At 46.4% G+C, this 60,948-nt stretch overlaps 1 long non-coding RNA gene across 1 annotated transcript; it reads right to left on the bottom strand.

Moving 5' to 3' along the window:
• Positions 1-2,115: 2,115 nt before the first annotated feature.
• On the bottom strand, positions 2,116-32,212 carry LOC135400836 (uncharacterized). The gene is made up of 4 exons (XR_010424657.1): positions 31,990-32,212; positions 29,455-29,638; positions 3,296-3,508; positions 2,116-2,256 (listed from the first exon to the last, which is right to left on the bottom strand). It is a non-coding gene; the product is annotated as an uncharacterized LOC135400836 (long non-coding RNA).
• Positions 32,213-60,948: the final 28,736 nt, after the last annotated feature.

The raw sequence follows: 60,948 nt of genomic DNA, 5'->3' as shown, positions 1-60,948 counted from the left end.
GTGTGTGAGGAACAGTTGTCTGTAGTGTGGAGCCGCTTTGCATCGCATTGTGCGATAGCCATTGAGTATTGAGCTGATTGCATCTTCCCTCGCCTTGTGCGAGGAGCCTTAACGAATATTTCAAGCTGTACTCTTGCACTGCATAGGAAACTTTCACCTCAATCAAGCAACACCCTAAGTGCATACTGCGTACCCACTTGCTGGCACAGGGGCAATAATATGCCTCCCCCTCTTGCCCTGTAGAGGTGGCTGACTTAATCCCTCGTTCATGGAGACTGGAGGGATCCAGAGACCAAAGGGCACGCCAGCCCTTAAGCAGCCCTGCCCCTCCAGACCCCTGGTCTGCTTATATTGCTTAACAAATTGTTAAAAGTACCAGTATTATGAGAAGGGCTTTGCAAAACAACATTGTAGTAAGAAGAAAGAAAAATCCTCCCTGAAGAAAATGCCCATTCCTAAATCATAAATCATATAAAAGTCCAGTAAGGTCATGACCATTCATGAAGCTCATACTGTATAAGTGCTTAAATTCGCGGGCTCAATAATTCGCGAATTTGTGAGAAGCAGGGATCAGGCAATTATTCGCGGAACCTTAAATTCGCGGTACCGCGCTGCGTCCACCCTGCATCTTAGGGGCCATCCACGTTGAACTTCCTGGAAGAAGCTAATAAAAGGTATTACAACTGGGTAACTCATTCAATTTGTCTTCCTTTTGAGCACTTCTGACTGCAAGGGATGTGATTAGGGGGTCCTACTCGGCTCGTATCTGTGCCATTGCCCAATTGCCCTGTCTCCCGTCATTCCTGTCATCGCACCGAGCAGATGCGATTGGCACTTGGTAGTGATGCGACAACTTTTCCAAAGGTCTATACGCGTGGCAGAGTGCATACGCGCTTGCTGGATGATCCAGGCTTACAAGGAACCGGAATCACGGGAGGCTTACATCCGCGCGGGATTCGTACGTCAAGGCGGGACTACAGTCTCCAGTTGCAGCGGCGAAGTGAACACTTCACGAGGCAATGCAGTGTAACAGCGTAAGAAACTCCGCATACATAAGTTGCCTCAGCGTCCTGGGTCAAATTTCTTACATATTTCTTTCACGTATTTTTCTGTCATTGGTTCGAATATTTCGCGGGACTTTAAATTCGCGAAAAAAGGGCGTTCGCGAATTACGCGAAAAATAGGTCCTCGCGAAAATTACTACTTATACAGTATTTAGGCAGCCTTGTACACATTCAACAACAACAAGGAACAAGATGTTGTTTGCCCTTTCTCTCCACTGCTCTGAACATGCTAGATAGCGGAGGCGACGTCAACATCATTGTGACATTGACAGTATTCCACACAACACCGACAGGTGCTCACGAATGCACAAGAGCCGCAATATGTTATCGGAGCATCTAGCATAGTGAGAAAAGACAACAGAGTCCCAACGGGGACTCCTACAAATTGTGCATGTGTGGGAGTCCCAACGGGGATTCCCACAAATGAATCATCAGGTTCATGGTGCAACCTGCAGTCCAACCTATTGCAGGCAGGCCGGATTATGAAAAGAGAGCGACGGCAAGACGGCTGTCTTGGAATTTGCATTCTGCAGTGGGTTTTGTTCTCCCAAACAATGTGGATTGTTTAGTCTCAAAGTAATCGATTACTTTGTAACTGATTACTGAAAATTGTAACTGAATTACTCAAAAAATTACTTGGCCAAAAAGAGTAAATTACATTGCAAATTACTCAAAAAGAAATTGATTACTAGTAATACAGTTAGTATCTGTTACGTACAAGTCTGTATTTAGGCAGATAAAAGATATTTGGTATGTTCAATCCAAACTATGACGCATCTTGTTTCTTTTTACATTTTAGAAGCGATAAAACCCCAGTGCAGGGGACACGAAAGGCTTTCTTTTTACAGATTTTCAGAATTTGCCGCAAGCTCTGGCCACAGAGTCTATAGTCTCCACTTCGAAGAAGGCAAAAAGACATACATGAACCACACATCAACAACTTTTCCCTTGAAGCCCCTAAACGCTCCCACTACCAGACCTACAAGGTTGCAAAAGGTGCAGCCAGACAAATCGGTGTGCTTACATTTCAGGCTATGCACAGGAAGAACAGCTCACTGCAGAGACAGAGGAGCAAGAAATGAACACCAAGGAAGTTGCTCCACAGTTGACACAGTCACCACTGGCAGTTGTTGACTTGGACTCTGGGTTGAGTGACAGTGCTGTCAGGTACATCGATCCCACCTATGGGCTTCTAGAAGAAGCAAGAGACAACCCTATTAAAGTGCACAAGCAACAAAAATGCACAAGCGAGTGCCTCACAGAAAGAGAGTAGGATCTGGAGGACTGTGCTAAAGCCCAGGAGGAAGAAGTTGCAAAGCTGCAGCTTGAATGTTAGAGGAAGGAGGGCGAAGTCTCCCAAGAACTTGAAACTGGCACATGAACGTCAACACAATCAGTAGCTGCAAGCACAGCTCCGGGCTGCATATGACACTGTGCAACAAGTGGAGGAGAATCGCAGAATACACTCCTTATTATACAATGCCCCTTGTGGCAAACCGCAAAGAACTTCAATATCACAGTGGGTTTGTATCTGCAGCCACGCTGGAAAACTTCTCTATCCTGGAACCCGACATCTGCCATCTTCAGTTCTGGCAAATGAAGACGACGGGACTTGGAGAAGATGAAAGAAGACTCTTCTACCTCTAGAGGACCAGTTCATTATAACATTGGTGGGACCTTGTCATGGATTAGCGTTTCAACTAGGTTTCAACTTGGTTTCATCGTGTTTCAACTAGGGCACAGCGTATCCGGTGTACACTCCTTTATTCTAAAGGCGAACTCTCCTGTAAAAGTCATCGAATTTTAGCACCGATTTTCTAAGACTCATCCCCTACACTCGCTGAAAGTGAATAAGAATGGAACGATAACAGCAGGTCTGCATATCAATCGCCAGAGCTTTGCGCCACAGATTGCCATCGTCACCAACTGCCTTCTGGACACTGACACCCACTGGACAATCTCTGGACCCAAGAATGGTATGATTTGTGACTTTTTGTTCTTGATCACCATTTGCGCCTTGGTGAGCACCAAGCTAATGGCGCTGTTCACATCGTCATGTGCTAGCACAGTTATAGACTTATGCGGTTACAATCAATTGTGAAACTTTGAGCACGGTATGTGTTAGTGGGAAAATTTTCAGGCTTTAATTTCTCCAATGCCATCGAAATGTGCAACTTTTACACACTCAGTTTTTATATTCCCTTCTGCAGGAGAAGGAGAACTACAGCTACCTGTTATCAGCTAAGGCTGAATTCTCCTGAGAGGCAGAAGCATTCTTCAAGGGTCACTGGCAGCAAGATGGACAGGACTGAAGATGCAAAAAGAATCGGGAGGAATTCCCTTGCGTCCTCTGGCAGTTCGCACAGCCGGTGGTCCTGTACAGCGACGTCTTTACGCATGCCAGGGGATGGATGACTGCAGATGCCCAACCAGTGGACTGGGCTCTGTGGAATATAGAGGGCTCATTGATAACAGCTGTGAACCCTTTGACTGCCATGGTAAAGGCCACGGCAATGGGAGAGGTGCCCAATACCAAAGTAGAGAGGCACGTCGGGTTGACCACATTGGTCAAGCCGTGGTCAAGCTGGCCTCAGAAAGGAGGCACTGGGTGCTCAGTGTCGTGGCACCTGGGTTCGAGCTCATCGAGCAGCAGTTCCATGCCAACTGGGGAGGAACCTCTTCAGAGGTCACTTCCTTGAGGTGGCTGGGCTGGCAGCTGCCCACGCTCATAATTTGGAAGACACATCCAGGAAGAGGAGGCATAGCTGAAGCCGTCCCCGCCAGCCCCACCACCCACGTGGCCGAAATGGCCGGGGAGCCTACCGGGGCCGGCCAAGGTTTGGGACGATATGAATGAAATAATGAATAAATAATTGTGAGCTGTAATGAACACAGCTGTCCGAAATCACGAAAAAGAAAACTGACAACTGGAGAAATCATTTTTCTAGTGATCTAACTGAGCCCACATTACGTGATTTGCAAGCTGAAACTCAAAAGTAAGCTATTCACATAATGACGAGTAAGCGCACACATAAAGTATAGGGCTCAACTGAAAAGAGCGCGCATGACATGTTCGTAAAAAGGCTGGCCAAATAGGAAAGGTTCAAAATGAGTGTTCACAGCAATAAATCTCATGACGTTTAGGCCACTGTTATTTCAGCTTGTGCGAACGATGCAATACGAAAAAGTTATTTGAACATCAGTGTGATCTTGCTTCCGCATCAACAGTTTTGGTTTCACAAAACACGGTCCAGCGATAGGCTGCACAGAATGGAACGGTTCTGGCAACATGCGTTCCACCATGAAGGGACTGCACGACGGTTTAGCAATAAAAGTAGTCTTTCGCCGCCTTCCTATCCATTGTTTTCATCTTTATTCCCATCACATCGGGAACACGACAACGAGAAACAAAAAAAGTGTCTGTGCGACCAAGTTATGGGGGTTTGCTGTCGCAAGTTATCGCATTGCAAAATTTACTGAGACACCCCGGAGCCACACTCCGGGAAACCAAGTCACTGTGCGCACAGGTACACAGGCTCGTAGTATATAATTGTTTGTTTCATGAATAAACATGTAACCATATTCATTAGCAAGTCTCGCCCACTTTTTCACCCACTTTATGTATACATCGCCATGGATACAGGAACAAAATTTAGAGTACAGTATACTTAAGGTTCTTCAATTTCAGCTTAAACCCGATTTTTCATGATAGTAGTTCCCTCCCAAACAAGTTTTCAAGAATTCGGGTAAAACCCGATATGTACGCAAAATCCTTGCGGTCCTTCAACTTGTCATTTTCGGTAAACCATCGGAAAAGTGAATCATAATATCAGCAAAGAATGTTATTTGTGACAACCTATTTGTCCTCCTGTTAGAGTCACACTCCTTTAGAACGAACTCCTTTTTAATGAAAAAACCGCTACAACAATTTTTTTTTTTTTCAGTCTTGTCATGCTTCAATAGGTACTAATGTATTTGTTGGACATTTACAATGAAATTCTTTAGAACAAACGTACCAAATTAACAAAGCAATTTCACGGTCTGTTCCACTAAGTTTTAACCCATATAACAAAGATTTTCCTCACTTTTGTGGATAATAATGGCCCGCGCCGCTAATCCAAGATAAGCGAACACAGGGAGCGGCCTTCCCGCGGGCACTGACCCCCACGACGAGTAAATTAGGCATTCTTGACCTTGGCATCCGTAACATGACGTCATAAGACCCTGTGCATAGGTCCGTGCATGCCATCATGTGGCCTCTATAAGACCCCGTGCAACACTGAAGCCACATTTCTGGACCACACGCTGTGACAAGTTGGACCCTTCTGCGAGACCTGGAGGCATTATGGTTGCTGTGACTCCAAAGACGACTGCGAAGCGGCGACAGTTTACCCTGGAGGAAAAGATTTCCATCCTCAAGGAAGTGGACAGCGGACGGAAAAAAGGTGACATAGCAAAGGACATTGCCATAAGTGTATCTACGCTGTCAATATTCATCAAGGACCGTGACATGATACAGTGAGACGAAAAGGACAACGGTGCGCGTGCACGGAAAAGAATAAGAGCTGCAAACTTCAAAGACGTTGATAAGGCCATGTTCAAGTGGCTGTTAGAGATAAGAGCTCAGGACATCCCCGTATCTGGCCCCATGCTCTGCGCAAAGGCCCGCGACTTCGCTGTCATCTACGGCGTGGACGACAAGTTTAAGGCAACCCAAGGCTGGCTGCGCACCTTCCATTCACGGCATGATGTCATATTCAAAAGAGTTAGCGGTGAAGAAAAATCAGCTCCGCAAGACGCTGCCCAGGGCTGGAGAGAAAAGGAAATGGTCAAGGTACTGTCAGAATATGACGCTTACGACATCTTCAACACTGACGAGAGTGCACTTTTCTTCTAGTTCCTACCCGAACGGACATTGACGGTCAAGGGGGATAAGTGTAAAGGCGTCAAGAAGTGTAGGAATAGGATAACAGTTCTATTTTGCTGCAATATGACTGGGACAGTTAAGTTGAGGCCTCCTGTGATCAGAAGAGCCGGCAAATCGCACTGCTTCAGGAACATGCACAGTCGGCACGCTGACTATTTCTTCAACAAGGACACGTGGATGACGGCATCGACCTTCACGGAATGGCAGATTCAACTGGACCAGACGATGAAAGCTAAGGGCAAACACATCGTGCTCATCGTGGACAATTGCTCTGCCCATTGCAAGCTTCCGAAAATGAGCCATATGAAAGTGCTGCTTTTTCCTCCAAAGTGCACTTCTATTCTCCAACCGCTCGACCAGGGCATAATCCGCTCAGCGAAGTCACACTACAGACGACGGATGATCGACAGGATCTTGCTCAACATCAAGTGCAAGGTTTCGAAGCCTACCAAGATCGACGTTAAACAAGCAATGGAAATGATAACTGGCACTTGGTGGAGCGTAAAGGGGGAGGTTATCCAAAACTGTTGGCGGAAGGCTGGATTTGTACTGCCATCGCCCATGGACGAGTCGCCAAGGGAAGAAGCCTTGTGCCCTGACAACAATGAATCCTTCCTCAAGGCATAGGGAACCTACGCAAGTGCTTTCGACATTCCAGATACAACCGCTTCGTAGCTGCGGACGACCATGTGATTGTGTGCCCACAACTATCAGATGCCGACATTTGTGCGGAGGTAGAAAATGACAAGCACGCACCAGCAGAAAAAAGTCGTGATGAAGGAAGTGATGATGAAGAGGAATCGGAACCGGTAATGGTATCAGCAGTGGAAGCTACACGACTAATTGAAAAACTGCAGTGTTTTCTTTCCTCCTGCCTTGGCGTTCCCAAAGCGCAAAATGTCTGTTAGGTTATTTTCAAGATTACTTTCTAGGAAGACACTGTATATGGGAGAAGAGCTTTCCACTCTCCCTGTGGAACCAATACGAGACAGTGCGCAGCCTGGAGCCAGAAACAACGAATTCAGTGAAAGCATTGCAAAGGGGTTTTCAAGCCCACATGCAGTGTGCCAAACCCAGCCCCTGGAAGTACCTCCAAAGACAGGGCAGTTTCATCCTACAAAAGTCAGAAAAGCTTACTCCAGGAGAGTGTCAACGGCCCTCAAGGAGATACCAGGACTCCGCACGACCCTGGCGACAGAATATGCATGGAAGAATATGCTCCATTTTTCAGGGGTGTTGCCCATAACATCCAGTTTTGATGTGTAACTTGTGTCACGAGTTGGTGCCAAGTGCAGGTATGGGAGTCAGCAGCATCAGTATGTGCATCAAGGCAGGAGAGAATGAGACAGATCCTCGTGAAGACATTCTGTTGCAGACGGATCTTGGACCGGACAGACAGCCACCACAGGACATCTTTAACATCACCCTCAACAGACCTTTCCGATCACTTCAATATTTTTTCCAGGCATCATTTCAACTGCTGAACTCCTCAGCCCCCGTATTCCCCAGACTTGAGTCCTTGTGGCTTTTTTCTCTTCCCAAGGTTGAAAAATCGCCTCAAAGGACGTCATTTTGGGGCGTTAGAAAACAGGACCCACAGGACCCAGCGTATCGTATTTGCTATGCCAATTTCAAAACCTTCCAGTTCCCAATTATACACAAGAAACACCGTGGAAACCCCACTGTATCAAATTTAGTACTCCTGAGAGAGTTCTCGCGTGTAAACGGTTCATGTTGCTGATGACAGGGGTCTTTATGTTCTCTTCGGAAAATGGCAGCTCCCAGCGACACGCAAGGCGGCATATCACAGAGATAGTTTTACTCGAAAAAAGGTAAATAACTTTTTTCTGACTGCAAACAACGTGCGAATGCTGTTTCTATGTCACTGTCGTATCGTTTGATGTACTTTTTAGCCAAACGTATTGCTTGTGGGCCTTAGCGAGAGCGTCTACACTTTTGTGTATTGTTTTTGATGCTATGCACAAAGTTGTATTTTCCATACCAGTTTTGCTACATTGCAGTCGTTACTCACACACTCTGCCGTATGATTTGCTACCTACGGCTGGCAGAACCAAACATCTTTAAGGTATAACAGCGAGGGACATTCTAGAAAGGATCGCACATGGTGACGATGCCAGCGACTTCAGTGATCTGTCGGAAAGTGACGATGAGGGATGGAACCCTCCAGACAACTGTGCTCCCGATGATGACAAAAGCGATCAGGAGGTTCAGGCGGACGGTGACTGTGGTCCAACTATTAGTTCATCTTCACTCCCAAGAAATGGGTGGGAAAAGGAGCTGCTCAAGGCATCTCGTCCTGAATTTTCAAGAACATTCAGTTACGTAGATGAACAGGAGATGCCAATAGCTTTGTTTCGAAACTTCCTAACCAAGGAAATGCTCGAAATGCTTGTGAAACATACACCTGTAGAGCACTCAAAAATGCAGAAGCTCGGTCAACACCGATCTCCACGAACTGGAGCAGTACATTGGTATGTACTTACAGATGGTACTTGTGAAGATGCCAAACGTTAGATGCTATTGGGAAAATGGCACAAGACACTCCCCAATTGCAGACGTGATGTCACGAAGCCGCTTCACGTCGTTGACAACTTGGAAGTTACTGACGAACAGAAGGAGGACAGCTGTGGAAGCTGCGTCCTTGGCTATCAAAGCTGCAGCAAAACTTCTCGGCCATCGAACAGGAGGAATGGAATGCAGTCGACGAGATCATGGTGTCATTTACCGGAAGGAGCCATCTAAAACAATATATTCCTAACAAGCCGACACCATGGGGATTCAAGCTGTGGGGACGAGCAGGCACAACAGGTATCCTTTACCAGTTTGACGTCTACCACCAAGGCCACTCCAAGCAAAAGTACACATTTGGACTTGGAGGTGATACTGTCCTCAGAATGTGTTCTGAGGTACTGCCCAACGAAGGATTCAAAGTTGCTGCTGACAACTTTTTTAGCACGCTGGACCTAGTTGACGAGCTGACAAAAAGAGGCATTCAGTATGTGGGACACTGCATCAAAACAGAATGAGAGACTGCAAAATGATGGATGAAAAGTCACTGAAAAAACGTGGACAGGGATCGTATGACCACCGCGTCAATGAGAAAGGCATTGCTGTTGTCCGCTGGTTTGACAGAAAGGCAGTAACACTGGTGTTAAACTTCATGGCTGTTGAACCTGTCAAAACTGTAAAAAGATACGATAGAAAAGCCAAAGAGCGTGCTGACGTGCCACGACCCGCAATAGTTGCTCTCTACAACAGCTTCATGGGGGGCATTGATCAGCACAATTACCAGATGTCCCTCTACAAGTTCAACATCAGGTCGAGGCGCTGGTATCTGTACATCTTTTACCACACAATACTTATGTGTGTGGTAAATGCCTAGAACATCCATAGACGATAATGCACACAACTGAAAGAAAAGCCCATGAGGCTGAGAACTTTTATTGCTTCGGTGGCTGAAAGTTTGTCGCTTTCGGGAAAGCCAAGGAGAGGAAGGCCATCGTGTTTGCCATCGCCTTCGGCAAAGAAACGGAAAGTCTCGACAAGAGGACTACCAGATGACGTCAGGAGGGATGGAGTTGGACACTGGCCTCTAGTCATGAATAAAAGGCTGAGGTGCAAGCACTGTGTCCCAGAGGAATACCATTTCAGCTCAATCAAATGCTCAAAGTGTGACATGACCTTGTGCATGAACAAGGACAGGAACTGTTTCTATGAGTACCACAAGCCCTAAACCTCTGGCAGCAAATGTCCATAAAACGGGTCTGAGAAAGCCCACTGTATTATATGTGACACATAAAATATCTCCTCATCCAGTGCTGGTTTTGACAGAATTTTTTCATGAATCAATCCTATGACTAATATAGAACACTGCAAAAAGACTTCTGTATTTTTTTTTCACGCTATTTTAGGCGCGGGCCTTGTGGGGTTAAAATGGCCGTAACCGACCAGCTGAAGGCAATTTCACTGTCTGACTTCCAGCACTGCAATGAAGAGTGGAAAAATCATCTCCATTACTTTGTGGCTTCCCAAGGCAATTATTTTGAAGGAGAGAATGTGGAATTGTAATTTTAATTGAATAAAAATAATAAAAATCAGTCCCTTTGCTTTATGTACATACCTCATAGTTGTACTCTGTAGATGTAATGTATGCAAATAAAGGTGCAAGACAGTATTCTGAGGTGTCTTGTTGGTTCAGGTTGGTCAGAAGAAAGGACTGAAACCACAATAAACTCTGCTAAATACACGGTTCACATGAGAAATACATTCTGCCCCAGCCCCAGTATTTCCCCCTTAATGTGTTAGGGTTATCAATAACCAAAGACTATCCTTGCATTTGCTGACCAAGAGCAGGGCAGGTTCCACCTCCTGGATGCAAGCCAACTGGAGGACGTGGAGGGCAGGCATTTCCCAAGCCTCTGCTCTCACTTAAGTGATGACGCAGCGTTACTGCTGTTTCGCGTGTCGAGAGGCTTCTGCCATGGCGCACCAATATAACCAACTGTGTCGCCATCCGTTAACTAGCAGCCCCTGTTTCGCCTGACGCAAGGCTTCTGCCATGGCGCACCAATCTAACCAACGGCAACGTACGCCGGTTAACAGATGGAGAATCTGTTAACCGGCGTACGTGTGACTCACACTTGGCCTCGCTCCCATGATAAGCGACGGCGAAGCCATTGGTTAGATTGATGCGCCACAAGAGAAGCCTTGCGGCAGGCGAAATGACAGTGGCTACACTAGAGCCCTGCATAGGCCGATTTTTCCGATTTGATTGATTATTATAAAAGCGTGAGCAGACACTGAATAAAGTTCGTTATGTTGCTGACTTCTGGGCTTGATATAGTATAGTCACCTCAGCCATACAACAAGATTTGCGACAACAAGACTAATGGACCTTTTTCACAATGGCCTATGCGTATGCGTATGACCTTGAGGCGCCGGAGAGGATTATCTCAGTCTTCACTAGATGGCGCACTATGGGGAGGGAAGAAGTGGGGACCAGTGGGGAGACCGCACGAATGGCGTGACCTTGTTGGCCCCACTCCAGACTGGTTTTGGTCCTTTGTGCTACCCACGTGGATTTGTTTTGACGTGCGCCGAGCATTGTTCGTTGGAGATCCGCTAGGATACGATGCGTATGTGAAAAAGGTCCATTATAGCAGAACGTACAAAAATTCATCTATGCCAGCAGAAGGACGGAGAGTCTACAGCCGAATACATTGTTGCAATAGGGGGCACGGCATGGCTTACGAAACGTTGCATTTACCGTTTCTTGCTATTCAGGTTCTGTTTGCTGCTTCTACTTTATCGCAACCCTGCATTTCCTCGGCGTTCTGCTCACCGGTTGAACATATCCCAAAAGGCCAAAAGGCGAGCCAAACAGTGAGACCCCTGAATGGATGAAAGGTAGGCATCACTTTGCATTTTCATTGGTTGCATGCCCAGTGTTGCCTGAATTATCCCAAAGTATGGGCTCTATGGGGAGCTGTCGGAGCCTGACAGAAGGCGTGCATCTGCAATTCTGCATCATGGGAAAGTTGCATTGGTCATTTGCTGCAGCTTTCAAGAGGCGCGTAATACTGTACACTAAAGAAAATAACTGTGCGGCAGAGTGAGAGTTCGGCGTCTCTGAACATGTCGTGGGGGAGTGGCGTAAACAATGTGGTGGCGTAAACAATGTGGTTCCATATTCAAGTGCAGCGGGATGCGCCAAGGTTTTAAAGGCCTGAGAGCTGGACGCCACCCGTCACTGGAGAAGAAACTCGAGGAGTACGTGTAACTCCGCTGAAGCAGACGACACACCAGACAATGGCTGCTACGTGCATCAAACAACGGCTATTCGTGAGTTGATTCTGAACTGCATTCACAGTGAATACACAAGTTGATATGTGCACTGATGTTGAATCGAAAGGAGGAGGAAACCGGCAAGGACGTTGGCGTAGAGACCCCAACGACCCTCCAACAAAATATGCAACAGTATCGCAGCAAGACAGGGAATGTCTTTTCGACTGCCACAGGCAAGACAACGACTTAACATCGACTGCTAACACGTTGGGAATAAACATCAAAACTGCTCGCTCCATTGTGCGCTGTGGTGCAATCACCCGAACAATTAAGAAAAGCCACGGCCGTTATCAGTGTGCACCACAGAGATACGCCCCAGCCCAAGGGCATTTAAGGCAATGTGCGCGAGTGGAAGAGGCTTTTCGTTTCTTCGCCCACCCCTTTCCATAACAGAGTGAAACTTGCCGCCTTATGAGTGCAGGCAGACCTCACTCTGTTTTCCTCATTCTACGACTTACCCCCCTCGGGAGAGGCTTCTTCTCTGTGTGGATTTGGTAGGCGCTGCTTGGGTGGAATACACGGCGTATTCAATTTAAGAGAATAAACCTTGTTTCTCGTTAGTCGCTGTGTTCGTGTTCCTCGGGGTTGCGGAGGGTCAGATCCGGAACCACCCCGGGTTTGTAGGCCGAGTTTCCCACAGCGCACGGATAGAGACACACCAAAGCGAAGAGGAGGATCTGAGAAGAAGTTTGGCACTGAAGTGGTAAACATATTGACAGACCTTGTTGACACACATGCTGCATACACACTGCCGCAGTTAAAGCGAGAGCTTATAGAGCTATGCCCAACCTGGAGATCAGTTCGGCAACAATAGACCGTCTGCTAGGCGGTCACTGTTAGAGCTTGAAGCAGCCAACACTTCAACAGGCGGACCGAAACAGGGACGATGTCAAATGCGCACGTCGGAATTACGCGATGTGGCTGCAATCGAAGAGGCCGCAAATGCTACGATACTACGTAGACAAAACAGACTTCAATATCTGGTGCAGCTGTGGCTACGCCAGATCGAAAAGGGCACACCGGCAGTTAAGAAGACCACAAGTTGCAAAGGCACCAATGTTAACATAGTCTGTCCTGCAATGGCATGCAGCTGTGGAGAGTGATGGAGAGGGTAACGCACGTTACTTATAAGGAATTTTTGGAGGAACTTTCACACTCTATATCGGAGTCCGAACCAGGTCAGCAAGCCACTATCATCATGGACAACGCCCCAGCTCACAAGAGTGTGCAAATGGTTGAACTATGTGAAGGACATACAGTAAAGTACCTTCCTCCATGCGGTTCTTTCTTCGATTGGAGACCTCGAAAGACTTCTGATTGAAGGACCGAGGGAGCAATCGTTGCATTCTCATTGGTCGTGTGCCCAGTGTTGCGTGAATTTTCCTATACTAGGGGCTCTATGGGGAGTTGCAGAGAGCTGGTGCTACTTTCCGCTGCATTTGCCCCGTTCGCCTTCGCATCACCGCTTGTTTATGTCGTTGTTTTGTGGTTTTAAGAAATGCCAATGGGTCGTCCACCAGACGACACAGAGAACTAACCAAAAAAGAAGCAACAGAAAGCAAAGACATGCCTACACTTTGCCTACAATTGCAAGTCAGGGTGTCGTTTGTGCAATACAAAGTACTCGCTGTTCAGCATGCCCAAGGACCCAGAGCCCTTCATCAGGTAGGAAAAGCTGCTTATTGTGCAGATCGTAGACCTCAACCAAACTCTGTTCTGTGCAAGAAGCATTTTTTGCCACACTTTTTTTAAAGATGAGTATACAAGTCCTGCTGTCATCAACAGAGAGGTAATTGCCATGAAGAGAGAGAAGCACAGGTTGAGACCTGACGCGATCCTAACACTTTTTCTGGGCTCACCTAGTTATTGCATGCGTCCGAAGCTGATCTACCTTTGGTGAAACAGCGTAAGCAGAATCGATCGTCAGGTGCAGACCAGACTGTTGAGTCGGAAGATTCAACTGCTTCCTTTTAAAAGGAAGCCCCTTTCCATATCCTTCCTTTTATACTTTGCATTAGCACCCTGTGAAGTAACTAGTTTCTACCCTCGTACAGGTAATGCAGCCTCTATGCACAGCGCCCGACATCCTTCATGGCAACAAAGACACATTCGTCGGCTACCTATTTCCAACCGTATCCGTCGTAACTCAGCGACTGGAGTACGAAGCACTGAAAGGCCAACAGTTCTGCGGGCCACTCGTCACTGCCCTTCTTGATGGCATTCAGAGGAGGTAAATGGCTGCCTGATGGATCATAAGCTGTTTTAGAAAATTATCAAAGTCAGATTTAATGGTTAGACTCGGGTGTCAGTGTTATATATTTCTGTGAAGGTTCTTCATGTGCATTATACATGGGACGCATGTTTTTGGAGTGTTTTTTATACTGCTCCCTTTTCACAGGTTTGGACACCTCATGGAAGACAAGCAGCTCCTCCTTGCTGCGGCTGTCATTCCACGTTTCAAGGTTTCCTAGCTGACCGACACTACCCGCCGAGAGATTGTAACTGAGATGCTGAAAAAGAGCTGTGCGACGTCAGCATGCCAGCAACGGGGACACCAATAACCACACCGAGCTCCAGCACAACTTCTTTGCATTCACACGTCAGAGTCTGCTCTGATTGAATGATGAAACTGCTGAACACTCAGAGCTCACGAGGTTCTTGTGCATCGAGGAGGACTACCCCCTGTCGAGGATGAAAGAAAACCTTCCCCCCCCCCGGGTCCATGAGCTGTTCCTCAGGGCGAATACAGGGGTCCGAGTGTGGCAGTGGAGCGGCTCTTCAGCTTGGCGGCTGACATATTTACAAGGAAGAGAACTAGTGTATCAGATGCCAGTTTCGAGTACCAGTTGCTGGTGAAATGCAATTCATGGATGACGTGAGGAAAATAAAGCAGGTCATGCCTTCGTATTTCCGCTGTTTTTCTGTATTTCTGCTGCAAATGTAACGTATAAAGGTAACTTGTTACTTCCGAGTGACGAAAATGCATTCCTTTTATTATGAGTAACGAGTAACGTATTCAGTTACTTTTTTTAGGTAACGTGTACGGCTCTGCTCCGCTGTAACATAGGTTAGGCATTGGGAACGTAATGATGGTAGTGGTGGAGTTCCACAGCAGTAATGATTTGAATTACGGCAATATAAATGCGTCTTAAACTGATACCAGTACCGCGAACCTACAACACGACTCCTCGAACCTCCCTCGAACCTGCGTCGCAATGCCTCTGCCTCGAGTTCAAATTAACGAATGTCCACTGTAATGCTGTAAGCTTATGCCACATTGTGTGACGAAATAAGATGCTCTTCATACATACTCATGCATATGTTATTTTTTCCACATTTTTATTTTACTTTTACTTTTAGTATGAAGAGTCTAATGCTTTATGAGCATGTCCGGAAACAACAGATCCTTTTTCTACCTGAGAGAACTACAGTACTGGAATACCTGCGTAATTACTGGAGTGGGTTTGGTTTCAATCTGAACATGTTCAAAGCGCTCAAGGAGAAGACTAGGACAATGTCAGACTGAGCTGCATAGAGTCATTTTGGTTGATGAAATGAACCTCACAGAACTTGAATGTTTCCTCTCACACAGTTGAGGGCTTTGTAGACTTGAGAGAGCGATACACTACCTCCAATGATAAACATATACCTACTGAACATGGCCTCGTCCTACTATTCAAGCCATTTTGAGGTGACTGGAGCTGAATTGTAGGTGAGTTGAGTGACTGATCTTGTGTGTACAACGACTTGCAGCTGGGATTTATGGGAAGGCTGTTACAGGTGTCTTTGAGTCATGGAACAATGTAAAAGTAGCACCCCTTTCACAAGTAAGTATAGGTGCTGTCATCATTTGTGAGCAGTCTGGACTTCGAGTATACTGCATCTGCTCTGATGCAGCAGCATGGAACCACACAATGCGGAGGTGTTTTGGGATTAAGGTTGGCACCTGTCAAGCTACAAGCACTTTGTTGAAACGAAATTTTGCAGTCTGGCTTAGTGACAGCCCCTTCTCCGCAATTCAGGGAGATTCCACACCCACAATCTCTAGCAGGAAACATCCAGCTGATCCCAAGAGAGACCTCTTCTTTGCATCAGATTTTCCTCACCTCGTCAAGAATCTGCAGAATAGGATTCTTGAGAAGGGCTTTGTCACTCCAGATGGTGGGGTAGGTACAGCAGTGTGGTGGCCCGTGGACGACAATGAAGACGTGCCAGTGCTGACGCGCACCACTGCACCTGCCAGCCAGTTCTACTGGCCCGTCCTAGCGTGAGGCCACGTTCATCTGCCCGCTGAGACATTCCATCATCGCCGGTCGGGACTCATGTAGAGGAACAACACCTCTACAGCAGCATGTTGAAATGTGCTCGGAGCCCTATTCCGTTCCTAACAGTAGCTTAGTTTTCGTTACAGGTTTTCAAGGAGCATATTACAGCTGCATGGAGGAGCGACAGTGACTATCTGACACTGAAAGTTATGCCCAAGATAACCCATACCACCCTGTTCCCAAATCCTTTTGAGAAAATGTGGGTTAACCTCGCATTTCACTTGTTTTCGGATGAAGTGCTAAGGGGAATGGTGCTGTATAGGGATGCAGTGGAGAGCCAGTATGGAGATGCCCAAGCTACAGAAAAGCTTGTGAAAACGTTGATTGAAGTTATGACCTCACGCTGTAGAGAGGATGCACTAAGCTGCGGACATTCGCGGCTTGAATAAAACCTCAGTTGTTTGTAATAGTCATACTTTTGATTTTCTTTTAGGAAAGGTAGCCAGCAGGAAAAGTTTATAGACGACTTCCTCCAGTACCTGGACAAATGGGAGTCAGAAGCCAAGCATGGAGGTTTCTTGAGTGCGAGCACAGCTGAGGGCTTACGTGCGATATTTGCAACAACAAAAGGCCTCCTTTCATACTTGTCTACACGTGGCTATGGATACCTCATGACATCGAGGATCAGCCAAGATCCACTAGAAAGGCTGTTTGGAATCATTCGACAGTTCTCAGGCACAAATGACCACCCAACTCCTTCCCAATTCCTGAAACTGTCAATTGTTTGACTTTTCACAACCTCGCCAGGTCACCTCGTGGCACCAACGTAAGTGAGGGTGTACTGTCATCTTTGCTCTCATGCGAAGACCGTTGAGAGACATGTATGGCTTTGGTTGACAAGTACATCAAGAACAGTCAGCTTGACAACACAGAGACAGCCCTGCATGACGACCACAACGAACACACAAAGCGCAGTGACTTTCGCCTTATTTACTACATTGCTGGCTATGCAGTTCGGAGGTGTGCTCTTCCACACAACTCCATGGACAGCACTGCTGCTTGTCACGGGATGCAGCACCACCCTGGGACAGCAGTCACCCATACTCGTACACTTTAAAAGTGAGCAGAGGAGAGCTTCTTCACTGCTCGGAACTCTTATTAACTTTCATCTCTACCTTAGAGAATGTGTTCACTGGTACTTTTTTTCTGGTCATTGTCTAAAGTAAGATAGCATTGTGGAAGTCATGGCACGTGCAAGACTACCTCTTCCAAAGCTTAGGTGCAGTGTACATGGTGAAGATTTGAAAGTTAAAATATTGAAAATTTATGCTATTACAAGGATGCATTTTTATTAGGGGTGTGTGAGTATTTGAAAATGTCAGTTCGAGTTGAGTCGATCTCATACTCAACTCGACTAATGATGACTCGTCAACTTTCAAGTACTCGATATCGTTTCGAGCTCGCGGTATATCCACATTGAAATCCGACACGTACAAGATATAACCTGTCACAACGATCCCACCATTTGGCACACGTAATTATGTTTCAGTCTACTCCAGCACTTACTATAATGTATCACAATGCATTTCCCTTCAGATTCCGCTAGAAATAGCTGCCTTCAAAGATTAGGAGAGACAACCCTGTGCACTTCCCTTCTCTCCAGTCACCCAATTTCCCTCTTTTGCCATCTTTCCTCTTGGCTCTGAGCGAGATAGTTGCCATATTTTTTGCTCCCCGCTGTTTTTCTTTGTTTTCATTAAATTTTCGCGTTCTCGTTCTTCACCAATTAGAGTAATCAGACTTGGTTAGTCTTCCTTTTCGTTCTGTACACCTGATCCCAGTACCAAACGGTCCTCGAATCGGCATTTAAACTTCTCCTGACAACTTTCAGTTGTTGTTCGTGGATCAGAAAACTACTCATCCTGAAACTTACCTTACCCCATGCAGGCGCACCAGGACAAGCTGTGTTTAAGGCTAACCTGCTTACGGCGCAAGAAACTTTCACTAGGACAGGCAGTCCTCAAAACTAGCCCGCATAGGGCGCAAATAATTTCCTTGGCACGCTGTGCACCCTACAAGCCTGTTTAGGGCATGATTCATCACATTTAGAGCACACTGGTCTTTGTGCTAGCCCGCTTAGGGCATGATTTCTTCTCTGTGTTAGCCCGCCTAGGCTCGTGAGACCCGGTGTGCATTAAAATGCACATTCAGTTTCTGCGCATAGGAAACACAGAAAAGCTCCTGCGACTGAGTCCTCGATGTACATCAAGCTGCATAAACGGTGCTGCCATCTCGTGCCACTGGTTGGAAGCATATGCCAGAACTTCCCGTGCGCGAGCGTTTCAAAATGACGACATTCTCGGCGACGACGTTTTACTTGAAGCTTCCGAGTAAGTATGTGCTTTTCACTCAATTTTTGCCCAATAGCTCTACAAATTTCATACAGTGATCTTGTCTAATGTCTATAAAATGTGTTTTGCGCCAAAATATAGAAATGCTTTCTGTTGCTTTGAGGAAATGATGTGTTGCATGACCGTGTGCATTGAGATGCACGCTGGGTTTCAGTCGTAGTGCACTTGCGTGGATTTGTTTGCGGTGTATGTGTGTGGTCTGTGGTCGACACACTTATTACACGGCCATTATTTTGAAGAAATACACAACAAAATGGCAGAAAAAATACTTCTGTCAATAGCAAACGGAAGAGACTCTGACATAGACCTCTCGGATGACGACGGGGATGTGGTGGAGAGCCGGAAAATGTCTCCTGCAGGCCAGCTTTCACTGTCGTCGGACCTGTCCTGTTAAAAAAAAGTGATTTACTTTGATTTTTGTTCAGATCTAATTTTTGAGGGGTCCTAAGACGACGAAGATAGCAGCCTGCCTGTGAGGGAGGCAAAACAACAGAGACAAGCTCCATGGAAGACCAATGTGCTTTTCCCCTCTTTCCTACCCAACGTGCCTGAACAAGTAAGCAACAATCCCGAGCTCAGGGAAGGCTGGACCCCGAAAGATTATTTCTCACAGTATGTGGCAGGAGAAGACCTCACCCGAATGCACGAAATGTCATATTTCGTACTTCCAGAGGAGCGGGAAAGTTCTCAGTACATCTACAGCTGAAATGAAAAACGTTGTCGGAGCCACTTTCCTTATGAGCTGCCTGCGCTACCCTAAGATAAACCTGTACTGGAAACGGGGTACAAGGGTAGCTAGTATTGCCGACACGATGACACGAGGCAGATACTTCTGCTTGAGAAGCAACCTCGAAGTTGTTAATGACCTGGACGTGAGTACTGAGAAGAAGAAAGAATACCGCCTTTGGAGGGTGAGTCCCCTCTTGAACAGAATCAAGGCAGTCTGTCGTCGCCTGCCCAGAACACCCGCCGCAAGCATCGACGAACAAATGATTCCGTTCACTGGGGCAATATCATTGCGACAGTACATTCCTGGGAAACCCCACCCGATGGGACTTGCAAGTCCCTCTGGAACAGTGTTGGATTTTGAGCTCTACCAGGGAAAATCAACATTCCAGAATGCAGATGACACTAAATTGGGACTAGGACAAAGTGTCGTTCTGCGTCTGAGTGAGACATTGCCTCGCGGTACAGCACTGTTGTTTGATAGATACTTCACGACTGTACCGTTGCTGGAATCTTTGGCCGCCCGCAACATTAGGGCCACAGGGACACTAATGAAAAATCGACTGCCAAAGTCATCAAAGTCAATTGATGATAAGGAACTTTTAGAGTGGAAAGGGTTCCCTCTGTCAATGTGTGAATGAGGACAGTGGTGTGTGTCTGGTGAAGTGGGCCGATACGAAAACCATCACACTTGCCTCCACACACGTAGGCCAAGATCCTGTTGGCGAATGCAAAAGGTGGTGCCGGAAGGACAAAACCTACAAGAACGTAACAAGGCCAAAGATAGTTGACGACTACAATGCGAACGTGGGTGGTGTGGATGTGTGTGACTGCATGCTAAGCTTTTATCCTTCCTATGCAAGGACAAGGAAGTGGACTGTGAGGACGATCCTATTCTTCCTTGACCTTGCTACACTGAACTCCTGGATGCAGTACAGGGAGGACTGCAGCATCCTTTGTAAACAGGCAAAGGACACAATGAAGTTTTGGACTTCAAAATCAACCTTGCCCAGTCGCTGCAGGCCGCAGTGAGGGAACATGACTAAAAGCAGTGGTGATGATCAGCCACGCAGACACTCTGCGCAAAAAATTCAACCACTTCCAAGTGTAGATGCGCGAAAAACGTCTGCAAAGCACCTGCCACAACTTGTCGACCAGAAGTCATCATCACGCTGCAGGAACACTGGCTGCAGCCAGCACACAAAGTTTTGGTGCAAAGCCTGCAATGTGTTTTTGTGCATAACTGTTTCTGGAAATTGTTTTGAAAGTTTTCATTCTTAGTGGTATCACAAATAATGACGTTTTTACCATTTCTTTTTGTGCAAAAATAAAGCGTGTGTTGCAGCTGTGGCCCCAGAGGTTCAATCTTTACACCATGCGATAGAGTCGTCTTTACACTTGTCCAACTTGCCTGCCTAAAGTATGGGGAGGAAGAAAGGATATCACAGCACAGAGCATCCGGGCTGCATTCCAAAACGAACTCCAGAGTAGAGTCACGTGACAGAGTTGTACCACGTGACCATGGGAGTAGGGTAACCCTTGGGTAGGTTGCGGAACGGGAGCGAGTACGATTCTCAACACGGCAACAGCAGACGACAGTGACATTTGGGCCCCGGGACATCAGAACCGCTAGCCGCTGCTTCGCTTTAGTGTGACGTTGTTGACATCGGTATGGGTCATCTGCATGGGTTCGTAAAGCATTCATGCCATGAATTAGAGGTATTTACCGCACGTGCCGAGAAAGGGTAGCGCTGTTCTCGTCCGCAGCTAGCTCTAAAATGCATAGAAACAGGTTTCAACCATCACATGCAACGATCTGATGTGTGTTGTATGTATGGTTCCGTGCATGTTGCCCTGAAGAAAACATCAGGTCGCAAAATCCGCACTGGAACATTCCTGCGTCCTCTATGACGCAGCCAAGACGAGCAGCAGCAAAAGCAGATAACCGTAGATTGGTCACTACTCTTAGCTACTCCTGTCTGATAGGGAGAAGAGCGAGTCGATCTCGCTCGATGATCCCGAGTAGCTACTCTCAAGTAGCCTTTGACAACAGGGGTCGTGACGTCATTGAGTAGGTTCTGGAATGCGGAGAGTAGCTATTCCCTACTCTCCGGAACGTAGCCCCGATGTCAGTGGTTACCAATAACTGATGGCTGCGAACAGATAAGCTTTCAAAAGCAAAATAGGTGGCTGCACCCCGCCCCTCCTCCTCCTCCCCTCTTTTATTTCTCTCTCATGCTGTTTACATGCACAGTTAGAGTGTGTCCAGGCCATGCCGATAGTGCCGGAACTGCGAAATCCGGAAGCGCGCTTGGAGATATACAGTTGAACCTCCCTATCGTGAAATCTCCATATAGCGAATTTCCACATATTACGAAATTTTTCTAGCTCTTGGCATCAGTCCCATTAAAAGCCATGTATTTGGAGTTTCCGTACTGCAAAATATGCTTACAGACACTTTCCCTACTACAAAGTGCGTGCGCTCCGCGATGCCCCCAATTTCCACCAAGATCGGCGCGTGTGCCAAGGTCACTCCTCACACAACAGTGACTTAACTGCCCTCCTGAATTCAGTGACCAGATGTCCTTGGGGAAATTCTTCCCTCCTCTCCTGCCGATCACGTGCGCGCATGTCAGACTGTCAGTCTCACTTGTGCTTCAAGTCACTGAGCAAGCGGGATGGTCTCTAACCATGCGCAAAAGCACAGGTGCCTTTCGAAAGTGCAAATCATTGACGCCGTTGAGAAAGGATGTCACGTTGAGAAGGACGTCACTGAAAAGGTTCGGCATCCCCGCAAGTTCTTTATCAATGATCCTTAAGCGCAAGGACACCATCTTGGAAGATTGCGGGACCAAGCGCCACGCGAAAAAGGAAGAGGACAGCCATGTACGACGACGTCCACAAGGCTGTCTTCGCTTGGTTTATGGAAATGTTACCGCAACGGGTCCGCTCACAGGCGCAGTGTTGCATCGTCAGGCAATGAATTTTGCAAACATCCTAGGCTGTGACAGCTTCAAAGCAAGCAGCAGCTGGCTGGATAAATTCAAGAAGAGGCATGCCACTGTTTCGAAAGTTTTGTGCTGAGGGAGCGCATCTGCCGACATCGTAGCTGCTGCAACACGGGGCATTTTGGAAAGGTACGCCGCTGAGGACATCTACAACGCGGATGAAAGTGCGTTGTTTTTTTAAATGCTACCGCGGCGTACTTCGGCTCTCAAGGGCCAGCGTTGCGAAGGCGGTAAACAGAGCAAGCAGCGTCTTTCCATCTTGTTTTGCGTGAAAATGGACGAAAGCGACAAGTGCGTTCCCCTCGTCATAGGCAAAAGCAAGAACCCTCGCTGCTTCAAAGGAAAGAGGATCCCAGTGACATACACATCCAACGGGAAAGCATGGATGTCTCGCGCTATTTTTAAGGACTGGCTAGTCAACTTCGACCGGGAGATGTCGCGAAAGGACTGGCACATGTGTGCTGCTGCTGCTCTGCACATCACATCGAAGATGCCAACCTGATAAATGTGGAAGTGCATTTCCTGCCGCCAAACTGAACTTGGATGGTACTGAAGATGAATTTCTTTGGGAGGACAATGACAAAGAGAACAGCGATATAGAATGCGATGAAGACAAATAAATGGTACTATTGGGATGGACCTTGCCAAACACGTTGCAGTTATTTATTTATTTATTTATTTTTTTCAATTTCCGATATTTGGAACTGAGGGGGTAGTCTTATATTCGAGAAAATATGATATGTGTTTCAGATTTCCAGATCACAACGAGCTTATGTGGAAAGGCATCGGTACGCACCTGAACCTTTTGCTACTCTGTGTTCTTTACACAGTCGCTATTCATATTCTCTGTCGCAGGGACCAAGGGAAACGATGTAGCCTCAGTTGAGTTCCAGACTGCAATATGCTTATTAGGAACGGCATTCGTATGTACCTGGATCTTTTTTTACTCCTTCCTCGCTACATGGTCACCATTCTTATTCTTTCTCATAGGGATCAAGGGAAACGATTTGACCTCCGTTGGATGTTTAGGGTTAGCCTTAGGCAGGCAGCTTTCTTGTTACGTACACACAAAAAAAAACATTGCAGGTTGGATCATGTCATGATCATGTGCCATCTCACCCCAATAATAGGGCAACAGACGATGGTCTGGTTCTCCTGAAGTGGTTGGAGAAAAGTGTGTGTGGGAACTCTGTTTATAGAGGTCAACGTATAAGTAGGGCCAGAAGTTTTCGGGTTTAACCTTATTTCTCCCCGTTTGTACCCCCCGAATGCAATTATCAGACTTCGGGTTAAACCCGATATTTGCGCCCCGACGATGTCAGTAAAACCCGAGAAACCGGCCAAACGTAGAACATAGAGGAGGGCACAAGCTATCCGGCCAGTCTCAATCCGTGTCGAGCCGAGCAACGAGTCAATCCAATCCAACATCTGATTTGCGCACCAAGCGGCGGGCTTTCTGCGTTCTCCCCGGTTGTGGATGCGTCATGCGTCCGTGTCGGACGCCTTCGGTCACACTTATCACACGAACTTGGTTCAGTTTCGCAACGTGCACCTTTGTGTGACGCTTATTCTTGGGATCAAAGCCTGCTGTCCTGATGGGCAGACCAAAGAAGACAGCCCACGACTGGGCGAGGGAGTACTCAGATCTTGATGTTAAGAAGAAGGCGCGCCTGGACACTTTTCAGGGCTCCGGTGAAACACTTGCGGAATTCACGTTGGTCTGCAAGTACTGCTGCCTGGAGATTTCGCCAGATCCAGCAAAAAAGTCAATCCAAATTGGTAAGAAAAGCTAGAGAGTGGCCAAGTCCTAGTCCCTGAGTACTACCATCTTGTGCATGTGGAACTAGCTGCAGCTATGGACACTGTAAACGAAGGGCTGTTCATGTCACAAGGCAAACAAAAAGCAGTTCTTTCAATGCTACCTAGACATCATGCAGCTGAGGTGAAAAAGAATGTGGGGGAATTTTGCAGAGCTCTGACTGACAAATGGAATGCCACATGCATGAGGAACCTAACAGAACTTGAAAGGGGCCAAGTGACACAGAACGAAACATGGAAGCAATCCTTGATCCTCGACCCCGATCAGAAGCATGCTGCTAGCCAAGAGTTCGAATCGTACCAGAGCTTCTTTTCACTTGTAACTGACCCTGCATCTGTGCAAGAAGAATTTTGTCAGTACTTAAAGGAAGACATCCCAACAAATGATGGCCTGGGAATCATGGAATACTGGGTGAAGAACACAAAGTACCCTAATCTGAGGTCAGCAGCTCTGAGCTTACTGTGTATATGTGTATCAAAATTTCCGGGATACTGGTAGAATTGTCAGGACATACCCTGGACAAGACGGCTGCGTGAGGTCGTGCCTTGTGAAGCACCAAGGCGGGAAAATGACGAAGTAGGCTGTATTATCTCGAGATATAGACTCGTTATTCGCCACGGGAGGATGTTGGAAAACGTCCCTGTTAAGAGAGAAAGAAGAGGGCTCTTCGCGCATTAGTCGCATGACTCATGCTTGCTGATTGATTCCTACGCAAAACCTTGCTCGATCAACAGGGCATTAAACATCTTGTACATCTTAGCCATCAGGGTTTCCATTATTCTACAACATATCTCCCACCCTCATCTCCCCACGGGTCGGACTACAAGTGCAATGCTTCAGAGACGACACTGTGGTTTGACCTTTCTTTTTGAGCCTAAATTATTGACCCTTTGCTGCCCACTTCCTGTGGTCATCTTCGTGTTCCCTACATAGACTGGCAAGGCTTATGGTTATAATACAAGGATATTCCGCACAGGGTAACTTGAAAGTAACTTGTTACTTTTCAAAAGTAACTTGGCAACTTCAAGTTATTTTTTATAACCAGTAACTTGGTTACATTTTTAGGCTGCTAACTTAACTTGTAACGAGTTCCTTTTGAGCAGTAACTTCCTCAATTCTGGAAAGAGGTAAGTGTTCTTTGCACAACAATAGAATACTTTATGACAATTGAGATTATACCTTTTGTATATGTTCGTTTTTTAGTAAACTTCCTGTTCCCTGAATATTGCGGACCGCGCTTTTCATGCAGGTTTGGTGACTTGAGAGAGGACAAAGAGCTACTTCATGCCGCAGCAGTTCTACCACGCTTTAAGTTGTGGTTGAATCAGCACGCGCCGACAGGCGGTCTTGAACCTGCTGAAAGAAGAGATCTCTCACGTGACAGTGCCGCCTATGGGATGGGTACAGACTGGCAGTGATCCTCTACGAAAGATTTTTTCGCCTTTGCGGGCGAGGGCTCTGCAAGCGTAACAGTCCGTGATGACCAAGAGCTGACAGAATTTCTTCAGACTAGGGAAGATTACGCCCTTGTCACAATGAAAGATCAGTTTCCTCGTGTGCATGAGCTTTTTCTGAAGGTAAACACACCCGTCCCCTCAAGCACTTCTGTCGAGTGCCTGTTCAGTTTCGCCGCTGATGTATTCTCAAGAAAACGCACGAAAATTGGCCATGGGCACTTCGTGCACCAACTGCTGCTGCAAGTAAATTCAGTGTGAAACATGAATGAAAATAAAAGCATATTGATTTTCTAATTCAGCATTGTAAACCATCCTTTTAACGCAAATGTAACTCGTTAGTAACTCGTAACAGTAACGCGTTCCTTTTTTGCGCTTCAGTAACGAGTAATGCGTTTCGTTCCTTTTTTTCGATGTAACGGGTAATGGTATTTAGTTACATTTTCTTGGTAACAAGTATAGGTCTGTGTAAAATAAAGTGTTTCCGTTACTTTCGACATCTGTCATGACCGCGGTTGGGATCAGTGTTAAGCGTGGGTGCCTTGGCCGCCGCTAATGTAGCATGTATGATACATCTAATTATGGATATATCAAACTATTTTGCGATCCCCTTCGAGTTCGATATATGTGGGTTCGACTGTACATGCACCTTAGGTTTTAAGCAATGCCTCTAGGGCATCGGTAGCTTGTTGCACATGAAAGTGAGGAATGTTCGGGATTGTGTAGAAAACAGATAATAGAGATCGGAAATATTACTCTCAGAAAACGATTTTTGGACATTTTTTACGAGCTGAAACCTGCACCTCCCTTTAAAACGTCTTAGGCACAGATTTAAATTGGGAGGAACTTTGTTGAATCAAATTTCAATTATTTCACTTATTGAACTGGGATTATTTAAATCAGTTTATCCTGCTGTTAAGCGAGGCATAGTACCAGTGTGTAAAATGTCTCTTCTTAAGTTTTTGCATGTTTTAACGCATTGTAGCTGTCAGCCTAGATGGCATGATGAGAATCTCTCCTTCGAGGACAGTATGGTTCACGTAACTACTCGTTGAACTTACGTTATGTTCTACGAACGTAAGGGTGGCATTGAATGTTTCTTAAGACCTGAATCCGATGCATGCTATGTGTAGAGTTCCGCGTTTTCGGTTTTTATTTTTGGCGGATTTGCCGTATGTTTTTCAATGTTTATTGATTTTCACGAAATCAGCGTTTTTCTATGTTTTTCCTGGTGTATACATGGTTTACCCAACAGTTATCGGCGAATAGAAATCACAATGTCATTTCCGCACGACACTCATTCAATATGGCGTTGTTCACTGCGGTGCCGTTTTACAGCTACTTTCGTTAACCGGATATTTTTCACAACCAACTTATTTCTGTATGGTTTTCTGACCTGCATCAACAACTTGCTCGGAATGTACAGCTACTGTATTTTGCCGAGTATAGGTCGACCCCCTTCTCCCGAAATCATGTGTCAAAAGTCGGGGGTCGACCTATACTCGGGTCAGCGACCGCATGCCACGTGTCTGGGAGCGGAGAAGAGGAGGGTAAGACGAAAGTGAGTGCAGGGAAGGGAAGACTGAATGCGCACGTGCACTGCCCTTTCCCACTGTGATCCCACTTGATCACGGAGCAAAACGCAACCAATGACGTAGCGTGCGTTAGCGGGTTTGCAACGAGCTGACGAACGCATGAAACATGTGAAGGTTGAGGCGGGCCTTTACTGCTGCATTTAAGCGACGTGCCATACTCTATGCAGAAGAGCACAACAACTGTGCTGCCGAATGCAGTTTCTGTGTTTCGGAACGAGTTATACGGCAATGGCGCAAGCAACGTTCGGCACTATCCAACTTGAAGGGGACTCTTCAATTTTTCCGAGGCCCAAAAGGAGGGCGCTACCCATCGCTGGAGGCAGAGCTGAAGAACTCCGTGACTGGAAGCTTCTCGTGACGTGCGAGATGATACAAGTGAAAGTGCGGCGTCTTGCAAGCAAAGAGGGGCTAGCAAGAACCGAATTCAGGGCAAGCCGGCACTGGGTTGCAAATTTCATACAAAGAAAATTCTTTGCACTACGAAGACTGACTACCATATGCCGGAAGCTTCCAGAGGAGCATGAAGACAAGGCACTAGCCTTTCATCGATATTTCCTGTCACTATGAGATCAGTGCCGCCCTATGGTTGGTAAATTGGGAATGCCGATCAAACACTGTTATGCTGTCTTGCCTGGCAGACGGCACAAAGCTGCGCCCATACGTTGTCTTCAAGCGCAAGACTTTGCCGAAAGGCGAGCGATTTCCGAAGGATGTTGTGGTGCGTGCGAACGGCCAAGGGTTCATGAACGAGGACATGGTGATTGAGTGGTTCCGTCTGCCTTTGTCCAGGAGCACTACTCCAGCCGAACAATATGCTTGTACTGGATTCCTTCCGTGGACATATCACTGAACAAGTGAAGGTGACTCTGCCAAAGGCTGGAACGGACATGCTCATGATTACAGGGGGGCTCACAAGTCAGCTCCAGCCTCTTGATGTCAGCACCAACAAACCATTCAAAAACCACGTAAGGCCGGAGGAAGAGTGCATTGCTTTCCGCAGTGTGCAGCTGGGTGTCGTCGGCGTGGGCTGCCATTCCCTGTGACCTTGTTGCGCGATTGTTCAGGAAGTGCAGACTCTCATTGGACGACGATGTTTGCTTCACCAGTGAAGAAGAGCGCGGAAGCACAACGGAAGAGTCGTGTTCATCTTCTGATGAGGAATGAAAACGCTTTTTGACTTAACCACTTTTACTGTTTTGGACATCGCAAATTGGGGGTCAACCTATACAGTAAATCTCGGTTATAACAGCCCCACTTATAACGAATCTTCGGTTATAACGAATGCCTCACGAACGACCGTCAAAATTTGTATTGAGTCTATGGAAATTGCCCCCGCCTATTATGAACGAATTGCCGGGGAGCTTTCGGTTACTGCGACAGAAAGAGCTCCCTCGACCACTGGAGAAGGCGAGCGCGCGACGTCAGACGCCCGCGGATTTGTCAGGCGCCGCTTGCACGTGACCTCGCTTTGCAGCCAATGCGCTGTCACCATCAGCGCGCGCTGCACGTGCACTCGTTTGGCAGCGGCGGATGCAGGTGAAGCGGGAAACTTTGCGAAACTGCTGCAGAAAAGCTGGATTTGTTGATCAGGCACTGGCTACAGACGCCGATCGTGAAGTGGACTTTGGTTTGCGTGATACCGACACAGAAATTTGGGACAGAGCAACGGCTGCGAATCTGACTAACGGCTGTCAGTCTTTCGAGGAGTTCGCGACAGCAGATGACGACGCACAGGCCGTCGCGGACTTCAGTGATTCGGACATCATTGCCGACGTGCGCCCGCCGCCAAACGAACTTTCCGATGACGATGATGATGACACAGTGTCTTCCCCTCCTTACATTTTAACTACAGCGGAGGCACTCAAGTATGTTGTTTCGCTCCGCGATTTTGTGTACGCGAAGGCGCTCGCCGCGGCCCACCTGGACCACCTTGATGACTTAGAAAACGCCGTGATCTCCGCAACTGTGTATAAACAGGCGCCATTAACGATGTATTTTCAATGAACGGCATACATGACTCATGTTTCTTACACTGCTGGCCTTTTGGATCAAATTTTTTGTCCATTCCATTTATAGCGAACTTCGGATATAATGAACGGGTTGCGCGCGACCGTCGAGTTCGTTATAACCGAGATTTACTGTACTCGGGTTGACTTATATTGAGGAAAATACAGTATTTATACCTGTCATGTCCTGGAGTGTCCCTCTGTATTCTGTGTTTTTCTATTAAAACCGAATGAGAAAAGATTTACCCGGCGTATGTTTTCAGGTGTTTTTATGCGGCAACGATGGATGAATCTCTCATGTTTTGAGCACATACCTGTTGATGATGCTGTATCCTAGGGTTGAAGTTTCAAGACCTTGACATTTTCTTCATGAATTTGTGAACAGAGGTCTTCCCCATCTGTCCTCACATTTTCTGCGTGCAGCACTGCATGTTTCTCCTGTAGTTGCAGGTTTCCAGATGCACATCCTGATTTCAATGGCCGCTTCTTCAGCACAACCTCAGAAGGTGCACAAAAGTTATGTCAGCAATGATCTGTTCTAACCAAACTATGCCTCTCTATCTACATCAAGGTACACACATTGAACGTGAATAATCTTTTGACATATGTGGGATGTGAATGATGCTTCACTGAGTCATGTGAGCTTGATTCAAGGTACATGCAGTAGTTCATATGACCACCATAACTGGCATGCAATGAACATGTGATGGACATTGCTAATACTATACAAGCACCAGTTATACATCAAAATTCATTCATGCCTACAAACGTCACGCCACATGCACTGCTCACTGGCATAATATGAAACAGTCTAAAGGGACGGCTGCGTCTATTCCAGTCAAGTTGGAAATATACTGTCAGTTTTATAGCGGCATAGCTTGACTATTATGCGATGGTATACGTGACAAGAGCAGACAACGGATCTTGAGAGTAATCCGGAATTCCTTATCTGGAAAAATGAGAAAATATCACTCCCTAGAGGATCATTCACACAAGGGCTTCTAGAGGGGGCGCTGCGCCCTCTAAGACGCGAGGCATTTCCAGACCCTTTTCGAGAACCGCATCGTGCTGCAGCTTTGCAGCACTGTTCCACAAACACCTTTTCATCCAGCCAATCCAAGTGCTCGCGGGAGGAAATGGTGGCCCTCCCGATACTGTCCATGGATCTATTTCCTTTGTGTGCGTGTGTTTATGTCATGAGTAAACTCATTGTCACCTATATACGTAGTTGTTTGTAATCTGAGATGTCAACGAGAAGCTGGGAATTTAAACAAACCACAGACTACACGAAAATAACGTATTTACTCGCATAATTTCCGCACCCTAACTTTTGAACTAAAAATGTGGTCGAAAAAAAAATTCACCTAATTTCCGCACCCCCACTTTTCATTCTTCAAAGGTCACGCACCTCTCGGACGGGAGAATAGGAATGGAAATTTCTGAGGCCAGAACACACAAATGAGGACAACCAAAGGGAGAGGGCAGTTGGCGTCCGTTCACCACGTGACGATCTAGACGCAACCCAGTGTTGCCAAATTTGGGGAAAAGTCGCTAAATTTAGTGGTTTTCGGGGTCTGTCTAGCGACAAAATTTTGTATTTGGGATTAGCGGATTTTTTGGTGACTTTCTGATATGTTCAGCAACTTTTTAGCGACACGAATATTCCTTCATGAAGTCATGAAGAATCGTGATTTGCCTGTCACAGTTCGGTGGACGACAAACTCTGTCGGAGAATAATATGAAATCGCGCCACCCTTTGCCGGCCGTAACTGCTCTAGAGCCAATCCCATCAGTGTTGCCAAATTTGGGGAAAAGTAGCTAAATTTAGCGGATTTCGGGGTCTGTTTAGCGACAAAATTTTTTATTTGGGATTAGCGGAGTTTTTGGTGACTTTCTGACATGTTCAGCGACTTTTTAGCGACACAAATATTCCTTCATGAAGTCAGGAAGAATTGTGATTTTCCTGTCACATTTCAGTGGCCAAAAAGCTCTAGCGAAGAATAATATGAAATGGCGCCATGTTTCGCTGGCCCTAACTCCTCAGGGCCAGTCACCTGTAACAGAGATCTCTCAGCGTGCTCCCTGCAGCATGCAGTGGTGCAGTTTCGTTGTTGTTCTTCGCAGCGCTAGTTTCTTTGAGCTGTTTCCAGTTTGCCCTATTTCTGACGTGCCACGTGGCCTGGACGCAATCGCTTTCCAAAATACCTCTTAAGTAACATCAGAAATACCGCAAGAGCTGGGTGATGCTGCCAGTATTCAAGGGATAGCTTCGTCCAGTCAAAGACTGACACAAGGGTGCTGTGCACCTATATTGCAAGCGTGAGATTTATGCGAGGTTGTCAGACAAGCAGGTCGCAAAAACACGAGAAGGCATCAGAACTTTTTGTAAGCAATAAACAAACCATGTTCAGTGCCTCCGGTGGCAAACCGAGAAAAAGTTCTGCAGAAGATGTTCAAGATGCCAAATTTCATTTACTTTCCCTCATTCTTATCCACTCATGCCCATTTTTTCATGTTCTCCCTTGGCCATCCACTGCGCTCATTCGCTGAATCATCTTGGCAGGGCTGTCACCATATTGTTTCATAACATGCAACGAACAAAAAGGGCACAATAGCGGCAGCGACTTTTTTAGCGACTTGCAGTTCCAATTTTAGCGACTTTTCGGGGCGCCACTAGCGACTTCCTGCGAATGAGATTTGGCAACACTGACGCAACCCTCACGTTGTTCAGTTCAGTCATTCAGTGGCTTCAGTTCATTGCTGTCCACTCCTGAACGCAATGGGTTACAACCGTTACAACAGCTACAGTGCGAAAGTCAAGCTGTCGGTGATAGGAATCGAGTTTCCACCTTCGGAAGCAGTAACACATGTCGTAGTCCGCAAGCCCAGACAGTTCTACCAGCATCGAGGCGTGGATCCACATGCAGCGTGCAGTATAAAGCTGTTTCCAAAATGGCTACAAAATGCAATACATACAACTTTTCTGTAATAGAGAAGCACAATTTTCCCGCACACACGCCATTATGGAAGTAGTGGCTTGGCCTTGGCTAGGCTTGCACTGGTGAGAGTAGAGGTAGAGAGTAGAATGAAAAGTGCGCCACCAGCGGATTGATCAGTACTGAAATTATACTGAAATTTGGGGACGACCACTGATCTCGATTGTAAAAGATTATACATAGAGATCAGTGGGGACAACTAATCTCTAGAGTCTAGAGAGCGGGAGACTCTTTTCGGCTGTAGTCACTGATCTCTATGTATAAAGGCTGGATCGCGCATGGGAGAGGGGCTCGCACACAGGGGTGACACAAACCCGCCATTGTTGTAACTACCCTCAAGCGGGTGCTTTTGGCAAAACTGCCATCTTGTCCTGGTCGCACGTCATAGGAAACGTCATTTTGAGGTCATGTGACTTTGTTTACATGTCGTTTTGCCGCTTACCGACATATTTTCACCGTCATAACACCAACGGATGACCGTATTTTGCCAACGTCAACTATGCGGTGCTTCTTCCGCAACATGGTAGCCCATTTCACCTTAGTTTAAGTACATCGCATCGGCTCGGTAAGTCTTAACGCGCGGTCGTTATCACATCTTTGGAAGTTGTCAACAATACGAGGCTTTATGTGTAAAACTGCGCGTTTTATTGCGAGATTATCGGATAAAAATAATTACCGTGATCGAAAAACATCCAAAACGTCGTCCAGAAACAACAACCGCATTGTTTACAAACGGTTTGGCCGCCGATCACGGGCGCCGCCATCTTTAAGGTCACGTGTGCCTCGACGTTTGTTGTGACGTGCGACCAGGACCTGTCCAGGATGCATTGCGTTCGCCCAGCACGCTTTCGTCTACGGAGCAATACACTGGATGCCACCCCTGTGGGCTCGCAGGGGAGAGGCGTGCATTCGGGCCGCCATGTTGGGAGGCCCTAAAACGCAGTGTGTGCCCATAGAAAACAATGGGAGGTAAGTGAGATTGTGAGTATTTATTGCGCTGCAGGCGTTGATCGTTGTTTGTCATCACACAATTTTGTAAGGTGCCAGTATACTGATGTATCCTAACAGTGTTTCACAGGTGTCCTGTCGTTCGATTCTTAATTACGTTATGTTTTGCATTCCGAAACTAGACCGTCACGGCAGTGCAGCGCTGGGGATTGTACTACAGTACGTTTCCCAGCCAATATTTCAATAAGAAACGATGTGAGGTTAACAACAACCATGTATGTAATATCCCGTGCTGCGTTCTGGACAAAAATTGTTCCATAAAGAACGGTCCGGGATGATATATACTCGCATGGCAGAAAGAGATCGTACTGTAGAATCACAGCCGTTGTCTTAGTCGTGTATGAGTTTAGTATGATTTATATCAAGCATCGCCGCAGAAACAGTCTTTTAGTGAACGACAGCGGTGCTTTGCCTCGCAAATATGGACACACCGAAGCAGCCCTAAATACTTCACGCAATTAGATCACACTCGTTAGGACAGTTAATCAGGTAGTGATGTAAGCTTAATCAATTAAGTTACTTAGAAAAAGATAACACCTCCTTGAGACACAGGACTTATCTCTTTTTGAAGTACAGCCCTTCTATGTTTGTTTGCTTCTTCCTTTATTTGTTCTGATTATTTGCAGGCGCGGTAGTGCCAAACTGAATGCTCCAGCACTCACATGCTTTTGTTGAATACAACTGCAGCGTGAGAAAAGCTGCTTGGGGACGGGGTCCTGCTATCCAGTGCTGACTTTGTCATGCTTGTTATGTGGAGCATGTTCCAAAAAATGCAGCTCCACGTATGGTCTTCAAATTGCAACAGGACTATTTGGAGGTTGAAACAGTTGTGATTTTGTCATTTTGGCCCTCGTGTACCCAGTCTGTGAAACGCAAACAAAAAAGTCTAACACGATATGCTTTTGTAATGAAGATCACTGATGATGAGTAAAGACAATATACGAGTTCAGGTTTATTCAATATTTCATATCATTCATTATATTATTCAACATTTTATGTCAAGTTTATACAACATCAAGTTTATTCAAGTTCAAGATTTATTTCTTGCACTTATGTGTTTCAGGATACAACGAACGTGCAGGGAGGTCGCAAAAGGCTACATTTATTGTTTTGTGACCTTGCTACAATGGCAATATATATTTTAGGAATGACAATGGTCAGGTACGCTCTCTAAATTTGTAGCACTCAATTTTAGGTTGGAATGAGCAATGAATAGCAACTTCCCCACTGATATTTTCTCATATATGTTAAATTTTAAATTTAATGTGATCAAATATGTGATAATATAATAATAATATATAAGAATATATGTGCATGCCTATTAACTGAAACAATTATCACAGTTCCCTGACAAGTTTTAATTTCTGAGAGTGTACTGTAGAGGCTGCTTAGATCTACAACAGTTCATACAAGGTATTATATACTGTGAATGCCTTTAAAAATCCCATGTGACACATATGCCTTTACTTTCTGGAGGTGCTGTGGTAGTCAAAGTTTGTGGGCATTACACAGGTTCTGCACCCATTTCTTGAGTATGCCGAGGCAGCTGTGAAGTAACCTGCATTGATGATGATTATTCCAATTTTTAGGGTGCATCAACAACAAAGGAAATAATACATCAGAACATTGGTTTGGGTGCAACCAGTTAAAAATGAATATGTTGTCTAATAAATGCATTGGACAAATGTTAAAACACCAGTTTAAAACATGGTTTACAATCCCTGTATCTTCTAAAAAAGATTAAAAACTATTCTAAAAAGAATATGGGGAACTCTTCTAAAAAGAATTATAATCTCTAATTATTATATTGCTGGGTGAAGGAGCCTAAAGTTTAAGGTGTGTTTCTGATGTGAACATGTAAGAAAATATGCAAAACAGAGAGGCTAACCACAGTGCGTGCACTGAGGTTGTTCCTTCCTGTAAAGTAGAAACCAGTGGATGAGGAACGTGATACTTACCTGTACACCCAGCCGTATCACACTGCACAGATTATTCACTGGGTAGCCCTCATGACGAAACCTGTATTGAGAGACCACTTTTGCCTTAAAAACTGCTACAAATAGCACGAGACGCTACAAATTATTACTATCGTATCAAGCTGACGATACAGCTCAGACACAAAGGCGTTATTCAAGTCGCGCCACACCACCGTTAAGTAGGATTCTTTGTCACAAATCAAACCAAGGCACAAAACAATACCAATACATAAAAAAATGTGACAATCGTGGTCTCATTATGACGTAATACCGAACTTGTGCGCGAAGGTAATTCAAAGAAATGAATGTGGCACTTGCCTCCGCAAAGAACACCGTGTACCATGCTAGCAATGCATGCAAAAAAGCGCTCGAGTGCTCGCACATATATTGATGACAACACTACCTGTGTAGTGTAACGTGTTCTTTCAAGCATATTATGCACTCAAACTGTATTTGCCGCCGGGTAAAATGCTAGTGTGCTCGATTGAACGTCGGAAGAGCGATCAAGCAACCTGCATCCCGTGTTCGTTTTGGGCAAAAAAACACTTCATAATGGTCAAGTAAATATACAGAATGGACGCCTATTTATTCCTTGATGAAGAGTGACTCACCTGTATAAATTGAGGCCCTGTAACCCTGCCAGTACGGTTGGTACGACCGTAATTGCAAGAAGTTGCCATGATCGCTGCGGCGACTGTTGTGGGCACCGTAAGATGGCGGCCGGTTTCTTCACGCTCGCGCTCCCTATCCGCCATCCAGCCTTTTACAATCGAGATCAGTGGCTGTAGTCCAGTGCCCTGTATGCCAAAGGGAGTCTGGCCATTAGGAGGAGCCTAAAAAAGGGGCTTGACCTGTCAATCAAATTGAGCGTTTGTCATTGGCTGCTGTTTTCTATGCGGGCCGCCATGACACCAAAATTTTCCCGAAAATGGCGGCGTAGCTTGGAACGGCGAAGCGAGGATTTCATGACAATTTTTTTTCACAAATTACGTCAATTTTATTCCGTAAGTGTACATTCTGTTGCAATTATCTTGCAAATCACCTTTAAATTACGCTCCAGTGTTGATGTTTACCTGAAAATAATATGTTTCGTCGTCCTTGTTAGGCCTAGTAACGGCAGCGATCACAGGCAAATAGCGAGAAAAACGCTACAAATGGCCAAAAATTTTCATTTTATGACATACTTTTATTCATATACACACCTTTGCCCGTTCTTGGTTCAGTCTTGTTATGTTAAAATACGTATAATACAGGCAGTCTGTTCCAACTAGCGGTTCTGCCGGCCAATCAGTTCTGCTAGCAAGCACTTCTGCTTCTGCTGCTTCTGCCTTCTGCTATTCTGCGTCTTCCCGGCGTGCCCCTCACCATCCAGATGGCGCCGTTAAAAGTGGACGCAAAATCCATTATGTTGCTAGGTCGTCAGGGAATATCCTATTCAATCTAATCCAATCCACTTTCCCGAAAATGTCGGCACCCAGTTAATACAGGTAATATATAGCTTGGATAGCCTGGGGTTAATAGCGAACTGTATTTTGGCTCGTGATTGGCCAGAGAGCTCAAAAAGTGGGTGGAGCTTCAGGTATAGGCATGTTCCATTAATGGCCAGACTCCCTTTGGCATACACGGCTCTGCTGTAGTCGAGTCACGGGCTCCGCCTCTCGGCGAACGTCATGTCACGTGAGAAAGTCGCTTCTGCCTTCTGCCCGCGCGCCGGCCGCTGGGGATTCGTCTTGCTGCGGAGAGATGAGGAATATGCACATGTGGACATGTGCTCGTAGTTTTATAAGGTAAATGCGTTTTACGCGCACTACTGCATAGCCTTGCTGGATAGAGATGACATGAGTTTGTGTAAAACCGACAGCGGTTCGCTACACTGAAGGCATTCAGGTGGTTCTTTATCTCGAGCAAAACTGGGAAGTGTCTGAAGTTTCACCGCTGCCCCACCTTTTCTTCTTTTGTTTTTTTTTCATTGGTCTAATAAATAGACCCCCACTTCCCCGGGCCAAAGCCGTAATACACGGCACTGTCACTGCACTGCACTGGAAAGCTTTTGTTCGTTTGTTAAACCAAGCATATCATTCCAGATTGCAACAAGAAGAGTAACTCGTTCACTAGTCCTTTCTTCGCAGGTAAGATGGGAGGGGGGTATATTTATTAAACGAAAAAAAAAGGGGGGGAGGAAACGCAAGGTGAAGATTAGTGTTTGCCAAACGGAAGCACAAGTGCCTGCTGCTGAACTTCAGGAAAGTTTGCGATCAACAGCTACAAATCACAAGGGGACTGTTCTGAACTCCATTAACGTTCGTCTTCTGCAGCATAATACAATTTAGACTAAGTGCGACAGGTGTGAGCACGCAGTTGTGCCGGTGATGTGTGATTCAAATGTGTGCTCAAATCGCTGGAAATATAGAATAAAAGAAAATAGCAAAAGAATAGACTGAGAGCAATATACATGATTAATGTATTCCATTTAATGAAAGAGTTTCTCTGTATATCTCGAAATTCGGAAGCATGTACAACAACAACAGCAATAAATGATAGAGAAGTTATGATGACATGGGATGTTTACCCCTGGTAGCCAAAGGACCCTACCCTGCTTCACAGAAGTTGATATGAGAGGAAACACAAAGTTCGTACAAAAGTTCCACATGGCTATGATAATCTATACTATTTTGTGAAGTAAAATAAATGTGAAAATCACCGTGTATCGAATACATAATGCTGAATTCGAGAAGCCGTAATGTGTAACACGCGTCGGACAGCGGTACATAGGCAACGGCGTAAATAATATTTCGGGACGCGTTTGGAATGTGCTGACTGTTTCAACGGAACATTTAACGGAATGTTTATCCTGTTCTCAGTCTGACGGGCTGCGAACATATAACCGCTCATAATACCTTTTTCGAAGTTGGAACTTCAGTTGGAAAGCTTGAATAATTTGCCCTTATACTTGCAAACAGTTCTGCCGCTGGGCACATACCAATCTGACCTCCCCCATCCCCGTCTTTGATGTTCCCGCTCCATCCCTTGCTCTCTCTTTCCCTCCTCACGTGACATATGACGCACGCCATGAGGCGGAGCCTGTGTGACTCGAACTACAGCCGAAAAGAGTCTCCCCTAGAGAGCACTGATCTCGATTGCTAGAGAGCTGGCCGCCTGAGATTTTCCCTCTCCCTCGCGCGCCCCGCCCACCCGGAGCGCGCCAATGGGAGGACGCGTGGACAGTGTCGGCTGAGTGCCATCTGGGGGCAGAGGTTCGAACGTAGACAGTGGACGTGCTTTTGGCGATGCTACGTCCACTGGGTCGTTCCATCCACCACGGCCCTGAGTTGGCCCGTCAGATGGCGCTGCTCGATCTGTGAACCCAGAGCCGTATATTAAAAGGGAGTCTGGCCATTGGGAGGAGTCACAAAAAAAGTCTCGACTTGTCAATCACAGTTTCGCTCCACTGATTGGTTTGCTCTTTATCAAGGGGGTCGCCATGACACCTCACTGCCACCCAAAATGGCGCCGAAAACAAACACAGTGAAGCTGGGATTTCATGAGAAAAAATTTTCACAGACTACTCTGATTTTACGCTGCAAATGTACATCCTCATATACGTTTCTTGGAAATCAGTTTCAACTGATGCTCATCCATCGATATCTAACCGAAAATACGTTTTGTCGTTGGTGTTAGGCCTAGTCAACACGGTGATCACAACGAAATCATAACAAAAAACGGCACTGTGCTGTACAATCTTATATTTAATTGCTGGATTTCATGGATATAATCATTCTTGCCTTTTATATTCCAACTAGTATTCATGTAGATTTGTTCCAAAATCGTACCGACGACAGAATGTGCCCCCAGCAGGTGGTTCTGCCGGCAGCGGCACAACGACGTAAGCAGACGACAACTCCCGACGTTCCCCACTTCCCCACGCACTCTAGGTGGTGTTCATCAAATTTGCACCAAAAATTCACTAGTTTTGCAGATAGCGAGAGGTATCCATTTCAATCCCATCCAATCCACTTGCCACCCAAAATGGCGCTGCCCACGTTAGATAGGGGGACAAATAGTGAGGATAGGTTGATTGATAGCGCCCGATATTTCAAGACTCTATTGGTCAGAAAGCTGAAAAAGTGTGTGGAGCTTCAGGTATAGGCATGACCCATTAATGGCCAGACTCCCTTTTAATATACGGCTCTGTGTGAACCCAGTGCCGTGTTTGCCAAAGGGAGTCTGGCCATTAGGAGGAGCCTAAAAAGAGGCTCGACCTGTCAATCAAACTTAGGCGCATTTCATTGGTTACCGTTTTCCATGGGAGCTGCCATGACACCAAATTTTCTCCAAAATGGAGGATAGGGCTTGGAACGGCGAAGCGGAGATTTCGTGACAAAAAATTTTCACAGACTACTTTAATTTCATACTGTGAGTATATATCCTCATGTACGCATGTGCAAAATCAGCTTCAACTTTCGCTCCGCCATCATTATTTACGTGAAAATGGGATGTTTCGTCGCTAACGTTAGGCCTAGTTAAGATCGTGATACCAGGAAAATAGCAAGAAGGACGACCATTATACGTAGGATTTTGCATTATATAATTGCATTTTATTTATACATACACCTTTGCTCCTTTTTGATTCAAGGCACTTACATTACGTGATATAAAACTTCATACCGGCTGTCGTCTGCTACGAAGAAGCGGTTGTACCGCCATCCTGGCCAATCACTTCTGCCAGCAACCATTTGTGCAATTCTGAGCCTTCCCAGCATGCCTCTCTCCGTGCAGATGGCGTTGATAAAAGTGGGCGCAAAATCCGTCGTTTTGGTCTGTCACCAGTGATATCCGTTTCAATCCAAATCCATAAAGTTTCTCCAAAATGGTAGCGCCCAGTAAATAAGGGTGAGGTATAAGTACTGGATGGATGTAACAATAGACAACTGTATTTCGACCTGTGATTGGCTAGATACCTCAAAAAGTGGGTGGAGCCTCGGGTATAGGCAGATCCCATTAATGGCCAGACTCCCTTTGGCATGCACGGCACTGTGTGAACCCAGTGCCGTGTATGCCAAAGGGAGTCTGGCCATTAGGAGGAGCCTAAAATAGAGGCTCGACCTGTCAATCAAACTTAGGCGCATTTCATTGGTTACCGTTTCCCATGGGAGCTGCCATGACACCAAATTTTCTACAAGATGGAGGATGGTGCTTTGAACGGCGAAGCGGAGATTTCGTGACAAAAAATTTTCGCGGACTACTTTAATTTCATACTGTGAGTACATATCCTCATGTACGCATCTGCAAAATCAGCTTCAACTTTCGCTCCGCCATCATTATTCACGTGAAAATGGGATGTTTCGTCGCTAACGTTAGGCCTAGTTAAGACCGTGATACCAGGAAAATAGCAGGAACGACGACCCTTATACGTAGGATTTTGCATTATATAATTGCATTTTATTTATACATACATCTTTGCTCATTTTTGATTCAATGTACTTACATGACGTGATATAAAACTTCATACCGGCTGTCGTCTGCTACAAAGAAGCGGTTGTACCGCCATCCTGGCCAATCACTTCTGCCAGCAACCATTTCTGCAATTCTGAGCTTTCCCAACATGTCTCTCTCCGTGCAGATGGCGTTGATAAAAGTGGGCACAAAATCCGTCGTTTTGGTCTGTCACCAGTGATATCCGTTTCAATCCGAATCAATCGAGTTTCTCCAAAATGGTGGCACCCAGTAAATAAGGGTGAGGTATAAATACTGGATGGATGTAATAATAGACAACTGTATTTCGACCTGTGATTGGCTAGATACCTCAAAAAGTGGGTGGAGCCTCAGGTATAGGCAGGTCCCATTAATGGCCAGACTGCCTTTGGCATACACGGCACTGTGTGAACCTAGGGACGCGCGTTCCTTGGGAGTGGAGTGGAGTGGAGTGGCGTAGAGGTAGACGGGAGAGGTCTGCCTGTCAACACCAACGGCAAGTTTCTCCCGTTGGTAAAGGGGTGCGAGAGGAGGGAGGGAAAGAGAAAGAGAGAGAAAGAATCAGTCAGGGGTGGTCGGGGTGGCAAGGTTCCAAGGCTGCCGGGGTGGTCTTGGAGGTCTGGGGGAGTCAGGGAGGCTCTCGGGGTCCGGGCAGGTCCGTGGGGTCGTACGACGCCTTGGATGACGTAAGGCAGTGGAGGATGGCGGCGGCAGCTGGAGAAATGGTCCTGGGGTCAGGTCAGGGGTGGCTTTTGGTGTCCTGACAGGTCCATGGGGGTCGTACGACGCCGTGGGTGACGTAAGGCGGTGCAGGATGGCGGCCGCAGCTGGAGAAGTGGTCCTGGGGTCAGGTCAGGGGTGGCTTTTGGTGTCCTGGCAGGTCCATGGGGGTCGTACGACGCCGTGCGTGACGTAAGGCGGTACAGGATGGCGGCGGCAGCTGGAGAAGTGGTCCTGGGGTCAGGTCAGGGGTGGCTTTTGATGTCCTTACAGGTCCTGGGGTCCTACGCTGCCCTAGGCAGCGTCAGGCGGTGGAAGTCCGGAGGGTGGCAGCTACAGGCGGGTGTCCAGGCCGGTAGAGCTCAGGAACTGCAGCAGCTCCCTCTGGATACGTCGGCGATTGTGTCGTGGGCCCATGGGGTAGACCAGGTTAACCAGGCTGTGGTCGGTGATGCCGGCGCTGGACAGGTTCTGAAAAAGAAGATCTCTCTGAGAAGCAGTATCTCTGCAGCGGGTGACTAGGTGAGCAAGACTCTCCTGGACACCGCAGGTTCCGCAGCGTGGGTCGTCGACCAGACTGATCGTGAAGCCGTACGCCCGGGTGAAGGCGCACGACGCACGGAGCCTGAGCAGCAGCGATGCCTCGTCCCTGGTTAGGCCGGCTGTGATGATTGGTAACGGTAAAGAATTACTTTTCGCGCAGTAGTAACAGTAATTGTAATCAATTACTTTTTTCGAGTAACGTGTACAACTCTGCTTTAAATAAATGCAGTAACAGAAATTTATAGAAGTAAGTGAGCGGTAGCGTGTTTCTTCATTTTTGTTCTTGTCGAAAGTACAATGATTTCGTGATTTGTCAAAAGTACAATGATTTGCAAATTATCATTACAACTGCATTTTACAGGCTTTGTCGATTGTTCTAGCAATGACTTGGGAAAAACAGCTAGGTATGCCTCACGGGTCATCAAACGTACCATCCAAGACCTCTAGACAGGGTGTTTCACCGAAGGCGATAAAATATTCTAAATGGCTACGTACTCGCCGGAGGATTGTCGGACTTCCGGCAATTATACCTTCTGGAAACTTTTGCGACGATTGAGGAAGGCTTTGGACAATTTTTAATTGCGGGAAATTTATTTGTTCAATTCAACTTTGAAAACTGCCAAGCGAACCTTACTTTGTTTTCACAGAAATATGAAGTCCTCCACTGATAACCACACACCCAACCGAAACTATGCACTGTATAGCAACAAAAATAGTCTAAAAAACTAGTAAAAATTCGGCTTTAGCCCCGCCTAAATGATTGTCGCAAAGAAAAGCGCACGGTATTTGCGGGGAGAGGAGGAAGTGTTCAGGCCTCTTGTTTTACCTTTCTTTGGTCCGCGTTGACCTTGATGCTGGTGACAACCGACTTATATCACAGAGTCGCAGGTGGTCAAGAATTATACTCGGATATCGTCTAATAATTTGGACATTATAAGAGGACCGTCTGCATGTCAGAGCATTCGATTGTCCTCATGCTATTGTCGTCTTGGGTCTATTGGTTGGACGTTTTTGTCCCCCCCCCCCCTTCTCTTCGGGAATCCTTTGCCCTACGCTGAAAAAAAGTCACAGGGACGCCCATGGTACAGACGGAGAAATCGTGCCAAAATGCACATAATTTTACAAAGAATCTAAATGGGAGGCAACGATACGAAGCAACACAAGCTGCTCCGTAAGGTGTGTCCTGAGGCTGGAACATACAGACGAACAAACAGAACGACCAGCCCCGCGTGATCCAGTATCGCACCTGACCGGCAATCATGACGTACAGGCGCATATCCCACTGTTGTTTGCTTTCCTTTTTTCTTTTCTTTTTTATTGTTGTTGTTAATCGCTGCGACCTTTCATCGAGCCGAACCCAGCGCTCACATGCTCCTTCCCTTGACGACCTTCACAGCGTGATGTCACCGGTGGACTACAGCTGGTGGACGTTGACCCCACGGAGACGAGGTCGCATTCACGAGGTAAAGAAATACTTTCTTTGATAACCCACACCATATGCGCATGTTCCACCACATTACACGCTATAAATTCATTACTGTCAAGTTGAAAGTGCCACTCCGTTATGGGGTACACGACCCCACAACACAAACAAGGAAAAGCAAAGGAGAGGTAGTACAGACCATGGGAGTACGGGGGAACGGGGCCAGGCGGGGGGAGTTCCGGCTCTTCACTCGCAGCGAGGTAGTCAAGAACTATACCCGGTTAACCTGTCCTCCTTTTTCCCGGTTGAGCTAACTTTTACGTCTTTTTTTCTTAATAAATATATCCCCCTACCCCCAGTTATCATCATAATGATTTAAACCCCATCAGCGGACCGTCTGCATGTCCGAGCTTTCGGTTGCCCTCATGCTAGTCTTTTGCCTATTACCTAGTTGTAAGTTCCTCCGCCCCCCAGGGAATTCTTTGTGGTAGTACAAAAAAAAAGGCAGGAGAAAAAAGACAAAAAAGGAGGGTCCAAAACAAAAACAAAAAAGAGAAAGAAATCGTGCGAAATAAAAATGCACATAATGTTACAAAGGATAAGAAGGGGAGAAAACGACACAAAGCAACACAAGCGGCTCCGTAAAGTGGGCTTCACCTGATACCAAATTACTACATTTCGTCGTTCATGACAGAAGCTTACGTACAGTCTGGCCACGATGGTAGTTTTGTAAGGTAGGCTTCACCTAATGCTAAAAAGCGATAAACACCGGGCTGTTTGGTGTGCTTCATCTGTGTTGTCTCTTTGTGTCCCCTGCACCAGGGTTTTATCGCTTTTAGGATTCACCTAATGCGCCCGTGCGCTAGGTGAAGCCGATTTGGGGAATGGTGACGCTTACCAAAACAATGCCACTTTTACCTTTGTATCTGCCATTTGCAATATTTTCACATCTACAGTATTTTTATATATGTAAGAATAAATGTTCAAGCATGAACGGTATTTTCTGTAATTCTTTTTTACAGCGAAAACATGCTTTCTGATGCAACAGAATAGTCATTGCACATTCAAAAAGTGCATCGGCAACGAGACTTTTAATGTGACTTTAATGGGAAAATCTTTGCTGCTGTACATTTGGCCAATGGGAAGCTAGGCTGGCCTCCAATGGGTGCGACAGAGCGCGGTTCCACTTCATTCACATTGACATTTACAATGATTTCTCATTGGAACCCACTAAATTCCTGTTGTTTTCAATATGGTATTTGTCCAAAATTGCCGATTCGGAATGAGAAATTTTGGTCATTTTCAATGAGAATTGTGAATGTGATATCCACTTAAACCGAATGACATTTCTGGTCTATTTTGAATTGGACTATTTCCAGCAGGGGACCTCGCGAGACCCTTTAGGATTCGAATATTCACTGACGACAAAATCTTCCTGGCTCCCCTTCCATCTGGTGATGCGAATGCTGTGGTGTCTTTTGCAGCGATGTACAGTCTTTTAGTGTAGCTTTTGACCAGGAGATTCACACATTCAGCTTTCTTTACCAATCGACCGCATGAAACTTGTGTTTGAACAGCAACGAAAACTCTGCTATCTCCATCTCCAACTAGCGTCGTATATCTGATTCCGTACATTCGTTCACTTTCTTGGAAACCCTGGACGATAATGTCGCGCTCCATTGGGGTCGAAGATGAAGCCCAGTTGCGTGCACAGGTGTGTAGAAAAGGATCTTTCCCTTCAGACTCCGCACGTTGACAAAGAGTGCAATACTTGTTCCTGACGCCAACGTACAGTATCTTTCGTGAATATTTGCCGACGATAACCGCGACGCCGCTGTTTGCATTGTAGCTGTGCCCAAAAGACCTTTTATTCCATCCTCGGTCCACCACGACCGGAATCTACCAAAAGCCGTTAGGATCAGGACATTCTTTACGTTGCTTCGCCAATTCGATTTCCTCTTGAGCGGCAGCCTTCATAGAGTCCAACGTTGCAGCACTGCAAACTCTCACCAGCTTTGTCCTCGTACTTCTGATACAATTTGTAAGAACGGAAGAGAAGGCTAACTGACGACTAACGACTAACTGAAAGACTAACTGAAGTTCTCGGGCTTGAGTGAACCCAATTCCGACTGCGAGACATCCTCGAACAATGTTAGCATTGATGCTGACTTTCGAATCTCGCGGAGGATGTATCGCACAAAATGGCTAAAGGTGCAGAGAGGTGATTTGGTGCAGCGATATTCCAATGTAACACTCAGCCCCACTCTAACTTCTTTGTAGAACCGAAGTTGGCCACAAAACACGCAGTCTTGTGAATGAGTAATAGCAGCTTTTCCGCATTCCTCAATCACTTGTTGAAAGTTGATGACTAGAGTGGCTCGTTAACCATCTGCAGTTTCTGACACCGTCGACTGGCTTGTGCTGACACTGACAGGGGTTTCTGGGAAGTCGCACGCAGCAGAGGTTGCGGACAACGATGCCGACGCGGGTGCCGGTTGTCGTCGTTTCCCGATATGCCGTGAACACTCGGCGCGGATGCTAGTAGTTCCAGATCACTTCTCTGCTACTCCTGCCGGTTATCGCTGCCTGCGTCGTTATCGCAGACGTGATGTGGGATAATGGTACATTCCTGTGGCTTTCCAGTGTTTGGACGCTTTGAGGTAGACACCCATTCTGCTTCAGTGTCCGTCACGTCCGCATCAATTGCACAGGACTGATCCCTAGAGATGAAATTACAAAGACCTATAAGCGTATGCAGCTACGCGCTGGAAGCGCAAACGCTGCATCTGGTCATTACTGAATTTTCAAGCTAAAAAGGAAAAACGTAGTGAACTTTTATTTATTTATTTATTGTATTTTATTTTATTTATTTATTTTTCTTCCTTTTTTTTTCTGCGGTGCATCTCGTGCTTTACTTAAGAACAAGTTTTGCACTGCTTTGGGGATGTTTCCAGTTTAGGGATTGGACAGCTATAAATTATGTCATACGACGCCTAACTGTCAGAGTTTTCCACCAATGACGTGGCAACAAGCCGCATCCTCTTGCGAGCTGTGGCAATGCTTCTTGCTCTTTTCGTTCGCTTCTTTGCCTTTGGTGGAAGTTTTCTTGACCTCGTCATTTGTGGATAGGCGGATCGTACACAACTGGATAACTTTCTCAAGAGTAAAATTTGCTAGCATCAACAACGGCAGCTTTTTTTATTTAGTTGAGACACTATACGATCCCTAATACGTCAATACGTTGCGTGAGCCAAATGTTCCACTAACACTTTCAGTCACGACCCCTCGAGTGACATAGAGGATATGTTTGCCCAGAAAAACAAACTCAGAATTCGTAATGTAGTTTGATTATCGAACAGTTTGCCTTGCACGCGCTTGCTCGCGTACCTTCTCCCGTCCCCTCTCCCAGCTAGGTGCGAAAGCCGAGGTCCTTCTCCCAAAGCGGAAGTTGGATGTGGTGGCAGTACAATGCCCCGGGCTAGCAGACGACATACAGCCAAATTTATGTCCAGTTCACTGCGGAAACTTGAGTGCCGTGACACGAAACTTCAATTGAATGGGGATCAGGATCAACATTTGCACTGCTGGACACCATTCTGAAAAGAAATCTCTTCATGTATTTTCTTCCCAGGAAGCGAAAATTTGTATAAATTCAACCGTGTGCAGAAGATGAATTAAAAAGGTGTCAATACGTACATGGTCTCTTTCAATATTTTATGCCCAGAGTTTGACTCCCTAAGAGCCGTGGTTTACGAGATGAACTGGACACCGTGATACCCATAGAGATTACATTGGGGTGATTCCGCCGTAACATCGGCATGCGACTTCTGGCACATAAAAAAAGAAAAAAAAACAAGTCCCGGTTACACTACATCATGTCCACTACGCAGCATCGGGGGACATGATGCCGTATACTTAGGCCGTTCGGATACTTGGATACGTTTTCCAGTATGTCTGTTAAGCACTTTGAGTACACTCGTTCCAAAACTCGCAGTGATCTGTGTCTGACTGACACGGGCCAGAAAGGATAGATGTCGTTGTTGTAGGTGTAGGTAGTTGTGGGTAGTCAATAGAATGCCTAGGCATTCTATATACCCTGGTGTTTCACGAAGATCCCCTAGCTGAATAATTCGAAAACGGCGCCACCTATCGGGAAACTTTTTTCAGTTAGCATCCTTGATGCGCAAGCCACAAACTGGCCGCTGAGTTTCTCATTTGCATACGCTCTTAATTAAATATAAACATCCTGACTTTTTTGTTTTACTTCGCCGGACCTTGGCACCTGTGCCGTAGCAATAGTCACTGAGACAGTGCCAAACCAGTAAAAAAATAGCTTCGACTTTTAGTGATTTTTTCGAGTAATTAACTGGTTTCGGTTTACAAATTTCTTGCGCGGAGCAGTGCAGGAATGTGCTCTTTCGCTTTACTATCCTGCGCACAAATTCGTGTTCATCCGCTTGCATTGGTGGCGGGGGGCCGCAAGATAAGGAAGAGCCGCGAGAGAGGGTTTGATATAGCTTCTCGTTTTCTACTAAACTCGTAAACAGGATTGCGGTCGTGTCATTGGATGGGCCAGATGGTGCGCCTTTATTACCATAATGACAATCACTTGCCAATTTCTTTTGGCAACACAAGCCGTGTTGCGCAAGGGAACACAAGCCGTGTTTCTTTTTATTTTTTTAGGAAATAGCAAGCCGGCGTTCTGCCTGGCTGACCTTTTCCCCTTTCATCCTTCCTGTTCCTTTTTTCCATTTTTATTTTTTTTCCTTTTTCTGCCCCCCGCAGGGGTACCGGCTTCCGCTGGTGTTTGGTGAGTGGCGCCACAAAGGACCCCAGCCCGGCGTCAGGAAAAGTGGCGCCCCATCGATGCCCCATGGCAGTGCCCAATGCCATCAGTGCCCCATGGCAGTGCTGCCGCAATAGCCCTCTCCCGCAATTACGGTAGGGTCGCCGTGGGAGAGTTGACCCCTACGTCTAGCTGTGCGTGATCTTCCCGTGTCTGGGGAAAGGGGGATCCTGGCGGTTGAGAGACCCAGCGGTTGTTTTGGACCCTTCGGGGCCCCTGCTTCACATAGACGGGTGGTCCTGCAAGAGCCGCGGTCAGGACTATTCAGCTAGTCGCCACGTACCTTTTCATGACTTTCTTTTCTTCCTCCTCTCCTTCTCTTCATCTCCTCTTTCACCTTCTTTGGCGACGAGGGTCAACCTTGGGCAATCTTTTCACCCTTTGAAGCTGTACTAGGGTATAGTGCGGACAGATGTGCTAGTGTGCTGAGCATGGCTCCCGTGGTTGGGGTCGGTGGTGGCCGACACACCTTCTGCACTAAACTTAAAGTATTCTTTTCATGGATAAACGCGATCCCAAAAAATCTGATCGGCGCCCAATGAGGCACCGCACCGACGTATCAACAATCAACTTCCTGGAGGACATTCAGGAACAATGGTTTCCAAAGGTTTCTTATAATTCACCCAGAGAGCGAGGCACTCCCACTTGCAAAGGTTTCCCCATTTCTTGTCATCAACACATTGGAGCAGGTCATTGGGAAATCCTACAACGCGAAAAAGTTGAATACAGCAGATTTACAAGCAGAGATCACCATGAAACATCACAGCATAACCCTCCAATCATTGAAGACAATCGGGGGAACACCTGTCAGTATCTCCACACACCGCACAATTTCAGTAGACGAACTGCTGTCATGCTCAGATTCTGAAATTGAAGAAGGCTTGAAAGATATAGAGGTCGTCGCGGCTCGACGAATCATGTTTCGCAGAGAAAGGAAAGAGATCCCCACCAAACACGTTGTTCTCTCCTTCAAACTCCATCGACTTCCATCCAGCATAAAAGCAGGCTACATCAACTGCCATGTACGACCCTATATCACAAACTCGAGGCGTTGCTTCAGATGTCAGCGTTTCGGGCACAGTTCTCAGGCTTGCCTAGCTACCAAGTCTTTATGTCCAAAATACGCCATCACTGAACACAGCCAGGAATCCTGCAGCGCCAGTGACTTCAAATGTGCAAACTACCAGGGGCCACATCCTGTATATTCTAGATCATGTCCACACTGGAAGAACGAAAAGGACATACTCCAGATAAAAACTGAACAAAACGTAAGCTATAAAGCAGCAAAGGCACAACTGAATTGATAAAGGCTCTTTTGCCGAAGTGGCGCGCCAGCGGGTGGCGCCGCCGCGGAAATCCGTGGAGACCCAAACACCTTGGGCTCCACACCACACCCCCTCCCAGAAAGGTAAAGGCACGGAAGTGTCGTCCCACGCAGTGGTCGGCCGGCCGGCTGACCCGGGAAAAACTGCCACAACGTCCACGGACGTTGCTGACTTCAATTCAGTTTGGGACGGGTTAACCGTGACTCCCTCCCAAACCCCATCCCAACGCATGGAGGTCGACGACGATGACTGTGCCTCGCAGAAATCGTCGTCGAACCTCCCAGGTTCCCTAACACAAGCTCTTGAGAAAAGAGAAAACTCAGGAAGAGGTAGAGGAAAGAAGTGTGCTCTGCCGAGCTCAGACAACCTCAGCCTAGGGTACTTCCTCCTTAGCTCTCCAATGCACAGTCAATACTCAACGTTTTACTGATGCGTCCAGGTCACACTACAAGTCGTGTTTTTCCTCTACCTCCTTACACCTTTCATGAGCCATAAAAGACTCCTACAGTACAAATATTGATGACATCAGCGACCTGACTGAGGTGCATGACGCTTTTTCTGTAGGCCTACAGGGGACGTACCTAACATAAAATCACACCTTCAATCCATTTCGAAGTTGGAACTTGTTCAGGAAAGATCAGAACACATGCATCACACGCATCAGGTGGTGTGGCAATTCTTGTACGAATGGATCTTTCGGCAGGTGACATCCCGCTTGTAACACCTCTGGAAGCGGTTGCTGTACAAGTTTGTCTGAATAATGTTATAACTGTTTGTTCAGTCTATCTTCCCCCGTCAAGTGTAATAGAGCAGAGGGAATTGGAGAACCTCTTTGACCAATTACCCACATCCTTTATAATACTAGGTAACTTCAATGCACATAACTCCTTATGGGGCAGCAATAGAAGCGACACTCGTGGCAAAATCCTTGAGAGAGTCCTACTCGCAAGATCGCTTTGTCTGCTCAACACAGGGTCCCCAACATATGTAAACACCTAGATACGTAAACACCTAAACACATAGATACGTATATCCCTTTGCAGTCCATCACTCTTTCAAAGTTTGGAGTGGACAGTGGATGAAGACCCTGCATGGGAGTGATCACTTCCCAGTGGTCCTAAAGTTTCACTAGATACCCGACACTCTGACAAGACGTCCTCCCCGTTGGAAATTATCACAGGCCGACTGGAGCTTGTTTGACAAATTAGCCAGTCTCCAACTTCCATTTCCTTGTGGTAGTGACGTTGACCAACTAAATGAATACATTACAGACACAATCTTAAACGCGGCCAGCAAGTCCATCCCAAAAACATTAGGCCGTCTTCCGAGACGCCCGAAGCGCTGGTGGAACGGGGAATGCAAAAACACTAGAAAAGAACCAAACAGAGCTTGGGGCATATTTAGAAGACAGCCGACCCCTACAAACTTACTGGTTTTCAAAGCAAGGGCGAACGCCAAATGGACGAGGCGGCAGTCGCAAAAAGCGTCATGGAGAAACTTTGTTTCATCCCTAAATTGCAATACACCAGCTAAAAAGGTATGGGAAAGACTTAAGAAGATAAAAGGTGGATACTCAAACCTCGCTCTTCCCCTTCTACACATTAATGGTATTCCATGTCAGAGCTTACAGGAACAAGCTGACACACTGGGCAAATATTTCGAAACTATATCCAGCTTCACCCACTACAGCAGAGAGTTTCTTAAAATAAAGGAAACACAGCCGAAAAACATCGGATTTTAACCACTGGTGGTGACGCTGAAGCATACAACCAACCTTTTAATATTACAGAACTCATGAGAGCATTGTTATTCTCCAGGGTCACCGCCCCTGGTCCGGATCATGCGGCGTATAGTATGCTGCAACATCTATCTCCTATGTCACAAAATGTATTGCTTGGCTTCTACACCATAGATTGGGCAACAGGAAGTCTTCCCTCATCTCGGAAGATGGTAACAGTGGTATGTGCCAATCTTAAAACAAGGCAAAGATCCATCTAATCCCACTAGTTACATACCGATTGCACTCACCAGCTGTGTGGGTAAAACTTTCGAACGAATGGTGAACAATCGTCTCACATACTTACATACAATACTCACATACAAGTCAATAACATTTTCACACAGTATCAATGTAGCTTTATAGTGGGTAGATCTACAGCAGACCATCTTGTCCGATTGGAATCGAATCACTTATTTGAGAGGTCTTTGTGAGGAAGCAACATTGCATGTCTGTGTTTTTTTTTACCTAGAAAAAGCTCACGACACGACATAGCGATATGGTATACTTCGGGACCTCTTCTCTTTCGGCATACGTGGCCGGCTGCTGCGTTGCATTGCAGACTTCTTCGAAAACAGGATGTTTAAAGTCCAGCTTGGAATGACTTTATCCCGACCATTTACATAGGAAAATGGAGTCCCATAAGGTTCGGTACTAAGTGCAACTCATTTTATTGTGAAAATGAACTCTCTAGCTAGGGCAATACCTACGTCAGTTAACTTATCAATTTATGTAGATGATATCCAAATATCCTGGTGTTCTTCCAACTTGCCATCTTGTGAAAGGCAGCTGCAGCTTACCATAAATAAACTGGTTAAATGGTTATGTGAAAATGGTTTTAGGTTTTCTCCAGAGAAAACTGTATGCGTACCTTTCTGTTGAAGAAGAGGTCCCTTGATGTTCGCTTAGAATATAAGTTTCTTGGAGTCATCTTTGTCAAGAAACTCACTTTTGTTGAACACATCAAGTATCTAAAATAAAAATAAAAATGCACGAAATCGCTAAACATACTAAAACTTCTATCACACAGGTCTTGGGGTGCTGATAAAGAAACAATGCATCGCATTTATGGATCTGTTATCCGATCCAAAATGGGCTACGGATGCACGGTGTACGGAAATGCTAGGCACTCATGAGGAATTCGCTTAGCACTTGGCGCCTTCCGTACCTCCCCAGTTGAGAGCCATTACGTTGAATGCAACGAGTGATCCCTTGCAAGAAGAAGTTTCGCTACCGTGCTGCATTATATGCACTAATGGTGAGGAGTTACCAAAAACATCCTGCCCTTTCATGTATTAAAGAAACACGATCCGAACAACTTTTCCGGAACATAACGTCATTCATACGGCCATTTAGTCTACGCATTTTACAGGAAGTTGAACACTACACCTTTTCTGAGTACCATTCAGAAACCTGGTAACCATCCAAACAAATTCACCCATGGCAACAACCCCCTACATGTAAAACCTACTTGACCAAATTAAAGAAAAAACAATACACATCACCCATTGTGTTGCGGCAGGAGTTTGAAGCACTAAAAAAAAGCTTTGGGGACCATGTAGAAATCTATACTGTTGGCTCGAAGAATGAAAGAAGCGTCGCCTGCGCCATGGTAACAGGCACGACAAAAAGAAAAAAGAAAAAAAAAAAGAAACATCTCCTGAAAAGTGCAATGTCCATTTTTAGTGCTGACGTCTATGCTGTCATTTTACCCATCAATTACATAATTCAAAATTGTGTTCACTCAGCCGTTATCTACACAGACTCATGGAGTTGTGTACAGGCATTTTGCGATCTCAGTGTATCAAAAAACCATCTAGTTCAGAGAGCACAATCAATGGCCGCTTTGGCTGCTTGCAGAGCACAGACCCTCGTGCTTTGCTGGGTGCCCAGTCACGTCGGCATACCCGAAAACGAGCGTGCAGATATGTGTGCTGTTGCAGCACATGAAAGCGAACTTACACCGCAGGAAATACCGAGCCGGGGTCTAAGATCTGTTCTAAGAACGAAAATTTATTAAGAATGTCAGTGCCACTGGGAAAAACCAGACCAAAATAAATAAGTTGCAGCTGCTTAAACCTATGATAGGAAATAGTGCACAAAAACCAGGAAGCCGCGAGCAGGAAGTGGTATTGCAGATTACGGATTGGGCACACATATTTGACTCATGGGTTTTTACTACGTAAGGAAGAACCACCTCAATATTAAAATTGTGGAACGCAGCTCTCTGTGTTACAAATACTTATCTCATGGCCATCACATGAACGTGAATGTAGTTAGCGTTTTAGTATATTTTGTAGAAATTTTATCCCGTTCCACCCAGCCCTATTGCTGGGAGTCAATGCTCTTGTACCCTTTTCTTACTAGTTTTTTAAACGATATCGGTTACACGAGGGATACATGAACCTACTCCCCTTGCTTTTTATCCTCCAATCTACTATATTGCCCTTCCGGTGTCTAGATAAACTCATACACCTCTTTTAGCATAATCAGCTTTACCCTTATTATTTAGATCATCATACATTTACCATGATTGGCGCATCGTGGCCTTAGTCGTCTTTGCGCCATAAAAATTCAACACTCACCTTTTTCTGCCAGCCCCTCCACCCCCAAGAGAGCGTTCTTATTTAACATTGTTATGGCGCTTCGGGGTTGCGTTGTTAAGAAAGTGGCTATTTCCATCTATGCTGATGACGTTTATCTCTAGACCAGCGGCAAATCCCGTCCTGCACTGCAGCGTCTCCTCCAGCTCGCACTCGACGCTATCCAGCAGTACCTGCCAGTGACGGGCTAGACAGAAAAGACAGTAATACTTCAATTTACGAGGCCGGACGTGCGGCCCTTCCAGCTTTCGGTTGCTGGCATAACATTGAAGTACGTGTCTCACCATAGGTTCGTCGGCTTTACTGTTGATACTATGCTCTCTTGGCGGAAGCATATTGCAAGCTTGGAGGTCAAGATCCACCGTTTTGTTGCGGTGATCCGTCGCTTGGCAGGCATCAGTTGGGGCAGTGACACGAGCTCTCTGTTGGCCGTCTACAAGGATTTGGTGCGAGAGTCGCTCGCGTATAGTTTGCCAGTGCTTAGTGGTCTCCCAACATCTGCAGATCATAAGTTGCAATGCCTCCTGTCGCGAAGCCTTCGTGTGTGCCTCGGAGTCCCGTGAGCAGCAGAGATCCGAGCAGTTATTGCTGAAGCGAAGGAAGCCCCGCTGAAGGTTCTTCGCTACGGTGAGACCAGCCGACTTTTCTTCCGCCTTTTATCCCATCATCGGCGGCACCCGCTCGTATCGAAGATTTTGAAGCCGTTCCGCGTTTCGTGGTGAAGACAGTGGTTCCCGGTACCCCTCCATGGTCTCTTCCAAGCCCAGTCATCTGCCTAACTGTTCATGGCCTGCATGGAAGGAAAAGATATACAGCACGGTGTGTCGCCAAGCAGCTTACCCTGGGCATGATGAATGATTGGTACACGACGTCAACTTTGGTTTTCAGTTTTCACAGCTCAGTCCTGCATGGGTCGGCTTTACAGACTCAGGAACGGGCTCCAGTGTGGCCAACTTGGGTATACGCGGCTCCCTCAGTCATGTTGTCTTTGACAAGTATATAAGAAAGCGGTCGTTGCAGGGCACGCTGTCCCATTGCAGTGGATCCCCGAACATGGCGGCATCAGCAGTACTGAAGAAGACAGGGCCGCCTGGAGCGCCCATCAGCACACAGCCCCAGGGATTTCCCTACACCCCCCTCCAGGGGGGGGGGGGTTACACCCTCCCTGCATTTTTTCAACACTCCCCCCCCCTGAAATTTCTCCTTCTGCTACGCCTACCTTGTGGTCTGCCACGTCATCCTTTCTTGTGGGGAGTATCATCCACAGCGTGCACCCATAGAAGTTGTTATGCAACGTATTGATAAACAGCCCTCCAACCTCACGAAGATCCTCGGACCGTGGTCGGACGCTGCCCACCAGATGCAAGGCCTTCGTCTTCTTGTGGAGTTCATGCGCTCTACCGGTCTAGCGACGGATGTTTGAAAATGCTCCCCCCATCATCATCCACTCATTCGTTGCCAATGTGCAACAGGGCAGTGTGCCGCCGCAGTGGCGGTGAATCGCCCACCTCATCATCATCCAATGTATGTGTTCGCGTGCGCGCGTGTGCGTGCGTGCGTGCGTGTGTGTGTGTGTGTGTGTGTGTGTGTGTGTGTGTGTGTGTGTGTGTGTGTGTGTGTGTGTGTGTGTATGTGATTCAATCTGCTTATGTTATGTGACTAAAAGTTCGTACCGGCAGCCGTCTGCTACGAGGAAGCGGTTCCTGCAGTTCTGCCCGGGCATGCCTCTCTCCATGCGATGCAGGTAAAAGTTACAGCAAAATCCATAGCTTTGGTATGTGACCAGATGTTAATGTGTCGGAAAACGTTACACCAAGAATTTTTACAGACCTGGATAAACTGATAACATTGTTATCCATACTGATTGTTAAAGCGGCATGGCAAGTTTTATTTTTGGGCCTGAATAACACTGCTTTGGTTTTACTGGGGTTAATGATCATACTGTTATTTCTTGACCATGTACAAAGTGCAGTTATGGACTCGTTAGCAAGTATATTTAACTCAGAAATGTCACGATGCGAATTAAAAAGACTTATGTCGTCTGCATATATTACATATTGAGTGTTAGAGCCAGTGGTCACGATGTCATTTATGTACATATTAAATAGCATTGGCCCGAGAATGCTGCGTTGTGGGACTCCTGTACTTAGCTTACGTGTTGTGGACCGGTTTTCCTTTATTTGAACGAACTGTCGACGGTGGTTTAGGTAACTTCCAAACAGACGGAGAGCTGGCCCACGAATACCGTGGTGCGGCACCTTGTACATGAGCAAGGACTGGTCTACCAAGTCGAAGGCTTTAGAAGAGTCCACAAAGATGCCTAATGTGTATAACTTGGATTCAAAATTTCTTAGCAGGTTTTGCTTTATTGTTAATAGAGCTGTTTCAGTGGATCGGTGTTTACAAAATCCGTGTTGTGAACTTGTAATACATGCGTGTTTATCCGTGAACGACGTCACCCTAGTGAAAATTATGCGTTCTAATGGCTTAGACAAGACGGGGAGTATCGAGATAGGTCTGCAATTGGACAAAACATTCATGTCACCTTTTTTATGAATAACGGTAACCTTGGCAATTTGCATATTTTTCGGAAACGTTCCAGTGCTTATAGCCAAGTTATATATGTGCGCCAAGGCGTGAATAATGATATCAATGACAAATTTAATAGGTTTAAGCTGCGCGTTGTCACAATCGCGTGCGTTACTATTTTTCAAATTCAAAACAGTTGACAACACTTCACTTTCGCACGTTGGTGAGACAAACAAAGACTCGGTAACGGTATTTTCTAATGGATATGGAGAACGTAATGGCGTCAAATTCAGAGATTGTGTCAAGTTGCAAAAAAAATTGTTGAATTCTTCTGGAATTTTTTCTTCACAGAACCCTTTAATAACAATATCACTCACCCTGTCACCTGGGGAAGGGGAATATGTTTAATGCAAAGTAAGAAAAAAGAGAAGGGAAAGGTTAGCCACGGTGTGGGCTTACTGGATTCATAACGTTACGCAGTTCTTTCCAGACCATAGCTGAGTTTGTATTAGAGAATCGATGACGGTAATATTCTGCCTTGGCCTGTTTAACAGCACGGGTGACGCTATTGCGATATATTTTGTAGGAACGAAACAATTCAAGGTCTCTTGTTTTTACAAACTTTTTGTACAACCTGTTCTCATAGCTGGGCGAACTCACTCATGAGGGCCCTCATGAGTGCCCCTCACCTCACGCCTTTGAGGTGAGGGTGAGTGAGGGCAAGCCCGCGATGAGGCCATCCGTGAGTGCACTCATGAGGTTTTGCTCCTCATGAGACCTCCTGTGAGTGCACTCATGAGGTCTGAGGGGCGCCAGGTCTGTGTGAGTGAAGTCACTGGTGAGGCCTGAGCGGTGTGAGGTCACTATGAGTGCACTCAGAAATGAGGTCAAATGACCCATGCGACGCTTGCGCAAATTATGAAGGCACTCACACGTGAGGCCTTCAGTAACGCGAAGCCTACTGACGACGCTCAAGCCATGAGGCCTATGGTGAGTGCACTCATCCTCATATGTGGGATGGACGGGTATCTATTTATTGATGACGAAAAAACTAGACCGTGTCAGGGACCGCTTTGTTGTATTTCCTGCGCAGCCATCTGAAGGGGTGGTGTGCACGTTTTTAGCAATTTCGTCTACGTCGCGCTCGGAACACAGCGAAGCGTCCTAAGCTGACTGATTGATTACTTGGTGATACGGTTCCAATGACCCAACTATCAGCAGGGTGTACATTAAAGGGCTGGTGTGCACATTTTTAGTAGTTTCGTCTACATCGCGCTGGGAACACAGCGAAGCTTTCTAAGCTCACGGATTACTTGATGATATGGTTCCAATGACCCAACTACCAGCGGGGTGCACATTAAAGGGCTGGTGTGCACATTTTCAGAAATTTCGTCTGTGTCGCGCTGGGAACACAGCGAAGCGTTCTAAGCTGACTGATTACTTGATGATATGGTTCCAATGACCCAATTACCAGCGGGGTGCACATTAAAGGGCTGGTGTGCACATTTTTAAAAATTTCGTCTATGTCCCGCTGGGAACACGGCGAAGCGTTCTAAGCTGACTGATTACTTGATGATATAGTTCCAATGACCCAACTACCAGCGGGGTGCACATTAAAGGGCTGGTGTGCACATTTTTAGAAATTTCGTCTATGTCGCGCTGGGAACACAGCGAAGCGTTCTAAACTGACTGATTACTTGATGATATAGTTCCAATGACCCAACTACCAGCGGGGTGCACATTAAAGGGCTGGTGTGCACATTTTCAGAAATTTCGTCTGTGTCGCGCTGGGAACACAGCGAAGCGTTCTAAGCTGACTGATTACTTGATGATATGGTTCCAATGACCCAATTACCAGCGGTGTGCACATTAAAGGGCTGGTGTGCACATTTTTAAAAATTTCGTCTATGTCCCGCTGGGAACACGGCGAAGCGTTCTAAGCTGACTGATTACTTGATGATATGGTTCCAATGACCCAATTACCAGCGGGGTGCACATTAAAGGGCTGGTGTGCACATTTTTAAAAATTTCGTCTATGTCCCGCTGGGAACACGGCGAAGCGTTCTAAGCTGACTGATTACTTGATGATATAGTTCCAATGACCCAACTACCAGCGGGGTGCACATTAAAGGGCTGGTGTGCACGTTTTTAGCAATTTCGTCTACGTCGCGCTCGGAACACAGCGAAGCGTCCTAAGCTGACTGATTGATTACTTGGTGATACGGTTCCAATGACCCAACTATCAGCAGGGTGTACATTAAAGGGCTGGTGTGCACATTTTTAGTAGTTTCGTCTACATCGCGCTGGGAACACAGCGAAGCTTTCTAAGCTCACGGATTACTTGATGATATGGTTCCAATGACCCAACTACCAGCGGGGTGCACATTAAAGGGCTGGTGTGCACATTTTTAGAAATTTCGTCTATGTCGCGCTGGGAACACAGCGAAGCGTTCTAAACTGACTGATTACTTGATGATATGGTTCCAATGACCCAACTACCAGCGGGGTTCACATGGGCTGGTGTGCACATTTTTAGAAATTTCGTCTATGTCGCGCTGAGAACACAGCGAAGCGTTCTAAGCTGACTGATTGCTTGATGATATGGTTCCAATGACCCAACTACCAGGGTGCACATTAAAGGGCTGGTGTGCACATTTTTAGCAATTTCGTCTATGTCTCGCTGGGAATACAGCTAAGCGTCCTGAGCTGACTGGTTACTTGATGATATGGTTTCATGATATGGTTTTGATGGATAAGTGTTTCTTTAAACTCCCAGGTACAGCATGCGTAGGGTCCTTAACAAGTTCGCCCTCTGCGCAGCTCTTCTTCGGACGGTTCATCGTTCACGACCACGTTTGAAATAGCACTGAAGGTGCACGACACTGGCGCAATACGTTACTGGCCACAAGAAACACCCGAAATCACAAGGACGCCGTGTTACCACCCGTATACGCGGCAAAATTATATTACACCCACCGCACTAATCCTTTTTACTTTATGTCATTTATAGCCCCGAGGTGCCTCAAACAAGCGATAACATCAGAAGGTTTTTCACAGCCTCGCTATGCGCAGACACACCGGCGGCGTCCTTGTGTCGCAGTTCAACGAACTACAACCTTTCATAGCTTCGCTACAACCTTCTTAGCATAGCTACAACCTTCAAGGCTTACACTAGGACATAGGCAGCGCTCGCCCCTAGTTCCGAAAAACGTGGCCCAGGAACCCTTTAAAGCGGTTGAAAAGGCTCCTATCGCGGTGCAAGAGCGATATCTGTAACCATATGGGGCACTTTCCCACAGGGACTTCGGTAGTGTTGGCCGCGAACACCCGAAGAACGCGGCACACCGGCCCTTTAAAACGACCGGAAAGGCTCCTATCGCGGTGCACACTGCTTGGCTATGTTGGTGTGTAACTCAGGCAATGAATGGTCAACTCCTGATGCCACGATGTGCCGGCGACGGCATATTGCGATAGATTTCACTGGATTGTATCTGACAACGTATGGGCAAGAACACTCCTCCGGCTGAATAAGGAATTAACTGAATGGCTAACAAAGTTGCTAGTCGAAGTGACGAGCACTAGTGATCATAGCGAATTAGTGATATAGCGTATATTGATATAATGACATAGCGGACGGAATTCGTGGTCATAGCGATGCAGCGATCATTTTAAGGCGTGAACTGAAGCAGCGCTTAGTGCTGCACTGTGTTTATACGTATTGCCACCAACAACACAACAAGAAACAGTCACCACGATAGCGAACAGCATACAAAACAGACACGGACAGAACAGCGTTCAACTGGCACCTGAAGTTTATTTTCATAATCCACCTACTCCAGAAGGTCGCTTTAGGGAAAGCAAGGTCAAGCGGGGAGAGGTTGACCGATTTTTGGTTGACTTCGCTCGGAGAGTTCAATGAGGATGGCCTCTACAATCTCACGGCCTACCCTTGAACAATGTCTGTAGACCAATCTTCGTTTATTGTATCTGATAAACCAAAGAAAAAGCAAAAGAAACCTCTTCCACCGCTACAGCGGGGTTCCGAGTGAAAAATAGCAGACGACGTTCTTCGAAACCAATCAGCGGCTGCACTTTTCTGACGTCAAAATGACGCAAGCGGCTCGACGGCTCGTTCCGGGTATTGCCACCGTTGAACACGGTCGCGATTTTCAAAATCGAATTCTGCGATATTTATGCACCTGTTGATAGTATTATTTCGCATGGTGCATTTTAATAAGCTTACTAACCGCTTGGTTCAACAAATGGTAGTGATTGAAGTGCTTTCCTAGCTCCTTTAAAACGACCGGAAAGGCTCCTATCGCGGTGCAAGAGCGATATCTGTAACCATATGGGACACTTTCCCACAGGGACTTCGGTAGTGTTGACCGCGAACACCCGAAGAACGTGGCACACCAGCCGTGGCACACCAGGCACACCAAAAATTTTCTTTGTGGGACACATAGGCAGTGTTAGCCGCGAATAAGCCGCGGGCCAGTAAAGGCACACATTTGAGGGCCGTGAGGTGAGGGCGAGAGAGGGCGTGTGTGCGTGAGGGTGAGTGAGGGCATGTTGCCCTGAGGGCCGTGAGGG

Source organism: Ornithodoros turicata, chromosome 1, assembly GCF_037126465.1.
Source record: "Ornithodoros turicata isolate Travis chromosome 1, ASM3712646v1, whole genome shotgun sequence".
In the NCBI taxonomy this organism is placed as follows: Eukaryota; Metazoa; Arthropoda; class Arachnida; order Ixodida; family Argasidae; genus Ornithodoros; species Ornithodoros turicata.
The sequence above is the reverse complement of the archived record's forward strand: the minus strand, read 5'-3'. Positions and strand labels throughout refer to the sequence as shown.